Genomic DNA, 71,395 nt, shown 5'->3' with positions numbered 1-71,395 from the left:
GAAGATCGCCCTATCAGTAATGCACCCTGCGGTTGACCGTTGATCACTAAGGGCGCTCTTACTGTTGTAGCTACACGTTGCGGTTTGGAGTCCGTTAAAGTTATTTCTACTGCGGTTGCCAAGTCCAGCCCGAGGCTCCCTCTTGTGGCTGGCTGGAGGACGGCTGCGGGTTGCATGACGCTGGTACTGGTTCCTCCCGACTCGCTGTTTGTTGCTCCGATGTCGTGACTGCAGGAGCTGCCATTTTTATCGGGGCGTGGCGGCTCGACGCGCTCATTCTCCCGTTTCCCGAGTAACATGCTTCTGAGCTGTAGCTGGTCGATCTGCAGTTCTCGCACCACACTCGAGTAGCTCTGCAGTCTCGACGGATATGACCTTCCCGTCCGCATCTGAAGCACTTATTACTTCTTCTCCCCTCAGTACTGCGAGGCCGGCTTCCAGCTTCCACAGCACCAGCACGGAGCGGAGCTAACGCAGCAAAGGCTTGTTCTTGAAACTGCGACTGGGCTGCTAGAGCTTGTTGCTGGGCCTGCAGGAGGTCTTTCCCTAACCTATCCATAGCTTCCACCAACATAGCCTGAGGCCCTACTGGAACCCTGCTCATTCGATCTAACATCAACTCAATCGTAGTGTCTGCTGGCAACGTTATTAGAATAGACCGAGTCGCCTGATTCGCATTCTGAACTGCACACTGCCTCAACAACGCTGCCCTCATCCACTCAGGCACATCCGCCTGCTCTATGGCCGCGGTAACTCTATCTATAAATTGTGCGAAAGGCTCCTCTCTACCTTGCTTTATAGACATATAGGAAGGCGCTGGCTGTGCCGTCTTAACCTGTTCCACCGCTAGCCTCGCCGTTCGCATTGCCTCAATACACCTTTCCAGCCCCATCTGTAATTGGGCCTGTACTTCCAGGAACGGTCCTGTACCCATCAATTGCTCTACTGTAACGCCGTTCAACGGGTCATTGGGCCCCCTTCTTTGCTGCACCGATGCCTCGCAAAACCGCTGCCAGTGCGCCTGCCACAACAACAGCTGCGACTGCGTCATAATCATCCTCATGATCACCTTAAGGTCCTCCGGAACTAATACCGTACTTCCAAACACATAATTCAACATCTGCTTAGTTGGCTCTCCATGCAAACCAGATTCCGATACCGTACTCCTGAGCTGAGATAACAACTTCCAGCTAATTGGACTGTACCCTGCTTGCATGTCCCCATGCTGATCCCTTTGAAACATCGCTGGAAACGCTAGAGGAGTAAAATCTCCACCTTCTGCTGCATCTTCCATGATCCTTCTCCAATTAAGCAACGTAGGACAACTACCCCGGTTTGATTTACCCGTCTCTTCCTCCTTCTCTGGCTCGCTTGCTTCGTCCACACTACGGCTATCTCCCTGCTCTCTTGTTTCCGCTTGTCGCTCTAACTCCCCTCTTTCCGTAACTTTAACTGTTTGCCAACAAGGTGGATTAGGAACCCGACAATTACTAAACAACAAATCATTCGTCTGCGGCGGCGGTGCAGACCCACCCGAAAAGGGTGATATTCCGGCATCTAGTGGTGGAGCAGATGGCTCCATCCGACCTAACTTCTGAGAAGCAACTGCTGCCAAATTTTTCTCGACCTTATGCCTCTTAGTATTATTTATAACCTCACGCCACGGCTTCATTAACTTTTTCGCTGTTTTGTCCTCATCTATCACCATATCCCATAACACATCTCCTAATTTTCTCCACTCCGCTTCTTCAAATAACGAATCCGGATCCTGAAAACACCCCTTAGCTTTCCCTGTTGCTACTAGACCAGCTAGCTGTTTAACGCAACTATAATCCACCCCCCGCTTTTCTAAAAAGCTTTGCAATAAATCTAGGGCTACTTCTAAATCCATGCTACCGTTATTTATAGCCGAGCACGGTACCTCCTCCTGCGCTTTAAAGACCTCCTTGCAGCCCTCCTGTAGCCCAGTAACGGCGAACTTCACTCAGTTCAGGCGTCGGAGACGATACACCGCAGCACAGTGTTCGATCGCTCTTGCCCGCCGGTCGCTGCTCCCGGCGTCGTTCCTTTCCCTATCCGCCACTCAGGTCCCTGTTTGGGCGCCAATATGCGGGGAAGATCCCCACCAGGGATTCAGACCTGAGAAGGCGGAGGAAGAAATGCAGCCGACTCAGTATGAGCGATAAAGCATACTTCAGTTTATTAATAAGTTGCACACACTTATATAGTCCCTTAGATAATTATGCCTACTAGTCATTCAATAATTGGAGAGAATACCTAAGTAGCCCAACCCCCCTTGCGGTTTCTCTGGTATGCAAGCTCCTCTTCTTCCCAGAGCTAGTCCCTCAAGGTCGTTTACTGAAACTCCTCTTTGCCCGTAAATAACCCAAATTACCCTCGGTCAGTACTTTTCCATCAGCAGTTTCTGACTCTTGCTCACCGAGGCCTACCAAGGCCTACTCATGCTGACTAGAACAAGCTTTCCTGATACAGCAGATCACTGGACCCATGCCCCTTTTCCCGTAGCCATTCCCCAACAATTTTCATCTTGACTCGGCAGGTCCCTCCATTTAGAACATGCCTGATTGGTCTGCCAATTTCTAATCTTGATGAATTGATTAATGGTCCCTTTAAGGGGCGGTGGAATGGTTCACAACCAAAATTTACAACTCATACCTATGGAGAGTGCCGCAAACAAGGCTATTACACTTGGCCTGCATGTATATGTCACGCTGGCAAAAGCACTTTGTGGAAGGCTTGAATCGATCCGCTCCTGGGCTGATGCAAGAACTCGAATTGCTGGGCAGTGTATCACCAGCTCAGTTAGGGAATGTCTCTAAGATGCCAGGCTGTTCCGACCTAATTAATGAGCTACAGCCAGTAAATGGAACTGGATCTTTTACTTTTGGGGAACCAAGATATAATAGACCAGAAACTTTTAGGTTAGTTCTTTGGCAGGATGTAACGGGGAATCACCAATGGCCCAACGAAATGGCCTGCAGAGAATTGGTTAATACGACAGGAGGAAAAATGCTTCCCCCAGGAGTATTTTTAATTTGTGGACATAGGGCCTAGCCAGGAATTCCTCACAATCCAGTTGGTGGACCGTGTTACATTGGCAAATTAACTATGTTGACTCCTACAATTAGACAAATGATAGCTGCGTTAAAAAATGTAACCTTACATAGGATTAGACAAAGTTTGCGCTTGTTACTTCATGCAGTGACAATGTTCAGTTACCATCGTTAGCAACAATTATTGCTACTTCATTCTTTCTCCCTGGAGGAATGGCTGCTATTAATGCGAAAAACTTGCAACACTTAGCTTGCTGGGGAGAAATGCAATTTAACCTTACATCTGAAATGTTAGATGAGTTAGCTACTGATGTTGATAGTATAAGGCATGCTACACTGCAAAATAGGGCTGCAGTTGATTTTTTATTACTAGCTCAAGGACATGGGTGCGAAGATTTTGAGGGAATGTGCTGTTTGAACCTATCTGATCACTCCGAGTCCATTCACAAAAAATTACAAAACCTGCGAAATAACCTTCGAAAGATTACTGTTGGTAACAGCTGGCTAGATTCGCTCTTTCAAAACTGGGGCATCGGAGGATGGTTACTTGATCTGATTAAATCAATAGGTGTTGTGCTTCTAATGGTATTGATACTCTTGATCACGGTACCCTGTATCATACAAATAGTACGCAAGTCAATTATGAACATGATGAATTTGGCCTGGGTTGTTCAAAAACAAAAAGGGGGAAATGTTGCTGAGTTTTTACAGGACCTTGGTCATCCGAATGTGAACAACCCAGTGTCTCCAAAAACAATCATTGTGTACTGTAAGCCAGACGTGTGGGAAACAGCAGGAGGAGAGAAACTCCCTCACGCAGGTGCAGGGAGGAAAGCACCCAGTTCTCTATAATCGCAATTATGTAACTGCAAGTCTCATCCTGAACCATTTGCTTCTGCCAAATGGATAAGACCTCTACCGCTTGCTTTTGGCAAATAGATAAGACTCTGCTTTCTCGTGACTGACAATAATAACTGATTAATGCTGGTTTTTTTTTTCTTGTTCAAATAGAAAAATAGATGTATCATGTAACCTTGCAAGTTGTAACCTAAAGATAGTATGTAGAAGAAGTATAAATACTTCTGTGTGACTAACAATAAATGGCTCATGATGATCATACTGATCGTGTCGTGAAGTCCGTACCCTCGCATCATGAACCCATTGTCTTGTCACCAAATTCATAATCTTTTGAGGTTACTCTCCTCGTACTTCACTCCTCTCCTAGAGAGGATATGCAAGAGTAGCTCCAGAATGGCCTGTTCTTCATTTGATACATTCTGCCCCATCTCGTCCCTGGCTGCTGACCTCTTCTTTGGGTCTCCGTTGCACAACGATGTCGGATCCTTTACTCTGGGCTCTTTTATTTCCATGCAGCCCGCAGACTGCATCTTTGGTCACGGTCCAGCCACGATGGCGAGCCGAGGCTTGTCCTCCTTCAGCAGTCTCCTTGCGGATCATGTCGGGGTCACCACTTGAGAGGGCAAAAACCACGGACTCCACACGATCCAATGCAAATCCAGCTGAAGCCATTTATTACTTGTTACAATTCTCCTTAAGAATCTTTTTGCTTTTTTCATGCGCTTACAGGCTGCATGTGATTGGGTAATGGCTACTGTTCACACGCCACAGACTAACAAGGGATTGGATCTTTACAGTTTGCACGAGCTCTAACATCCAGCATTACTTCACTACAAAATTGCTGATTTGCTGACTCTTGATTTCTTCACCAGACACACTTTCTCTTGTTCTCACTCAAGGCTGCTCGAAGTCACGTAAGGCACGTAGGCTGTTTTGCTCTTGTTCACATAGGCCTCACAGGCCTGTTCAGTTGAGTTCCATATAATGTCCATTCTTTTCAAGAAAATCCCTCAAATCTCCCACACAACCCTAACGCTAACCCTAACCCTAACCAAGGATGGTCTTGCCCCACTTCATCATGTTGAGCCCACCAGGTCCCAAAAGACCTAGCTTCTCAAACATAGATCCACGATCACAGAAGCCAAAACCTTGAGTATGGCATCAGTCACACAGCAGGCACTCACCTTTTAGGTTCAAGGGCAGGTTGGATGGGTGCTCTGAGAAACCGGGTCTAATTAGAGATGTCCCTGTCCATGGCAGGCATTGGGAAATATTTCTGTGGGTGGTGGGCAGGGTGCAAGAGAAAGCCCGTTGATGGCACAGCCAGGCCTCAGGCCTCTAGCCAAAGGGGAGCACCAGAGCTGGGAAGTCCTGCTTGCAGCAAGGGAAGCAAGCAGAGGGGCCGGAGGCTGCAGCCAGAGTCAGCAGTAGGGCAAATCCCCCGGAAGAGTCTGGGTCAAAGTGGCGGGGGCGGGGGCAGGGTAGAACAATGGGACCATTTGTGACCTACCCTTGTGGCAGCTAGTGAAGCGCAGCACTGGCACGGCAGCCCCACAGTGTCCAAGACTCTCAGGAGAAAAGGACGCAAGTTGTGTGGCTTCTTCAGGAGCTGCTGAACGCAGAGGACATATTTCCTTGCTAACCCTGGCACACTGCACTCCCAGGGCCAGGGTGTTTCCCCAAAGCTCTACTGTTTCCACCAGAAAAGAACACAGGGCTGGGGCTGGGGCTGGGGCTAGGGCTGGGCGAGCTCCATAGAGACCCCAGGTGACCTGGGCCTGGCAGGCAGACCCTTCCGGAAGGGGCTGGGGGAAAGAGAACCGATTCCAGGGCCAGGGTGGGTAGGTGGGGACTGACCACTGGAAAAGAGCATCCTGCAGGAGATCCTGCTGGTCCCTGCCCAGATCGTCCACCACACCACCACCCTGCTCTGGCCAGGCAGCACCGGCGTGCGGCCACTTGCTCTGGGCTCCCGTCTTCCACTCTCACCCCTTTCCTCTGACTTGGAGAATGGCGAGCGACTCCTCTGACGGGAGTCATGCACCCAGGGTTACAAGGGATGGAAGAGCTGAGCTATCTGCCGAGGACCATCAGTGGTCCGAAAGCTCCAGCACTGCCAGTCCCATCATACAAATGGAGAAAAAGTGCACCAGCACCTTCGACATGGGTGGGTATTGACAGGACTGCAAAGGACCACCTCCTGCCTCAGGGCACAGAGCAGGGCAGGGAGAGGCAGCTGGGCTGGCACGAGGCAGCAGTGCTGCAAGGCTGGGACTCTGCCCTCCCTGCAGCCAGCGGCATCCTGGGGCAGGTGGGACGTGCTGTGTGCAGGGCAGCAGGCGCAGAGCTGGAGAGAGGGCCCCTCTCTGCCCTCTACCTCCTGCCCCTGCCTACAGCTCTCTCCGCTCGTGTTCTCAATCAGGTCCAGATTCTTCTGCCTCCCGCTGCCAGCTGGAGAGTGAGGAGAAGGAAGCCCAAGACTACTTCTTGGATTTTCTCAATGGCACCGAAAGGGTAACCACAGACATTGTCAGCGCTGCTCTGCGGGCAGCTCCCAGCTGGGTGCCGCCGTGTCTGCTGCTTGCGTGAGGGCTCTTGGAGGGCTGCTGGCTCTGCAGAGCTGCCTCCCTCTTGGCACCCTATGCCATGGCTGCAGCCCCTCGAGCCCCTGCTCGTGCCGGCCATGCCTCTGCCCTCTGACCCTCCCTCTCTGTCTCTCTTGTCCCTGACTGTCAGGAATGGGCCGCAAAGTGCAGGTTTCTGGCCTCCATCTGCACGCTCTGCAGAGCCTGGCTGCAGGGCAGGTACCAGCTTGATAACACATCAGCATGTGAGCTGGTGCAGAAAATGGAGGTGAGAGGACCCACAGTGGGGAAGAGAGGGGGGCAAAGCCAGTCGAACATGGGCCCAGTGCTGAAGACAACACTCGGGCATCCGGGCGCAGGGGGAGGGTCAGACAGGCCTCTGTGGGAACAGCCCTGCCTGCCATGGTGCCCCTGCAGAGCAAGGGGCCTCTCTGGGTGCCAGCGCTGGCTCGGCGGCACCGGAGCTCTGCCCGCCCTGCAGACCGGTGCTGGGCACTGGCAGCACCCGCACACCCTCCTGGCCATGCTCTCCCTCTCCAGGTACAACGGCAAATGAAACTGCCTGGCAGCACAGATGCCGTGATGTTTCAGCAAGCTGTGTTTGCCATCACTGCAATGAGGTACCTGCCCCAGACCCTGGCTGAGCCAGGGCTTTCCCATGGCGTGGGCCTGATGGCACCAGGCATCTCCTATCCTGGCAGGACCCTGGTGGCACTGTCTTCGGGCCTTTACACTCCCTTGTGCCTGGCCCATCAGTAGCCCAGATAGGAGGGCGGAGGGTGCCTCCCTGGTGCCTCTTGGCATTTCCTCTAAAGGGAGAGGCAGGAGAAGGAAAGGAGTTTGGGCTCCACTGGCCAGGACTGCCCTCTGACGCTGGCTCAGCAGCATGGGGGAGGGAGGAGATGCCTCCACACATCCCCTGCCCTACCTCATGTGGATACCAGCCTGGGGACTGCCAGCCCCAACGTCTGCACCCACCCTCCTGGATGTGGGAGCTCCAGCATCCAACCGGCACCTTCTCTCCTTGCAGCGAAGACAGGGAAGGCCTGCTGTCCAAGCACCTCTACCCCAGCATTGAAAGTATCTTCTCTCTTGCTCCAGCAGAGGAGATGGACAGGAAACATGCTTTACTCAATGCTCAGGTAAGCACAGCGTGAGCTACAGAGAGCCTGCCAGTCAGTCCCTGTGCGCGTTTTCCTAGTTGGTTTTTGCTGCTGGAATAGGAGGAGAAGGAACACCAGGCAGACTCTGAGGCCTGTCCTGGGCACCAGAGGGCAGCTGAGGCCCACCTCAGGTGGAAGGCATTTGAGCCTTTCTCCTTCAAGGAAGAAGGACCAGGGCAAGTGTGCCACCTGCTGTACCCCGTTACAGATCCTGGAAACTCTGGACAGTGTGCTGGAGGTGGTGGTGCACGGTGCTGCATTGAGCTCCAGCATCTGGACAGTGAAGGCAATCTTTCAGGTCAGGCATTTGCCAAGATTTGGGCTCACAGGATCTCTTCCTTGCCTTACCCTGAAGAGACGGAACCTCCTGGAACATGCACGCCCCAGCCCAGAACCAAAGCTGTGGTGGGAGTCTGCGTGCCCTTCCCAGGCCCCCTGCTCTGGCAGCTGGCACTGCTAAACCAGCGCCCTCGCTGCACCGCCCCGTTCACGTTCTCCTCCCCAGATCGCAGCAGGGTGGAGATCTGCTGGGATGTGGCCATGGTGCGAGAGGACCCCAGCCCTGAAGCTCTCTTCTTCTGCCCTCCCTAGGGGTTGTAGCCTAGCCTCCCTGTTGCAGGCCCCCCTGGAGGTTCCTGTCCTCCTGGAGGGGGGACATGCAGCCATTTTTTGGAGGAGCATGTGGAAGGGGGTAGAGGTGGCTGGGGGGCTAGGATCCAACTATCTCTCAGCCTGCCAGAGCTCATCGGGTGTTGGCAACGGTCCCTGAGGTTGTGAGGCTGCTGCACCCCATCCAGGCCTTCCTCTTGTTGAGGGGAAGCCTTGGTGGCACTTTGGGTAAACCCCACCAGGCACTCGGCAGAGCCACCACTTCAGGAGTCCCCGTCATTCCCCAAGGCAGAGCAGCAGCTTTTCCCTTCCCAGGTCCTGCTGCACTTCATAGAAAAAGTGGACGTGGCTAAGCGCCGGATGGCTTTGGGGAGGATTGTCAGGCTGAGCCAGTTCATGATGCCCTCTTCAACGGTGGGGGTAAGGGGCCTGCAGTGTGGGTGACCTCTCGGCTCCCCTCACCCCTTCCTGTTGCCCAGAGCAGCCAGTAGCTCTGGGCTCCCTGTAAGGGAAGCCTGAGCGCAGGGCAAGGGTTTCAGGAATGCTCCGCCTCACGCCAGTGAATTTGCCCCTCTCTGGGAGCTGTTCTCTCCCTGGTAATTTCTCGGGGCGCCGGATCCCTCCCCAGCACATGGGAGCATTTTGCAGGCCTGGCTCTGTCAGCCCTCCCTCCATCTCCTGGGTTGCTGCCCAGATGCTTCAGTGTTGAGGGCCTGTGGGGCTCTCAGGCCCTTTCCCTTCCCCTCCCCACTGCCACTGCCCACTGCGCACCCCTTCCCCAGCCCACCGGCCACAGCGCTCCTGCCGCAGCCCCGTAGGCCCTTCCTTCTGAGCCATGGGAGGGCCTGCCAGAAGGATCAGGCAGGAGGAGAGCACACAAGGCTGCACCGTTTTGTGGAGATGGGGAGGCCCGCAGCTGGGGAAGGGGGGCTGTGACAGCTGCATGTGGGTGTGGAGGACCCACAGACCCAGGGTCTCAACCTTCCTTCAGGCACTCCGGTCCCACGGGCCCACAGGGATGGGAGGCTCCCCCTTCCACTTCACAGAGAAGCCTCTGGAATTCCTGGGGTGCCTGATGGCGCAGCTCGCTCTGTCCTGTACCGAGGAGGACCAGGAGATCCGCTGCAAGGCTGCCGAGGCACTGCGTGCCTTCCACAGGTTCATTCAGCTGCGAGACGGTGAGTGACGCTGGGGCCTTTCAGACAGAAGGTCCCAGGCAAGGCGCCAGCTGCCTTGGCCCCCTCCTGTGCTGGAGGAAGGAGTAGCAAACTCCTCTGAGGCTGGACCAAGGAGCAGCTGCGCTGCGCAAACCTCAGGGCCCACACAGCCCATCTTGGAGCAGCAGCGCACGGCCCGTCCCAAGAGCCCCCTGGGCTGGAGAGCCTGTGGCAGCGGCATCCCAGGCCTTCTCTCCTCCTCGCGATCAGAAAGCCAGACCAGGCTGCAGTGTTGAGCCAGACCAGGCCCTTCAGCAGCCCAAGAGGCTGTTTCCCATCCTGACCCTGGAAGCGGGCCCACCACCACCCTGGCATGTCTCCAGCTCCCCACAGAACAGAGAGCCCTGCACAGAGCTCTCCTCGATGCTCTCCCCTGCTGCCTCCAGCTCTCTGTTGTTCCTGCTCCTCACTGTGTGTTTTTCCCCTCTCCTGCCCAGCCTACCGAGCAGCACGTGAGGATCCAAAGCTAGAAGTGCAGCGTGAAAAAGCTAACAGGCTCTGTCCCATCATACCCGATGACGAGGCGATGGTAACGAGCTCCTCCCTTGCTGGGGCTCTCTTTGGTGTGGCTGGAGGGAACTTGGATGAACCAATGCATCAGCCGTCGAGGGGGATGGCACGGCCTCCCGCCAGTCAGGCTGCAGGGTCCCGCCACCTCTCCGCAGGGAGTAGCCAAAGGCTTTAACCCAGCCTCAGCGCAGCAGCTCTGGCCGTCTGGCCACCGGCGAGCTCTGGTTGCTGGCACAGCCGGCGCTCCATGACCTTGCCCCCTGCCCCGCTCCTTCAGTCCACAGGGCAACTCCCTCTCCACACCCCCATGGCTACCACCACCCCAGACCAGCCCCTTGCTGCTCGCACTTCTCCTGGGGTTGGGAGCCAGCTCTGCCCCAGGTTTCTCACTCCAGAGCCGCCCCTGCTGCCCAGCTCTGCCCTGCCACCAGGATACTTGGTGTAAAACATCTTCCCTCCCTCCCGTCTTCCCTTCCTCCCTCAGAAATTTGGGAGCTTCCTCACCCAGAGTGAGAAGAGTGACTTCATCCTCACGGTCTTGAGGAACATCACACACCCAAGGGTCTCTCAGATCCTGCCGCTTGCCAACATGCTGGAGATGGCACTGAGAGACTCGGACTTGCAGCAGACCACGGTAGGCAGCGTGGGGCCAGATTGCCCTGCACACGTGTACTCTGTGGGCTGCTCCCCCCTCCCTGAGTCCAGGGCTTGGGAGCACCCAACGGGCAGCCTTTGAGGCCAGCAAAGAGCAACGGTGGGAAGAAATTCTTGGTGGCAGCCGGGCCATGGCTGCGCTCCACCCCACTCCACCCCTTCCTCCTCCAGGTGGAACAGATCGTGTGGAGCGTCTACACACAGATGGCGCACGTCAGCCAGACACCGCTCCAGGACATCCTGAGGAGGACCCTTCTTCAAGCGGCCCGCTTCTTCCCTCATAAGCTGATCCCTAGCCTGCTGCGGCAGTCCCCGCACTGTGACAGGTACGTGACCCATCAGCAGCGGGGGCAGCTCAGGACCTCCATGGCCTGCCCAGGCACAAGGGCTGGTTGCTGAGGTGGCCCCACTGACAGTGTATTCTATCTCTACAGCACTGCCAAGGCCATGTGGAGCGTGTTGGCCTCTGAGCCCTGCCTCGTGAAAGACATGCTGAAGATCCTGCTGATGGTCCAGCAGAATGTCATCTGGCAAAAGACATTTGCTCAAACGTGCAGCTGCTGCCGTTTCCTGGCTGTGAGTGTGTGGATAAGGCCTGCTGCACCCCACCTGGGCTTGGGTGCTCCTCTCCAGTCCCTCCTCCCTTCTCATGTCCATAAAAGGCAGACATCATCGGGGCACCTGGGCCAGGGTCATCAGGGCCACAGCCAGATAAGTCAGCGCATACCGCTTGGCCCCACGGTGCATGGGCAGGCAGCCCATGCCCCTGTTCATGCTACCCTCCGTTGTTCTCCTCCCTCCCCAATTCCTCCTGACTGTGTGGTAGTTGGCAAGCCCGGGGCGGGGTGGCTGCCTGGCCAGAGCAGGCTGCAGGGTCAGGGAGGGGGAGTCCTGCACAGCAGCAGGGCCCGAAGGCCAGCTGGGGTGTTTCCTTTGGACTGGGAAGGCTCACGCGCCCCTGGTACAAATGGGAGCCGAGCCCAGAGCGCTGCCATGAGTAAGTCTCCAGGCCAGGCAGCCAGGACGGGCCTTGCCCTGGCATCTCCCTCAGCTGAGTGTGGCCCTGTAGCCTCCCCACCCCCTGCCCTGGGCAGTGCCACAGAGACATCTCTGCAGTGAGAGCTGTCCCTGCGTTTCTTCTGCAGCTCTCCAGTGCCATGCATGAGGTCTTCCTGGTGCCCTCCAGCCAAGACGCCGTGCAGTTACTTTTCGGCGAGCTCTTCATGGCAGTGGTCTTCCACATCTCCTTCAGTGTGACTGGCACACAGCAGGGCTGCTGCCGCTCTGTCTGTCAGCGCAGGGAGGCCAAATATCCTCCTGTTGACCCGCTCAGGTGCTCTGTCCCTGCTCCCTGGTGTTGGTCCCGGGCCCAGAGCTGGGGCCAGGACTTCATGTATCAGCACGCTTTACTTGGCATGTAGGAGCGCGGTGAGCACCATGCAAGCTCTGTTCCATCGCCTGGGCGGTGCCCACCTGGTTGAAGATGCTGGGAAGCAGGGTGCCTGGGACATGCTCGTGAGCCCCGAGACCTACCACACCGGTATCATTGTCCTGACTAGGTGAGTCAGTCATCCTTTTCTGCCGCGGCATTTCTGCCTCGGAGAGGAAGGCCCCCCGACAGCATCCCCTCCCTCCTGGGTTCTGCAGCGCAAGCAGCCAACACAAGGTGCAAATGCAAGCTCGGCCTGTGTGGTCTGGCCTGCGAAGTCATGGCTGGCACTGGCGGCGCAGTCCCAGAGAGGTTTGCTTGTCCAGCTCTGTGCTTCCAATGTCTTCCTCCCCTGGCCAGGCTGCTGCGGTGTGCAGCTCCGGACTGTTGCACCTCTGTGTCTCAAGAGGCGGCCATAGGCCTCCTCCAGGGACAGGCCTACCAGGACATTGGCGCCATGACTGTCTTCACCGAGGTGGGCCTGGTGGCAAGTGCTGCTCCTCTGAGGGCAGGCGGGGGGAAGCTGGGCTGCGTGCATGCGGCGGAGGGTAGAGGGAAGGCCCTCTGCGGGCGCTGCTGCCTGCCACCCGGGCTGTGACCAGCCCTGGAGCCTTGTCCCAAGCTGTCCACGAGCTCTGCTATCTGTGCCAGGCTCTCACTCTACTGCCCACTGTGTTTCAGCTCCTGGACTGCACTGACTTGGGTCACATCACTGAGCACATCCTGTCTGTCCTCCAGTGCCACCTGCAGAGCGAGAGCTTGCTGCTGCGCAGGATGGCAATCACATGCCTCGTCACGCTGTCTCAGAGGCCTGAGAAGGTGAGCAGGGGCAGCTGGGCACACTGAAGCCGCCCGCCTGGCACTGGGCTGCAGGCGGTAGTGTGTGTAGAGGCTTTTCCTGGTTTTGCCAGGAACTGGGAGCGGTAAGAACCATGCTCACAGACCCCGCTGCCCTGCTCAGACGCCCCAAGCACTTCAGGCCCAGCCCTGGGCTGCACCGCAGGCAGAGAGATCTCTGCCCCGCTGCTGCTGCAGCCTCTACATGCTGAATGTTTTGGCCACGACAGTCCTCAATTGTGCCACAAAATGAGATGGCGGGTTTCTCGTAGGCAGCAACTCTGCAAGGCCTGCTGCCAGAGGTCACGCAGCGACTGCAGGATGAGGACTGCAACACCAGGATGGCAGCCCTGACTGTCCTCAGCAACACGCTCTGCCTGGTGGACAGGCAGACAGCTATCCCCATCGCTCTACAGCTGGTGGAGATGCTCCTGCCACTCTTTGAAAACGTAAGGTGGCAGGAGAGCAGAGGCTTGTTTAGCATGCCTGGGGGCGGGGGGCAGGTGTGCATGGCCCAGGGCTGGTGTGTCCCTCTCCGCGTGTGCCCACTGGCCCTTGAGTTCTTCTGCTTGCTGCAGAGGGAGAGCCACGAGGGTTCGTCTCCTCACCGTGGGCTTGGAGGAGTCAGAACTGAGGTCTTCCCCTTCTTCCTTGTCTCCTCCTAGGAGACCAGCTGTGTACGAGAGCGCTCCATCCTGCTCTTCAGAGATGCGATGGGGGTTGCAGTCAGCACCCACAAAGCGCAGATGAGGAAGGACATGCACAGGAGCCTCATGCCCCTGTTCTTCCACCTGCACGACAAGGACCACAGTGTGGCTCAGGTGGGGATTTCTGAGCCCTTTGAATGTGCCTCAACTGGGGCCCAACCTCCAGCATCCCTGAGGAGGGCTCAGAGCTCCTCCCTGCCTGCAGCCACACAGCTGGCAGCAGCTGAGAAGGTGGGCAGGGACATTTCCCTTGCCTGCCCTGCCTGATCCAGCACAGCTCAGCAGCAGTGTGCAGCCACAAAGACCTAAGCCCTGGAGCCTCCCTGGGCTTCCCAGCAGTGCCTGCGATAGTCTGAGGCCCAGGGTTTGGAACTGTGACCTTTCCTTGCCCCCCTGCTCTGCCCAGGGACACCCAGGTCTTGTCCCCTGGGCGGCAGTGCCATCTCCCAGTCTCTGCTGTTCTGCAGGCCTCTCGGGATGCCCTCCTGGGAGCTGCCAAGTTCCTGAAGTGGAGGCAGCTCAGGAAGCTGCTGGAGGCACAGCAGACATGGAGGGTTGGCGAATGCCTGGTAAGGATGGCCCTACAGCCTCACACGCACCCTGGAGAAGCCCCTCTCCTGCAATTCCCAGGGCATGGGGCTAGCAGCTGTGCCCCTGCCCTCTGTGCCAGCACAGCGCTGTCCGCACCGCACACAGGCTCCTTTTCACCCTGGAGTGCAAGGGTGTGGATGGAGCCCCAGCCCAGCTGGGCCTTGCTGGCAGGGTGGCACCGCAGGGAGCACCCGGTCCCCGGCTCCCTCCAAACCCTGGCGCCAGCCAGCTGCATGCTGGGCATCACAGGTGTCTGGGCAGGGGAAGGCAGGCGAGGCCAGTCCTGGGCGTCAGGGGAGGCTTTGCGCCAACCCTGTCCCCTGGTGCTCTCACCAGCTCATGGAGGACAGCAGCAGAGTGGAGGACTACCTGCACCAGAGCCTGCCGTACCTGCAGAGCCCACAGGAGCCCTTGCGTGAGGCGGCCATCAGGTTCATGGGTGAGCCACAGCCCTGCCAAGGGATCCTCCCTGCCCCATGGCAGCTTAGCTCCAGCCACGGCTGCTGCCAAATCTGCTGGGCAGCTGAAGAACCCTGACTGCCCCATGTGGGGCCCACGGGGATCCCTGCTGCCCTTTTGCACTCAGGCTCGCACATGGGCTCCTAGTGGGAGCTTTGCTGGCTCTCTCACAGCCTTCTTGGGCTTCACATTCGGGGCACCGCCCTGGGCTCAGCCTTGCCCAAGGGCAGGAAGATGCACGGCCAGGCCCATGGCGCTGGTGGCAGGAAGCTGGGTCTCTGGGAAGGCAGGCTAGTGGGATGTGTGACGGGCTGTGTGTGCCTAGGGCTCATCGGGCGCCAGCAGGTGGATGTGTGCCAGGAGAAGCTCCAGGTCATCTACGAGGGTAAGTGAGGACAGTGGGGTGTCTGTGGGGGCTGGCAGGAAGGAGGAAAAACCCCAACTCCTGCCCCATCCCAGGAGGGCTCTGCTCCCTGCACGGGTGAGGGTCAGTGTGGGCAAGGCAGAGAGAGACTCCAGGGGCACACTGGACATTGGTGGCCAGCACTCTTGGGCTGATCCCGGCACCCCTGCCTCTCTCCTGTCCCTGGGGAGAGCTGGGGGGGCAGGGGTGACCCTGGCTGGAGGAGCTCCAGAGGTCCCCACAGAACCGGGCTCTGACCTCAGCTCTGTTCCTTTTCATCCCAGCCCTTCAAGACCAGGCAAATGACAAAAGCCTCTCAGTCTCTTCCCTGGCTTCTCAAACCCTGCTGATCTTGGAGTCTGCAGTGAAAGAGCCTCCCTCTGGCTTTCGCCTGCAAGCACTGTTCTACCAGCTCCGGAGGGCATGGAAGAGGAGAAGGACCCCTGCCCTGGGAAATGGCTGATGGTGCTGCTGGAGCTGTGTGCAGAGGTGGTGCCATGAAGCCTGAAGAAGAGGCCAAAGGCTGTGGCAGCGCAGCGAGAGGAACGCTTGGTGGTTGGTGACCCAGGAAGGAAATGGGCATCCTGTAGGATGGAAGCAGAGGCCCTAGCCCGGCCAGCCTGCCTGTGTCTCCCAGCCATTGATAAAAGTACTGTGGAACTTCACGTGCTGTTTGAGCTCTTCTTCCCCATCCCGCACTGCCCCGATGAGGCCCAGACACCTGTGGGGTGCCTACACTGCCGGGTCCTGCACAAGGCCCTGTGGAGCCACGCCGCTCCCCAGGACCCCTAGAGAAGCCTGCTGGGCCCCCACACACCCCCACAGAGCCCTGCTGCCCCCCAGACAGCAAGCTGCAGCTGAGAGAAAGCCAACCGTCCCTAAAACATCTTCTGAAGAAGGCACCGCAAGCAGAGCTGGCGGCTGTCAACAAGCTAGCCATCGCACACAATGCTTAAACCGCTGGTGCAGGCCCAGCTGCTCTGCACCTATTCCCAGACGTTCTCATCCCCTTAAAACAGTTACTTTGTCAACTACTTTCCAAGCCCTGTGAAGCTCTGTTTTATGAGAACTTAGGAAAAGCTCAGCACTGGAGGCTTAGGGCAATGTGGTTTCCCTCCTGGCCTGGCTCTGGTCTGGCATTTCTATTAAGACTAGTAACATTCCAATATGATGAGCAGCTGGCAGGCGGTGAGCTTGTCGCTCCAGCCAAGGAGCGTCACTGCCCAGACAACTAGGCAACGTTCACGCGCATCGCTGCAGCGTATGGCAGAAGTGAGAGGTTCGGAGGTCGTTAGCCCCATTGCCTGTTTTCCCAAGTGCACAGGGCCTGGCCGGGCCACAGTTCATTTTCTTCATAGCAGCTCGTATGGCGCTGTGGGTTAGACCTGTGAGCCAAGCAGTGCTGATAACACACTGATGTTTGGCTGCTGCTGAGCAGTGTCTGCACAGCTTCAAGGCCTTCTCTGTGTCTCGCTCTGCCGCCCCAGTGAAGAGGTGGGCGGGGGCACAAGCGGTTGTGGGGGAACACAGCCAGGCAGACCACCCCAGCTACCCAAAAACATATTCCATGCCACATCATGCTGTGCTCAGCAACAAAAAGGGAGGGGAGGGGAAGAGTGAGGAGGGGGTTTCGGGAGGTTAGGGAGCGTCCCTTTGCATCTCATCGGCCATAGGTCTACCCACAGGTGGCGCTAGAGATTTGCCTCTTGCCTTCACATTGCTTGCTTTCCTTTCTCGTCTTTCTCTCTCCTTCTGCTTTGGCTTTGCTCAGGAAGTGATTTTCATCTTGACTCGGCAGGTTGCTTGCTTTTACTCTCCCCATCTCCCTCCCCCAAGCCAAGCGAGTGGCTTTGTGGAACTTCCGCAGCCTACCAGGGTTAACCCTCAGCACCAAGGTATCCTGCCTTCTTTCAGTCTACACCAGCAACGAGCTACACTTGCCTCTCTCATTCGGTGTCTTTGCGAGAGTCACGTAAGGAAGGACTGGAAACACAGCAGTGAAATTAACCAGTGGTTTTCCTAACAAGTGACTGTGTTCATCAGCACACAAGGAGCTGTTAATTGGCTGATGCAGAATAGAATATGACAATCCCTCTAGAAAAGACGTGTACCAGAAAGTAAAACACCCTCCATCCTGCCCAAAAGGAACGGCCCTATTGTCTGTCCCCAAAGCGTCCTTCTTCATTTTATTCCAGAGAGAATTGAACCTTACTCTGTTAAATGTAGGTCACTTTATTTGGGGAAAGATTTAATCTCTCTGGGACCTTTCCAAAGGAGAGCTAGTTCCTAGAAATAAGATGCTCCACTAGTCTTGTTTGCTTGTTTGTTTGCCTTGTGGCTTTAGGCCAAGACCTCTGGAACGCAGAAAGGCAGAAGGCCTGGCCAGGGAATGGCTGGCCACAGCAAAGGCGGCCTGTCGATCCCCGCCTTAACAGAGCCAGCCCAGCATGTCTGTTCTTCACCTGCTCTGGGACGGCCGCGGGCAGCGCGAGGGTGGTGTAATAGACTCATATTGTGAATTTGTTGATCAAACCGGGTGAACAAAATATGTTGGCATGATTGCCTGGGGGGAGAAATGTAATGGAGTTATGTGGGTGAAGTGTGCTGCACGTGTCCAAGGGAGCGGGGGTCGCAGCCTGCGGTGTGGAGGAAAATTATTGCCTTCATCCCACGACCCCCTAGCAACAGGACGCCCAGCCGCAGAAGACATCGGACCAAGCCACGCCAGCCTGGAAATCTACCTGGAGACCGGAAAGTTATAAAAGAGGTTCTCTGGTGGGACGGGGTGCGCGCCCTTGGTAGAGCTGAGACTCCCCGGCCGCCCAGCACTGTTTTGCCTGTTTACTGCTTGCTTAATAAATTCTAATTCGATAATTGAGATTTGCATACGGTTTCGCTTATAACAGGAGGCGGGAAGGGCCACCTGAGCACGGCCGACCGGGCCCGCGAACCATGCTGGGAACTGTAGTCTCCCCAGGGCCGCGAGCAGGGCGACGCCTCATGCGCGGCCGTCTCCGGCGGCTGTCAGGGGCGGCGGTTTCCCCGGTGGGCTCGGGGGCTGTTTCCCGTCTGTGTCGGGACCGAGCGCAATGGAGCCCGTTCCCGTCGGCAGCGGGATGGCTGCACAACCCCTCTCCCCATGGCCGTGCTGCCTCCCCCGCCCCGCTTCCGCCTGCCTCCCAGCATGCACGGCGCCTCCCGCCTGTTCCGCTCGCCTTGCGCGGTGATTGGCCCCTTGGCTTCCACGGCCGGGAGATTTGAACAGTAACGGCTGCGCTGGGAGGCGGCTGCCGCGTCGGTGAGTGCTGTTCGTGTCCCTCCCTCCCCGCAGCCGCCGGTGCCGGTCAGAGACCGCGGAGCTTCTCGCTCTTCTGCCGGCGGCAGCGTCCTGGGGAGGCCGGGGACACCCGGCTCCTCTCGCCGCCTCTCGCCGGGCAGCCCAGGGGGGCCGGACGGGTCCGCAGCGGAGCTGGGCTGCGGGCGGCGTGGGAGCAGCGCCCAGAGCCGCCTCTCGCCTGAGCTGCCGCCAAGGTGCTGCCCGCCAAGGGAGAGGGTCGCTGCGGTGTGTCCACTGGGGAGGAAACTGGCGGAGCCGTTATTGTTGCTGCTGCAGAGCAGCCGCCCGCTCTGGCTGCGAGGCGCTGGCGAGGAGCCCCTGGAAGCCGCTGGTGTTCGGTCTGACACCCCTCGTGAATTTGCTGCTGGGTGTGCAGCGCTTGGCTGGGAAGGCAGGTCGCCCCACCGCTGGCGCTGCAGCGAATCTGCAAAATTCAGGTTCCGCAGGTCTGCTCAGGGCGGAAAAGCACGAACGCTGGCTATGCTTTCTGCTTGCAGGTGCCGAGAAGAACTGCAGGTCCCTGTTCCTCTGAGAATGGCTGTAGGGGACTATGATGAAATCCTCAAGTACTATGAATTACGTGAAACTATTGGAACAGGTAGGTATAATCTGTGAATGCAAACAGGTATGTACAATCTGTCTAACATTATAGTATTTATCAGAGTATAGATTAGCTGTTATTGCAGAATATATAGGTCATGTTTCGTGTGTGTATTTTGGGGGGCGTAGCTTTGAAAATGTAATTGGAAGCTGGTAGTAGTAATCACCTTTCCTCTAATGAAGACACTGCACACTGTGCATGTTAGATACTCCAGTGTAAATGGGCTTATAGACAAGAAAGCATGTTATAGCACTGCACTTTAAATGTCTCCTTTTCGAATTCTAGGTGGATTTGCAAAGGTAAAACTTGCGCGACATCTTCTCACTGGTGAAAAAGTTGCAGTAAAAATCATGGACAAACTTGCTCTGGGGGTAAGCCAAAAGATACTTAAGTTGATAGCATCCTTTGCTGCTCTTGTGGAGTTCTCAAGAACACAGCAGTTTGACATGTCAAAATGCTGCCTGCTTGTCCTGTTGGCTATTGATGGATGCTGTAGAATTGAATTTTAAGAGAAGACCGCCAATCTTGTGCCTCTTGTGTAGAGGGCAGCATTCTCTGGCTGTAAAATTGAGAAAGTTAAAGATTATTACAGTAATTCAAACACAATGCTGATGAGAATATTAGCTATTTATGTTTGTCCCTCTGGGTTTTGCTGGCCAGTGTGCCAGAACTGTAGGTGAGTAATGGCAGAGCTGTTGCTGGATTGAATTTGGGAAGTTGAATTGTCTACTGTCGTATACATTCTGTGAAAGTTAGTGTTGCACAATAGTCTGATGCTTACTGTGATGTACAGGCTGTCAGAGTAGTTTACAGTTTCATAGCTTTTTGTTGTGGTCTCTTAGGATGACTTGCCTCGTGTTAAAATTGAAATTGATGCCATGAAGAACTTGAGTCACCAGCATATTTGCCGGTTGTATCATGTAATAGAGACATCCAAGAAAATATTCATGGTCTTAGAGGTAAGAAGTGGTGTTTCTTCCATGGCAAAAGTTCCAGGTTTTAGCTGTAGTGGTAGATAAGTGTTCAAATGAAACCATGTTAAAAAATGATCTCAATGACCGGTGTGTTCAAGATGCTGTAGTTTAAAAGTGAAGCTGGTAATACATCCTCTATTCTCTCTTGTAAAAGGTGCTCTTCACTGTTTACAATAACTGAAATAACTTTAATTCCTACCTTTCACTTTAGTCATTTTAAAATGGCATCAGCAGGATATTCAGGACCCCGGACCTCCTGTGTGGTTGTCACCTCCTGAGCAATTTGTGTCGCCTGTGATGTTAGTGTGATGTATCTGTTGCAACAGGTCAGGCAAGGGTTGAATTCCTCTGCATGTTCGGTCTGCTGCAGTGCTGGCCTAGGGCATGCTTTGGGGCACTTGAGCACTCCTATGGTAAAGCAGAAGAAAGGGAAGTGTGTCCTCTAGTTGCCATCCAGTGCTCTTGTTGTTTAGATTTCATTACTGTGTTCTAAATGCATTCTCTTTTTTCTGTCTTCATGCAGTACTGTCCTGGAGGAGAGCTGTTTGACTACATCATTTCTAAGGACCGCCTTTCAGAAGAGGAAGCTCGTGTATTTTTTCGTCAGATTGTTTCAGCAATTGCATATGTTCACAGTCAGGGATATGCCCACAGGGATCTCAAACCAGTAAGCCTGAATAGTAGTCAGATTTGCTTAAATAATAATGAACACTGACTTTTATTTCTCCATTAGAGGTCAGAGTAACTTACACCTTCTCTGTTCTCTTGTGCTTAGAGCACAACACCACCTTCTGAAAGTGCATTATTTCTGCTTGCTATTATGTTCTTCAGTGACTATATCTGAGGAAAGATCTTCCTCTGAAAGAGAAGCAGAACAATACACTCCAGTTGGGAGTGGAGGGAAGACATGGATCTGACTTTGAATGTTGCTTAGGCATTTTTATTATCCCACTTACTCTGGCTTGTACCTGGAGGGAGTCTTTATGGTGTCACTCTGTTGTGCAAACCGTTGTGTTTTCACATCCAGAGCAAAATGTGACACCAATACTTTAAACAAGTGGTGGCTAGACAGAGGGCGTTGGGGGAGATGTGTGGTACTGGACTCATCGTGTGGCTTTTCTGTCATTGCAGAGTTTAAGCATAGGTTTAGAGAATGGAAGACTTGAGTCCATTTCTCCTTGAAGAGGTCAGAAATTTGCATTTTTAGAAATCCTGATGTTTCTCAGAAAAGCAAATTCTTAGTGCACAAGCGTTTTCTTAGACAGCTCATGAAATCTGTCTCCAAAGAATTTTTCCCCAAAGGAAGTGTTGTATGCACCTTTTGGAAGGAGTTGCCTTGTGGCTAGAGAGCTGATGGATTCATAGGATCGTGTCATAGCTTGGGTGGGAAGTGAATTCTAGAGGCTTTTGCTTGAACCTCCTGCTCAAAAGCAGTGTCAGACCTAGCTTCTTAGGGCTTTATCCAGTCACATATTTGACTTCTCCCAAAGATGAGGAGGTGTAATCTCTGGGTAGCCTGTTCCACTCTCCACTGTCCCTATGAGGAGAAACACTTTTCCTTATTTCCAATCTGAACATGTCTTGATGTGTGGTGTCTGCATTAAAAGGCTACCCTGAGGTCTCCACTTAGGATTTCTTGTCTGCAGGCTGAACAATCATTTCTCCCTCAGCTTCTCCTCACTAAGCAAGTGCTCCAGCCCCCTGAGCAGACCAGTGGCCATCCACTGAGCTTTCCTCAGTTAATGTCTTTCCTGTGCAGAAGCGAGATGCATTGTTCAAGCTGTGCTGAACAGAGAACTTGAGTAACTTACTCCAAACTACTAGCTGTTCTCCTTTCCATACAGTCCATTATGTTGCTGGCCACCTTTTCTGCCAGAGCACACTGTTGCCTCACATGCAGCTTGCTGTCTAGAAAATCCCCACCGCCAGGCCCTTCTCAGCAGATAAGAGCTAGTATTCCCCATCTGAAATATGGGATATATTCATTAGGAACCAATCACAATCTCCAGAGGAGAGCTTTAGCTAAATGCTAGCTGCTAATGACAAGAAGAAATAAGGTGAGAGAAAATTTGGTTCCTTAGATACTTGGGTGATGGAAGCGCTCATTACTACTTTCTCTTTCACCAGGAAAATCTGCTGATTGATGAGGAGCATAATTTGAAGCTGATAGATTTTGGACTTTGTGCAAAGCCAAAGGTAAGAGTACCAGTTGCTTTCACAGAGTAAAGCTGAATCAGCTACTGCACACAGATTAAAAAAATGCATGTTTGACTTCAGAGTGCAACGCTGAGACCCAAAGACCCTAAATTTGAACTGTTTGCATAGTTGTCATCCAATCTCTAGTTACCTGGTAAGGCCTTAACTGTGTGAGACGGCAGTTAACTGCGTGTTATGCCCAGACCGTTAGATCATTTTCTGCTCTTACACTTCATCTTTTATTGTAATCTAAGGCAGAGATCACCTTGTATGTATAGCACCTGCTCTCACATATAAAAGCCCATAATATAAAGCTTATGTTCGTGTGTGTTTTTCCTTAATAAGCTTCAATTATGTATGTCTTTTTTTCAAATGTATTTTTTTCATGTATGTAGAGATTGTGGATTGATCAAATAGTTTATTCCAGTTACATTTACAAATGCTTCTGAGTTGTTTCCCGAGTCTGAGATTGGTTTCTAGGAGCCCCTTCCCTTTGTCAGCTTAACGTGCGAGGTGTGTGCTGTTGAGAAACAATTTAATAGGAAGAAGGTCTTACTGATCCAAAGACAGTTACTTGTCCTCAGATCATTTTACTTAAGTTAGCATCTTGCAGGCAATCAAAACTATTAGACTATCATCTCAGTGGTATAATATTGTCTTATGCTGGGCTGTGTAGAACAAAGCTCAGGCAAAGTTATAACATGGTGTTAACAAGGAAGTATTTTTAGTGTTTCTTCATAAATTATTGCATTAAATATTGGTACAAATAACCAGCTAGCCTCATTCCCAGTAGCTCTTGGTTCACTTCCTCCCACATTCCCTCTCTCTTCGCAGTCACAAAGGGAAGTATTCTTATCAGAGGAGGAGCTGCAGAAAAGCCTGTTACGATAACAGATGGATGACCAGCTTGAGAGCCCCACATTTATAGGATGCTCATGGTCTTAGACAATTTTTGCCTAGTGAAGCCATATACTACACCAAAGCCAAATAAAAGGGGAATGTAGATGCACAGCAGAGGAAAATGAAGCCTCTGAGGCTGCTAACGTGTTGTTGCTGGAAGACTTAAGCTGTATTAAAGCCAATGCTTCTGTATGATTGAGGTTTTTTTATTACTCTAGGGTGGCCTTGATTACCATCTGAACACATGCTGTGGAAGCCCAGCATATGCAGCACCAGAGCTGATTCAGGGCAAAGCATATATTGGCTCAGAGGTACGTAACACAGTTTTGTGTTAGTGTGGTTTTTTTTTTTCCCCTGTATATTTAAAGATGATGAGGTTCAGATATGCTCACTTGGTTTCTCTTCCGAATGCCGCTGGATAACATTGCTTAGGTAGTTCTCAGAAGCTGTGTGGCGCCTTAACAGTTGCAGTCTGGAGTCACACGTGGTGTTCTGGGCCAGAGATCATGTAGCTGGCTAGTTTGACTAGTGCTTTGCTATCTCCGTTGGTTGCTCCATAATTTAGTGGCCTACAAAACAGTAACTTAAACTTCCTCCTACTGCACGTTCTTTCAAGTAGCAATTTGTTATTATCCAGCTCATGTTGTAAATTCTTGTGTACCCTCGGTATCTGGTATGCTTTACCAGGACTCTCTTTGTCTTGAAATTTGTGTATCAAAACTTGCTGTCTTCATACTGCACGGTGTAGTGAAATTTGAGGGAAGAAAAAAGGTGGCATTTATCCAGCTTTGATTCCACATCAAGAACACTAGGAGCTGCTGTTTGCCTTTGTCATCCAAAATGCTACAGTCACGATCCCCTCAAACTTCCTAAGTTGCTGTGCTGTTGCAGTCAGTCTTTTTTCCTTTTACATGGCTTTGCACTGCTGTCCCTAACCCTTGGCCTCTTATTCCTGCTTGCTTTTTTTTTGTTTGTTTGTCTTGTTTTCCATGAAGACCAGTGCTTTTCAAGCCTCTTTTTTCTTTATGGTCCAAGTGGGAATTACAGTATGAGGTTGTACGAGCAGGTGTACTTTGTCATGCCTATAGAGAGAAGCAGCAGTAGGGCTCTGAAGTTGACTGTAACTGTGCTGACAGCTGTTGTAGTCCGTAATACGTTACCATAAGAAATCCCTCGTGTTGGGTCTGATTTCATTTTTGCCAGTGAAATCCTTGTAGATTGATAGTAATGCAGCAGTAGTCTAAGGAGAGGATATTGGTGTTCTAGCTTGACCGAATCGAACATTGAATTTGGGTTCTGTGCTTTCACTTGAAATATTCGGGTTCTGTCCAGAATGAAGGAGCCTACTTTTCGTGAGGTGTACCTATGTGGGCTTTGCCGAAGAGGACAGTATTGCCTGTCTGTAAGCCATTTTAGACAGATCACGGTCATGAACTTCCACTTGCTTTTATTTTTTAGGCAGATATTTGGAGCATGGGAGTACTGCTGTATGCCCTGCTGTGTGGCTTTCTCCCCTTTGATGATGACAATGTCATGGCTGTCTACAGGAAGATAATGGTAGGTATTGATGGTGCTAGAATACACTAGGAACAGACATTGGTAATCACTATGAGAGGCCTTTGCTTTTCTGACGGCAGAAACTGTTCAGCCATGCCTTGGGCAAAAGGGCATATCTGCTGAATTTTGTTACACTTTGCTACTTTTCCAGTCAATATTTTCTGTGGGTTTATTTCTATCCTCAGTCTGTCTTCGCTGTACTCTAGCTCTGTTCTATAACATGGTAGGAAATTGAGTTTCAGGAGAAGCATTATTTTGCTGGTGGGCTGGATTTCTGTTTCGGAGTCTTTATCTGGCTTTGCACTTTATAGTATGGAATAGGATTGCAAACATTTCATTTGATTTACCAAAATAATGTTCTTAAATGTCAGCTATTGTCATAGGAAAAGTAGGATTCTGCATTTGCTGTCATGCTTTCCTCCTCCAAAATGAGGAGAAAACATAAGACAACCTAATCAAAAGGAAAGCATTGAATAAACAGTAAGTAATAGAATTCAGTAAATGGTTCTGTTTCCCTGTAAAATCCTCCTGATGCATCTGAACAGCCGCGGTTTCACATCCCACACATAGCCCTACCAACCACTTCCAAGCTGCCATAAAATTTATGTTGGTAAAGCTTCCAGTAAGGGAGTGGGGTGAGGAGTAGCTGTGTTGGGTAAGGTCTTTGGCTTCCTTTACCTCTTTTTCCCTCCCTCACCCAGAGTCTGATATGTTTAAAAAAAAAAAAACCCAAAACCAGAGTGCTCAAGGACTCTGGTAGGAGGCAACTGACAGCTGATCCACACAGGGAGTGGTTTGGGGTGTGTAAGTCAGAGCTGTATAAAGCGCAGGACTGGTTCATCAAACAGCATGGAATTTTAGTCTGGAATTGGGATGGGCTTGAGCAACTTGACAGAAGATCTGTAGGAAGCTCAGCCTGAGTTGTTGTAAAGAACTTGAAAAAAAGGAAGCAGTGGCTAACTGATCCAAGGAGATCTTGTAAAGGTGCTGATACTCAGGTGAGTCACCATTAAAATGTTATGACTGTCCTACTTGCATAATCACAGAGTATCTTGAGTTGGAAAGGACAAACAAAATGCAGGTTACATGCGTTACTTGACTTGGGTTTGTTTCAGAGTAAAGTTATGTTACAAAACAGCCTACAAACTACTTATAAATAGCTCATTAGTAGTGTCTGTAAAGATGTAACTTAAATTCTTCAACCTGTGATGTCAAAGCAATACATACTCTACTTAGAAATGTCGCATACAAGCCAGCCATTTTGTTATTGACGCACTTCTTTGTAGAAAGAAAACTACCATGACAAATTGATAGTTATGCTATTTCACAATGACTGGTTACTGATTTTTATTTTTCTCCATTTTCGTTGAGAAGGAAATAATCCTTGATGGTGAATTTGGTTTGTTTTATGCCTACTGTTGTTGTACCTCAAATCTAAAAGCCATTTTCAATTTTCTTCTAATCAAGAATTATAAAAGCACCAGTAAATAATACGATAGAAACTTACCTGTTAGATCTGCAGCCTTTTTCCTGTCTACAGTATGAGTAGAGATCTAAACTCTATCATTAGATGTAACCTAAATGTTGAGGATGATTTATTGTTAGTGTATAAAACGTAGTGATTTCCATGATTGTTCACATTTCAAAGTGCTAATATAATTTGTTGAAGCTCCAACATGTTTGCATTTCTAAAACATCATTATCAAGTTGATATGATAAAACAAAGCAATGGATAAGGAGCAGTTTAGCTGCAAAAGTGGACTGTTAGAAATGTCATGCAAGCTGAGTGGGTGGAAACTGCAGCTAGTAATTCAAATATGGTGTTTTCCTTACTAATACAGCTGGGGTTTAGTACTACCATTAAATTTATTGAAGTGTTTCTTAAAACTTAGTTTGTGTGTGCCTGCTGTTCCTCCTTTTTGTCCACAGACATCATCCGAGTAATATAGCAATTCTTTTTGAGCTAGCTGTTCAAGGTTCTTTCTAAATTGCCTTCTTTTCTGCAGAGAGGAAAATACAGTATTCCAAAGTGGCTCTCTCCTAGCAGTACACTACTGCTTAACCAAATGCTGCAGGTAAAGGTATTGCTTCTGTTCAATAGGTCTATGAATACTATTGCATAGGGCAAAACATTGCATAATGAAAGACTTAAACACTTGGTGTTTGAAGAAGTTTAGTTCTAAAATTTTGAAGAAAAGCTTAATATTACCTTCTGCTGAAAATTCTTTGAGAAGAGTGATTTCGTATAGGAAATATTTAAACTTTGCTTAATGATGAAACCAAGTCTTCAGGCAGCCTGCAATTGGTTGTTCTTAATTGTGCTATATGAATAAAAGCTGTTCTTTCAACCAAGTTAAACAGACTGAACATGCATTTGGGCTACATCTAAGCGATCTAGCCAATGCTTAATATTCCTGGAACACTTATAGTAACTGTAGGTTCTATATATGCTTTTCATAGCTCATGTGTTTGACCTTCCTTTTGGTGAAGCTATGAGGCAGTATCCATTTCCATTTGAGCTTCTAGCCTCTCTAAAATTCTGATTAGAAGACCAAATATTTCTTCATTTCTTCTCCATGATTTAAGTATCAGCTTGATTTTTTTTTTTATTGCTCACCAGGTGGACCCAAAGAAGCGAATTACAGTTAAACATCTATTAAGGCACCCTTGGCTCCTGCAAGGTTATGCTGATGCTGTTCAGTGGCAAAGTAAATACCCAGTAAGTATGCTTGTCAGATGAATACTACAGTATATAATGTAATCTTTCTGGGCTTACTACTGTCCTCACAGCATGAGGGTGTGAAGACATTTCTCCAAAGATGAACTTCAAAGATGGTTCTTTCCTGATTCTTCTTTCTGTCCAAACATTATTACTTTCTCCTGATTTCTCTTGAGGAATTTCAAATGTGTTTTTGTTGTATTCTGCAGCTGGTGCATAATTTGCAAAATAACTGACTTCTCATCAAAACATGAAGTATTTCTGTGTATGAATGAGCAGTTGTTTCTTCAGACTGCTTGGTAAATACTTTACTAAAGTTGCAAAATGCAAATGTTCTGGAGAGCATGTTAAACATCATTATGGTTTATCTGTATCTAGTCCTCACTGAAAATTGATAGCTTGAATAAAAATGTTACCTCATTGAAAGTACGTTCGAGCTGTGTCTCTGTCATTTTTTACTTGTGTTGGAGATGAAGGTAATGCAGAGAGGGGGAAAAAAATCTGTCAGCCACAAGTAGTGAGAAGTTCCTGCATGTTTGCAGGCAATGCCTGCCTTTGCCCACTGGATGCCACTGTTTCTCCAGATATCTTTATAGCTTTACTGCCCTGGCAGCATCAGTTCTGACTGGCTCTAGAAAAATGTACATGTCTAGTAGCTTTGAATATTTAAGCAGATATGAAAGTGCAGCATCCATTCTAGTAAAAACCTCACCTGCTGTCAGGCTTTCTTATTTGAATTCACAGCTTCTTGCCAAGGGGAGGGCCAGACTGTGAAGTTGATGAACTTGTACGAGTTTTTCAGTCTGTTCCGTGTTTAGGTATGATGCTAACTATTGAAAATACAAGGTCTAAAACCAGGCCACTGGGCTTCATGACAGTGGCACAGTAACATATGGATTATGAGACTAATTGAAAGCCTTATGCTTCAAATATCTATCATGTTCTTGCAGCTGGGACATCTTGATGAAGACTGTGTAACGGAGCTTTCAGTGTTTCATAAACAGAGCAAGGAGAGTATATCGGAATTAATATCAGAGGTAAGTAGTATATATCATTAATTCATGGTAATTAAACATAGAAATGATGTAAATAAACTTAGTTTAAATTAATTTAAATTTAATAAACTGTTAATAAACAGGCTAATGCTCATTTATTCTTAAATATGAAATTTTTAATACTTTTCAGAATTAAGGAGCGCTTTCAGAACTCCAGAATCTATCCGTAGCTACAGTTTTGAAGTTCATTTTTTTTTTCCTTCCTTAATTGTGCTTGTGGTGTTTCATAAACCTTGTGGTCAGTTTCACCATGGAAAAATCCTTCTGAATCTCTTAAAGTCAAAATGGACATTCAGAAATTTGTAGTTTAGCAACAGATGCCATTTGCTGCATTAAATCTTTGCTTTGAAATGGTTCAATAGCACCAACCAGTTGGACTATAAAATACATTTTTTGGGGTTACTATTCTTGTTTTTTGAAAAAAGTTAATATGTTTAGTCACTTTTGAAGACAAATGACAGAAGTTTAACTGACTACCTCTAGAAGAATTGTACGAATGTTAGCAATGACATTGCAAGCTGTAGAAGGGACTTAAAACATGACGTGTACTCCAGGTTTAACTTGAATCTGAAAATTCTCCCTTGAAACTGAATTTTTTGCTTCTTTGTACATGGCAGCAGTGACATAGTTCTTTCCTTTGGAAAAAAGTGTTAAGGTTTCCACATAACTTGTAGAAACAGACTTTTAAAATGTATGTGATACTTAAGATGGATTTGTGGAGTTAATGCTACTTGTTCTTCAGTTATAGGTAATAATGTGAATAATCTGTCTACAAGGGGAAAAGTCCACATAGATTCGTGGCATTTTTCCTAATATTTAATTGCCTCAGTCTTCAATAGTAAGACCAGCCGAGCTCCAGCACACAGCCCCCTGAGCCAGAAGACAGGGACAGGGAGCAGAATGAAGCCCCATAATCCAAAGGGAAATGGTTGGTGACCTGCTACACCACTTACACACAAGTCTATGGGATTGGGTGGGATCCACCCAGTGGTACCGATGGAGCTGTCGGAGGTGATCACCAAGTCACGTTAACTATTTATGAGCAGTCCTGGCTAAGTGGGGACATCCCGGTTGACTGGAATTTTGCAAGTGTGACACCCATCTACAAGAAGGGCTGGAAGGAGGATCTGGGGAATTACACGTCTGTCAGTATGACCCCAATGTGGGGGAAGTTCATGGAGCAGATCATCCTGAGTGCCATCACATGGCACATACAGGACAACCAAGCCATCAGGCCCAGTCAGCATGGATTTATGAAAGGCAGGTCCTGCTTGACCAACCTGATCTGCTTCTACAACAAGTTCACCCACTTAGTGGATGAGGGAAAGGCTGTGGATATTGTCCACCTGGACTTTAGTAAAGTCATAAGTCGTGTTCCCCAGGGCTCAGTATTAAGGCCAGTTCCATTAAATATCTTTATGAAGGATCTAGATGAGGGGATCGAGTGCACCCACAGTAAGTCTGCAAATGACACCAAGTTGGGTGGGAGTGTTGATCTGCTGCAGGTAGGAAGGTTCTACAGAGGGATCTGGAGCAGCTGGATTGTTGGGCTGAGGCCAATTGTCTGAGGTTCAACAAGACCAAGTGCCAGGTCCTGCACTTGAGTCACAACAACCCCATGAACACTACAGGCTCAGAAGAGTGGCTGCAAAGTGCCTGGTGGAAAAGGATCTGGGGCTGTTGGTGACAGTGGCTGAGCATGAACCAGCATGTGCCCTCGAATCCTGGGGTCAGTTTTGGGCCCCTCACGCCAAGAAAGCCCTTGAGGTGCTGCAGCGAGTTAAGGGAAGGGAACAGAGCTGGAGAACGGGCTGGAGCACAAGTGTGATGGGAGCGGCTGAGGGACCTGGGGAGTTCAGCCTGGAGGACAGGACCTGAGGGGAGGCCTTCTGATCTCTGAACTGCCTGAAAGAAGGTTGGAGCCAGGGGGATCGGGCTCTGCTCCCAAGGAACAAGCACCAGGACAAGACGAAATGGCCTCAGGTTGTGCCAGGGGAGGTTGAGGTTGGATCTTGGGAACAATTTCTTCCCCAAAGGGCTGTTGGGCATTGGAACAGGCTGCCCAGGGCAGTGGTGGAGTCACCATCCCTGGAAGGGCTCAAAAGACATAAAGATGAGGTTCACATGGTTTATTGACAGTGTTGGGTTAACAGTTGGACTTGATGATCTCAAGGGTCTCTTCTATGATTCTGTGGAGGACTTCTAATCGTTTATAGCTAATTTAAACTAATTGTAATATGCTGCAAAGCTGTCAAGCATTGTGCCAATGTTCCTCACACAAGCAGAGTTCCTGAAAATTATGCAAAAAGTTTGTTCCACTCGTGGGGGAAGAATGGGGGGAGAGTTAAAAAAAAAATTGAGACTTTGTTGGAAATATTGGCTAAACTGAGTGAATAGCTTTGCCATTCACTTCAGTAGATAGATTCTGGCCGCAGCATTAGTTTTCACTGTAGTGAGCATACTACAACCTAACTTGCAAAGAACAATAACCATAGTCTGTTTCTTGATCTCAAACACATAGTGTGGATCAGCTGAAGTCTGAAACTACACTTAGGTGATCAAACAATAAGGATTCACATCAGCTAAAAAAACTTGTAAAAACGCAGAAGTTTTCAGAAGGCTGAGCTTGCTTTATACTTAAAATGTTTCTAATAAGGAGATTAAAATACTGCTTTTTTTTTTTTTTTCCCCCCAGTGGAAATATGACCAAATGTCAGCAACATATCTCTTGCTTCAGTCCAAGAAGGCTCGTGGCAAGCGTGCTCGCTTAAGGGTTCCATCTCTAAGAGGGCATGTCAGTACAAAACAATCAGTAGTCCTAGAGGTAAGTTTTTTGAATTCAACAGGACAACAAACTGATTAAAATGCTGCTCTGCATTACCAAAGTTCTGCCTGGGAAGATGGACTGGTGCCCTAAACATGAGTAAGAGAACACGTGTGCAGTCAGGCAAAGTCTTGGTCATTAAATAGTTCAGTCTCCTCATCAGCATGTTTTAGCAAGCTGGTCTGCTCCTAGGAATTGGCATTACCAGAATAACTATCTGGGAGGACATGGCACATTATCAGTACTGCAGTGTATCTCCCCTAGGCTACTCATAGAAATGGACTAAAATTGCCCATTTTCTGGCCTATGTGATCATTCCGGTTTTTCCTCTGTGATACCTATCTTCTTGCTGCACTCTTTCACAAATAGTCTCTGAATATTTTTGTACATTGCTAGTTGCATTTAGCATACCTTAGTAAGGAAAGTCTTCTGAAGTATCCTGGCGTGTCATCTGGGCAACCTACTTTGAGATGACATGGACATTTCATGAGCTGATGGTCAAAGTGGAGAGACCTATTCCTTCCTCGTCTGTTTCCCTTTGAAACGCAATCCCAGACAGAATTCTGTTTGAGTAAAGGAAAGACATTGTTGATATTTTCCTGATGAACTGAATTCTTGAATGGTTTTGTATATTTTATGGTAATTTCTGTTCCTGTGGTTGATAGAGGAGTACAAATAGGGCAATTCAGAACTTGTCCAAAGTTGCTAAACTGCTTGCAATATCATATATAATTTGCAGCTATATGTGATGTTGGTGATATTCTTGTATATTGGACAAACTCAAAAGCATTCAGTAAAATTGCAGACTTCCTGTTAGACATTCCCCCTTAAACTATAGACAATTACGTAACATTGTCAGCTAGCCGTCTGAATATGTTCTTCTCTGCATAGAGAAAAGCACTCGGAATAAATACTTCCTTAAACATCTGACTCAGTTGCATGTAAATAATTTCAGTTCACTTATAAATGGCTTTGAAACGCAGATGAGAATTCCAGAGTTATCAGTGCTGCATAACAGGTCATGAATCGTAAGTGTTGCTGAATATGCATAATGTGATTTCTGTGATCATGGGGCCTTAGTCTTCTACAGTCAGGTGATTTTTAAGGTGAAGGTTCTCTAGGTTTAATAGCTCTGATGCTGTCAAGTTGTTATACTTCATCTGTAGTGGTGTCCTAGGTAAACTGATCTGGCTAATGCTGCTATCTACCACATGCATTATACCTTCACAGTTGATTGTGAAAACCATGCCTACACAACACAACAATGAATTAGTCTTTCTACAGTGCTCAGGACACATTTAACTTATCTGCATGTAGATACTGAGTGAATATCAACTGAATTTGCTGAAATACCTAACTAGCAAAGTTCTCTGGCTAGAGCTTCTCTAATGTGAAGACAACCAAGCAAACAGAACCTTTAACTTAGCCAGTTTCTGAATTTGGTGGCATAAGCTTGTACATAATACTGCCTTATTTGAAGGAGTTTGATGTAGAAATATGTTCAAAAAAATTCACCATGGCATGAATTTTGTCTGGAACACAGTAGCCAAGGAATCCTATTCAGGCATTCATACTGTAATGGAATGTGATTTCACGTACAATAGTGGGATGTTAGCTTGTCAGCTCTAGCTGGCAGCCCTCTGGTAAGGGCTTTTTAGTAAGTCATCATAGTTGGTCTGCTTGCATAATGGGGAGCTCTGTTTCTATTACAGTAGTAACGACAGATCCGATCATTGCAATGTACTTGATCACAGGTCAAGAGAAACTTACCTGCTAGCAGAACACAGCTTCCTAAAATGGTATCTATACCAGCTGAGGACACATAATTTAAAATAAATGCATGCAATTTCACTGAAGTGGTATGAAATAAGTCCTTGGGAGGAGTTTTCTGAAAATAACAAAAGGTGTTAGAATCTAAGTATACTGTAACATACATCTGATTGTATGTGGCATGAATCATGAAGGTTTGTAATCTTGGCTGAAGTTATGAATCCTGTGATTTCAGAACAACTTTTTGGAGGCTAGCAATTCCACGAAGGCTTCTGAATGCTAGTCCAAGTACTGTTGCAGATTCCATAATCATGTGTTTTGCATATAATGTGATTACATTTATCCAGCCCCCTTTACTGCATTATTTTCTTTGGTTCTTTCCAGCTTATTATTTAGCTTCTGGTAGCAAGAGCTTGTGGTCCAAGTCTTGAAATCAAAGTCAGGTATTTTTTGTGAGTTGCTTCTCTTCTTGACACAGGTTATGAAAGATGACTTTGTAATGGTGCTTTGAGAATAATTTCACTTCTGCTTTCAATACAAATGACAAATCACAGTGACAATATTAAAGTCATATTATAAAATGTAGGTCACCAGCATGGAAACTTCCATTAGCTGTTAACCATAATTAGGAACTTGGGAAGAAGTAAGATTTAGATTGCAGTGACACTTTTCTGATTAAATCTTCCTTGCGAAGCGCACGACATGCAATAGCATCTCAGTTGAATCTTTCTTTTCAGTCTGAAAAAACTATGACATATGAAGATGTGCCTGACTGCAGTGAAGTACCGCATGCATTTGGATCCATGGAATTTTCTGATACAGCTTCACTCTTTGAAGAATCTCCGTTAGAAGAACTTATTCTGAATGGTCACAGAACAAAACAGGTCTTTGAAGAATAAATGCTAGTTCCTTTAAAAAAATACTAAATTTTTTAAAATCTTATTTTCATTATACATAAATCTTATCACATATTTAAACATTTGGTGGACCCTGGCCAAGGGGAGTTACAAACTGAGTAAAGAAATGTTTTAAATATATAGCTGAACATAAATAGTGGCTTCCTCTAGCTGTAGGCCATGATTCATTTGAGAACTTGAGCTTTGACATTTGGTTTACATAAAAACAGCATATAGGAAATGAGTAAATGAGGCAATGAGGATTTTAAAACTGATGAGAAAACCATAAGGTACAGCAAAGATCTTGGAGCTAGCCTAGAGCTGGACAAGTCTTTGAAGAAGTTCATCCTGTTTGTATTGGACAAGAAAATGTAAAGAGGCATTTCCTCTTGCTACTTCTCCCAAACAGTAAGCAACAGGATGACAGGAAATGGCCACAAGTTGCACCAGGGGAGGTTCAGTTTGGATCTTGGGAAAAATTTCTTCCCAGAAAGGGCTGTCGGGCATTGGAACGGGCTGCCTAGGGGAGTGGTGGAGTCACCATCCCTGGAGGGGTTGAACAGATGGAGATGAGGTTCTCAGGGACATGGGATAGTGCTTGAGTTAGGTTATGGTTGGACTATGATCTTGAGGGTATCTTCCAACCGTAATGATTGTATAATTAAAACTATACAATCAAACCAAATGAAAATTCTTAGATGTGTTTAGATGACCTGGTAGGGAATAGTCCCAAATGTGCAAACTGAAAAATTTGGAAGAACAAATAAATAGCAGATAACTTAAGATGTTTATTAGGAGGTTATAGAAGAAATCAGAAGGACTGAAGAGTTTTTAACTGTTTCACTGAATAGACAAGGATTGCATGGTATTTTGAACCTGCCTTGATTTTTAGAATTTACTTGTCTATAACATTCCTGAATGTGATCAGAATACAGCAAAGGATGTCTTTTTTTCTTTTGTTACATGTCTCGTAGCATTTGAGGCATGATGCTCAACTGGATGCTACCGAATTCACACTGTCAACTCCAGTGACAGGAAAAGTGGCACCAAAGAAGCACAAAAACAAAGAGAATGCTGGTACAGAGTCAGCTTTAAGAAATGAAATGCTCTTTGTGCTTCCTGCTCCAAAGACTCCTTTTGCAAAGAGTCAGATGGAGACGCAAGTACAAACCATACCCTTTCAGGCACCTGCCATCAAAGGTATGTTGAATGTAACTAATGAAAACTTAAAATATATGTATTACTTAGGAATTATTGTAAATTCATATATGAACATAATAGTTGTGTATTCAACACACCTGATTCTGGAAGACTTTAATTTTTGCCATGGTCACCAGCTTGGTTCTTCTAGTACATATAGTAAGGTGCTGCAAGAGACCTGACCATACATCAGGCCATGTTACTTGTATGTTAACTACAGAAGTTGTTGCTCCTTACCATATCACACATGCATGCCTTTTGACACACTCTGTCACAGAGCCAAGTGCCGTTTTCCTAAAACTTGCATCTGGTTCCACTTGTCCGTGAAGGCTGAGAACACAACTTCCTCTACACACTGTTTTTATTTTGAGTGAATATAAAAGTATACTTTTAGTCAAGTCTGCTTTTATCACCTCTTCTAAGAGATCCAACTGGATTTCTCATGGTAGCATATCAGCGTTTTCACAGTAGCAGTCCGGTATAGCAGTGAAAATGCTTCTGTTAACAATGTATAAATCTTACAGTTATGTGATAAACCACAGAAAGCTGTTTAAATTATGGCAGCTTTTCCAGATTACCAGAATTTTCTGTCCTCAGCCTGACCAGCCTGTTACGAAAAACGATGGATCCTGTATGTATATTGACATTCCCTTCATCCATTAATATAAAAGCTTTGGTGTTCATACTGTAAATGCTAAGTCTGTCCTTCAAATGCCGAAGACCTCTTACAGTAGGAGACTCTTACAGATGCTAAGGAACATTGTTCAGAAACAGCAGGTCTTTGCAGGCTCATTCAAGTTATAAAGGATCTTGGACACACTGCTGTTTACTCGCATCTTTTGTGAAGGACTTCACAGAATCACAGAGTGGTTTGAATTGGAAGGGACCTCTGTAGATCCCCCAGCCCAGCCCTGCTAACACAGGGTCACCAGAGCAGATCACACAGGTCGGTCCAGGCGGGTTTCAATGTCTCCAGAGAAGGAGACTCCACACCCGCTCTGGGCAGCCTGGTCCAGGCTCTGGCACCTCCCAGCAAAGAAGTTTCTCCTCACGTTCAGATGGACCCTCCTTTGTTTCAGTCTGTGCCCGTTGGCCCTCACCCTGGCGTTGGGCACCACTGAACAGAGTCTGGTCCATCCTCTGACACCCACCCTGAGATATTGATCCCATTGATCAGATCCCTCTCAGCTTCTCTTCTCCAGCTCAACAGCCCCAGCTCTCTCAGTCTCTCCTCATCACAAAGATGCTCCAGACCCCTCAGCATCTTTGTGTTCCTGTGCTGGACTCTCTCCAGTGATTCCTTGTCCTTCTTGAACTGGGGAGCCCGGAACTGGATCCAGTAACTCCAGATGGGGCCTCACCAGGGCAGAGCAGAGCGGGAGGAACAACTTCGCTCGACCTGCTGGTCACACTCTTCATAATGCACCCCAGGCACCATTGGCCTTCTTGGCCACAAGGGCACATCAATGGCTCATGCTCAACCTGTTGTCCATCAGAACTCCCAGGTCCGTCTCCACAGAGCTGCTTTCCAGCAGGTCAACCCCAACTGTACTGGTGCCTGGAGTTGTTCGTCCCCAGGTGCAGCACCCTACACTTGCTTTTGTTGAATTTCATTAGGTTCATTAGGCTTCATTTAAGGATGTGGACTATGAAGACTAATTGTTTGAGTTTGATTTTTGTCTGAAGATAGTGTGTGGTAACAAGTGAAATTTGACTTCATAGAAAATTTAAAAAGCAGAAGTAGGTACTCCTTCTGAAATGCAAAACAGAGAAACACCATTTCATCTCATTTTGGTTAGATATTTCTGAAGATTAAACAATTAAAAGCTAATTCTTTGTTTCATTGAAACATCTTTGATTCAGGAAAGGTAGTAGTAATGCCGCCTTAGATACAGAAAAATGGAAGTATGCACTGGAAATTTCAAGATCATCATTGTCTGGGGCCAGGTGCAATTCTGTACAGAACTGAAACTTCCAAATTGGATTCAATTGTAACAACTCATTTGTTGACTGTTTCACTTGGTGTTTGCTTCTGCACATTTCAAAACCTTGCTCTGCAGAACTCTGGCAATGTGTGGGTAGTAGAACTATTTAGGCTGTTATATAGTGTGTGTTGTTAAACGTGGCTATACAAACACACCCTCTATGTAAGGGAAATGGCTTGGTGAAGAATGCAACTGTATGACACAGTGAATTTCTCGGTATTTACTCTGGGATCAGTGGAAGAGTAAGAAAGCAATTCTAATCCCCTCCCTTTCCAAATTTCTAATGCTGAACTGCACTGGTTGCTCTAAGGCTTGACTTGTAGAGCCCTGGGGAAATCAGTCACAGTTTTTATTTGTAGAGTAGGGGTAATATTGTTATTATATTAAAAACATATTTTATCATTTTGAATACACAGACCTCAGATAGAAAAGGCGTCTGGTTTCAAAAATAAATTACTAATAATGAGAAATCCTTGCTGAGAATTCTTTTTTAATTGCAAAAACATACTTGCTTTGGCTTGGATGCTTCTTTCAGAGACCCCGTTCACTACAGTCACCCCAATTAAGAAACCCACAGACCCAACAAACACAGATGAATTGACACCAGCTGAGGTTCTTCCTGAAAGAAGGTAAATGTATAGTTATTTATGTACAATTCTGACTTAGAGCAGGACTACTTTAATCCATGTACTGCCTAGGAAGCTTTTTTACAACAACAAGCTGTTATTTCCATTATCTTGTTATGAACCTTCCTAAAACTTCTTTCTACATTCACTAGAAAGCACTGAAGGCAGAGACGTTTTAAAACTATGTAACTCAATTATCTTCAGAATATATTCCTATTTTCCATAACGTAAATTCCTTCTTATTTCAGTTCTCCAGAGGGCTGCAGTTTCTGTATACATCCCTGGCTTTAAATTTCAAGCGATTTTTCAGACATAAACTCTTATAATACACTGCGCTTGCTTTGGTTTTCTTCATTCTGTCGGGTCTGGTAATATTTTAGTGACATATCTGAAATAACCGATTTCTAAACACTGAGGAAAAATTACTGATTAATTTGTTTATGTAACAGGTGTCATTCAGTGGAATTAGATCTCAACCTAGCTCATGTGGATAGCGGCCAAAAGAAGAGAAAAGCCAAAATATTTGGAAGTCTTGAAAGAGGCCTAGATAAAGTTATCACAATGCTTACTCCAAGCAAAAAGAAACGCTCCGCTAGAGATTGTCCACGGAAACTTAAGGTATGGTTGCTGGACAAATCTTACATGAAAAGTACAATTCCTGAAAGCATCCAAGACCTTTAGAAATGGTCTTGTGAAACTTTTGTGATCTGACTTGTCTGTGTTCCACAGTAAAGTGCAGTTTCTCTTAACAGAGATGCATTAACGTGATTATGTCCCACATAGTGCCAAGAGATGTTGTGTTAGTTGGCTCAGGCAAGTCACCAGCAGATCAAGGGAGGAGTTTGGCCATTGCTTTTTATTATGTATCCTAACTGAAAGTTTTTACTCATGTTATTTGTAAAGAGATTTTTTTTTTTTTAGTGTGAAAGCTAGCAATTAATTTTGATAACATTTCTGGCTTAGGTTTCTCTAGTTTCGCAAGTGATATATCTGTTCCATGTCTTTACATCTCAAGAGAAGCTGAGGTTAGACATAAAGCCTAAATAACTACACCTCGTGAAAGAATTTCTGACACTGTTGGTGTAATTTTGGTTTTTAAAGTTTTGATGTCACTGTGTCTGAGCCAGTTGGCTACTTATTCTTCTTTAAGTAATCATAGAAAAAGCAGTTCCTCAGATAGTACATTGCACAGAGCACTTTGAAATTGCATTAATAATTATGTACCAAATTTGACTCATGAGGTTAGTAATAGTTTTGTAGAATACACATCAAATGGCATTGGCATAATACTAGTGTAGCGAACAGAATTTTATACACCACTCAAAAGCAACTAACATACTTCAAAAGTTCTACAAGGAGGCATTTATACTTGCATCTGTAGATTACATGTTTGAAAAACATTATTAACATGAAGGTGGCAAGGCTTTTATGGGGGCATAAACAGTTCCACAGAAATACGTTATGTGTACCTTCAACTGCCTGGCTCCTGGAGTTGCAGCTGTTGGGACACCTACTATACATTGAGAGCCATGCAAAGGACCATTTTGTGTTTAGTAGCCTGTGGAAATGGAATTCAGCTACTGTATTCCAGCTGAAGGCTTTTCCAAGAGGCATTTGTCAGACACAAGCTGGCAGTCTTACCAGTTCGGGACACATATTGGGCTATAAACCTGACCAACTCATCAAACAGGAGTCCAGATTGTGCAAATAATTCGGGAACCTGAGCAACTGGAAACAAAAGCTAGATCTTCTGTCTCTAAAATCTTTTATCATTCTGCATTGGTTTCCCTTGACAATAGTATATGCAAAGTTACTGATGCGTGTCTAGGGACATTGGAGAACAGTAGAGGTAGATAGAATTGTATTTCACAGTGTTACAGAAGTTATGGTTGGGAGTTGTATACATTTTAGGCTGAATGCAAACTGTAAGAACCAGAAACTTTTACTCTGAGTTTGCATCTTCAACCTATGTTTATTTCTGAAGCTATTTTATGATCTTATCTTCTTATCTGCTTCTGTGACTTCATATTAGATAGAGCATTTGCAGCATGTTACAGCTGGCATAGAATTTCTCTCATTACATATGGGTGTCTTAAAATTGTTCAATAAGTCACTCATTGGACAAGTCTGTTAAATGAAGCATTAGATGTGATAGAAAAACCCTATAATAGTAAACTTACGAGTAGTAAGTTACCCTTTTAATTTTTTTTTTAATATGGTGGTGCTTTAGTCCTAGAAAAGCTGCATGGCGCCATCGCTGTTCCTTGATATTGGAGGTGCTCGGTCTTGGCCAGACAAGACGCTGTCCCAGTGGTGGGGTGTGCAGGAGGCTGTGTGGCCGTCTTCTGTGGTCCTCCCAGAATTGCCTCTGGCTACATTCAAGACTTTTAATAGTGTCTGTGCTGCCCTGGCTCATCACTGCTAGTTTGGATTTTATGATGGATTATAGTTCATACGTGCTTTGATATTAATTGTTCAGCAGTTGTTGTTCAGTGTTCCTGTTGCTACTACAATGTCTTAATTATGATAATTTTGAGAAGTTGAAGCATTTATTACTATGGTTAGCTGTTCAAAAGCTTTCTTTATGGAAACTTTTCATAATGTCTTCAGTTCTAGATTTTTTTGGTCCTTGACTCTGTTTTTTTAAATGAACTGTCTACTTTTAGGCACACTATAATGTTACCACCACTCAGCTACGAAATCCAGATCAAATGTTGAATGAAATAATCACCATTCTTTCAAAGAAGCATGTGGAATATGTTCAGAAGGGGTAAGTGTAAAATATTATTACTTCAACTTGTATTTGTCTAAATGGTCAGTACTCTAATCCTTGATAAAGTGAAGTATTTAAACTTACTTTCTCAGCCCCACATTGTAAAATACAATAGTATTATAGAAAGTGTACAGAACACTAAATGAATGTGTGCAGTAAAACTTGTCTACCCAATGCAAAACAATGTTATTTGAGCTCTAATAGAGCTCTCTGACTGACAGATATGAACCAATAATAGTGAGGTCACTCTTAGAGATCTGATGTGAATTTTGACTGTCTCTTGTGAAATTACAAATACAAAAGGTTTGTTAGGGTACAGCCGTATGACCAAATCAGACCATTTTGGGAGATAATGTGGATACCTTTTAACCCTTGTTATTGGCAGTTAAAAGACATTAGCATTTAGCCAAGAGATCAGCATTTTAAAAGCTACACAGAATACACACACGTTTGCATGGATTATTTTCATTTGTAGGATTTACTAACTTAGACTAAGGTACCAAGAGTAGGATTGATTCCTAGTTCTGATCAAAGCTTAATGTCTGTTTCCTAACTTCCTAATGCATGAAGGAAATGTTGTGCTCGCTTATGAATATGCATTTTCTAAAGTTCTTGAATATTTAAATGATAAGCATAACCACTGATGCATTTCCAAGAGCAAAATCTGGAAGGATACTGAATAGCGCAGCAGCACCTTCTCCCAGTATAATGATTTAAACTTCACATTCCGTTTTTCCACTCTTCACACCAGCTGAGCTGTAACCTGCCTCTCAGCAACAAGGTCTCCACAGAGAGGAGGGTGGTCTTGTCTAGGAAAAATGTGGGAACATCTCCATTCTTCCAGCTCTGCACTCCGAGAATGTGGGTCTGTGGCTAGCAGTGGTTCCTGTGGCTGGATAGAACGTTGGTGCTATGTGTTGGAACTTGGACGTAACAATAGTGTTCTGGGACTAATGTACTCAAAGCTCTCAGTTCACTAAATTCTTGGTTATTTCCCAGTATTCGCGATAGCAATTGGATAATTTTTATGAAGTGCTTTTATTAATTCAAAATCGCATTTCAAAGCAAACATCAAACAGTTCAATGATTATTCCCTTTTTCCTTTGTTTCATACAGTTACACCCTGAAATGTCAAACACGGTCAGATTTTGGCAAAGTAACTATGGAGTTTGAGTTAGAAGTGTGTCAACTTGGTAAACCTGAAGTAGTGGGTATCAGGCGACAACGGCTTAAAGGTGATGCATGGGTCTACAAGAGACTGATGGAAGACATCTTATCTAGCTGCCAAGTGTGACTGGCTGATGCATGTGCTGAGAAAGCAGCAGGTTTGTATTGAGGCTTTAATTGTAATGTTTTAGAAAAGTCTTTTCAGAAAAGTAATTCTTTGTCACATTCACAGCTGTATTTGAAAAATCTAACATCTTTCTTGGGTTTTTAACTGTCCCTCTTTGTACATATACCTTCTGTATGTTTCCTTTAATATCGATTTTTAAATAAATGTTCTTCAGTATTGCCAGGAAACTTCCTAGCCTGGTACGGCCCTTGGGCTACTACCCATTACTGGTTTTTCACGTAGGTGTTGATGAGGTTGTGACTTGTAATCCAAGGGCAATTAAAAGAGACTTCAAGACATTGGGACAGTTGGTGAGGGAATCAGGTGCACAGGTGTTCTCCTCTCTTCTTCCAGTCATGGGCAGTGACATTAGAAGAAACAGATGAGTGCACTCTGTTAACACATGGCTCCATGTTTGGTGTCACTGCCACAATTTTGGCTTTTTTGATAATGGAATGGCCTACATGGCACTGGGTTTACTGGCATCAGATTAAGTTCACCTTACACATAAGGGGAAGAAGGTCTTTGCACACAAGCTAGCAGGGCTCAGTGACAGTGCTTTAAACTAGATATGATGGGAGAGGAGGATGTAATAGGGCTTGTGACATGCTATGGGATGAGACACCAAACATGGAGGGGTGAGGTGAAGCAAGCTCTAAACTGATGAGCTTGGGTGGTGGGGTCTGGTGTGGTGAAGCTCACACAGTCGCATCTAAGTGGGAGACATGCCAGAACAATCAGAGCAGTGACAAACGTTTCTTAGTGGCCTCCCAAGATGAAAACCAAAGGGCAAGCACCTCAAAGGTACACATAGCTGTAGTGGATTGTTCTGCACCCCTCATGAGAAACCCACATGCTCGAGTACTTCTGTGAAGTGTCTGTATACCAATGCACGTAGAATGGGGAATAGACAGGAAGAATTAGAGATCTATGAGTGTTCACAGGGCCATGATCTGATTGCTATTATGGAGATGTGGTGGAACAGCTCACATGACTGGAATGTTGTCATGGAAGGCTCCATACTTTCTAGGAAAGACACGACAGCAAGGCAAGGTGGAGGAGTTGCACTTCATGTGAGAGAGCAAGTTGAATGTTTTGAACTCTGCCTAGGCAGGAATGACAAGCAAGGTGAAACCATATGGGTAAAAGTTAGGGGACAAGCTAATAAGGGGGACACTGTTGTGGGTGTTTACTACAGGCCACCTGATCAGGAGGAGGAAGTTGATGAGGCTTGCTACAGACAGCTGGAAGTAACCTCACAATCACATGCCCTGGTTCTCGTGTGACTTCGATCACAGAATCACAGAATGCTAGGGATTGGGAGGGACCTCGAAAGCTCATCCAGTCCAATCCCCAGGAGACCCGCGTGGTTAAACAAGGAACTGCTGGGTAAGCTCAAGTGCAAAAGGAGAGTTTACAGATCATGGAAGGAGGGGCTGGCCACTTGGGAAGAATATAAGGCTGTTGTCAGAGGATGTAGGGAGGCAACTAGGAAAGCTAAGGCTTCCTTAGAATTAAACCTGGCAAGAGGGGTCAAGGGCAACAGAAAGAGCTTTTTCAAATACGTGGTAGATAAAACTAACACCAGAGGCAATGTAGGCCCACTGATGAATGATGTCCTGAGGAGCCCCATACCCCTGAGGCCCCAGAGGAAGGCAGGGCAATGGAGGAGTTTGCCTTAGTTGATGAGGACTGGGTTAGGGAGCAATTAAGCAATCTAGACATCCATAAATCCATGGGTCCAGATGGGATGCACCTGCGGGTGCTGAGGGAGCTGGCTGAAGTCATTGCTGGACCACTCTCCATCATCTTTGCCAGGTCTTGGGAAATGGAAGAGGTGCCTGAGGACTGGAGGAAAGCAAATGTCACTCCAGTCTTCAAAAAGGGCAAGAAGGAGAACCCGGGTAACTATAGACCGGTCAGCCTCACCTCCATCCCTGGGAAGGTGATGGAACACCTTATCCTTGGTGCCATCTCAAGGCATATCAAGGATAAGAGGGTCATTAGGGGCAGTCAACATGGCTTCACCAAGGGGAAGTCGTGCTTGACCAACCTCATAGCCTTTTATGAAGACATAACGAGGTGTATTGACGATGGCGGAGCGGTGGATGTGGTCTACCTTGACTTCAGTAAAGCATTTGACACCGTCTCCCACAGCATCCTCACAGCTAAACTGAGGAAGCGTGGTCTGGACGATCGGGTAGTGAGGTGGACCACAAACTGGCTGAAGGAAAGAAGCCAGAGAGTCGTGGTCAATGGGGCGGAATCTGGTTGGAGGCCTGTATCTAGTGGAGTCCCTCAAGGGTCAGTGCTGGGACCAGTATTATTCAATATATTCATCAATGACTTAGATGAGGGAATTGAGTGTACTATCAGCAAGTTTGCTGATGACACCAAGCTGGGAGGGGTAGCTGACACGCCAGAAGGCTGTGCTGCCATCCAGTGAGACCTGGACAGGCTGAAGAGTTGGGCGGGGAAAAATTTAATGAAATATAACAAGGGAAAGTGTAGAGTCTTACATCTGGGCAGGAACAACCCCAGCTTCCACTATAAGTTGGGGAATGACCTATTAGAGAGCAGTGTAGGAGAAAGGGACCTGGGGGTCCTGGTGGACAGCAGGATGACCGTGAGCCAGCACTGTGCCCTTGTGGCCAGGAAGGCCAATGGTACCTGGGGTGTATTAGAAGGAGGGTGGTTAGTAGGTCGAGAGACGTTCTCCTTCCCCTCTATTCTGTCCTGGTGAGACCTCATCTGGAATGTTGTGTCCAGTTCTGGGCCCCTCAGTTCAAGAAGGACAGGGAACTGCTGGAGAGAGTCCAGCGCAGGGCCACGAAGATGATGGAGTGGAGCATCTCCCTTATGAGGAAAGGCTGAGGGAGCTGGGGCTCTTTAGCTCGGAGAAGAGGAGACTGAGGGGTGACCTCATTAATGTTTATAAATATATAAAGGGTGAGTGTCACGAGGATGGAGCCATGCTCTTCTCGGTGACAACCAACAGTAAGACAAGGGGTAATGGGTTCAAGCTGGAACACAAGAGGTTCCACTTAAATGTGAGAAGAAACTTCTTCTCAGTGAGGGTGACAGAACACTGGAACAGGCTGCCCAGGAGGGTTGTAGAGTCTCCTTCTCTGCAGACATTCAAAACCCGCCTGGATGCCTTCCTCTGTAGCGTCATCTAGTTGTTCCTGCTCCGGCAGAGGGTTGGACTAGATGATCTTTCGAGGTCCCTTCCAGTCCCTGACATTCTGTGATTCTGTGATCAGATTCCCTTTAGTGGTGCCCAGCAATAGGCTGAGAGGCAACAGGCACAGGCTGACACATACAAGATTCCATCTGAATATGAGGAGAATGGTCAATGGGGTGCAGTCTAGTTGGAGGCCTGTATCTTGAGGGTGCCAGAGTACTGGAGCAGGCTGCTCAGAGAGGTTGTGGAGTCCTCTTCTCTGGAGACATTCAAACCTGCCTAGACACATTCCTGTGTGATCTGCTCTAGGCGAACCTGCTTTTAGCAGGTGAGTTGGACTGGATGATCTCCAGATGTCCCTTCCAACCCTAACCACTCTGTGAATCTGTGAACTGCAACTCTTCTGAAATAAAATTCTGTAAACTGTTCACTCCTTGCATATTTTTCACATATGTGGGTTAAAAATTATTCATCTTTGTATGTTGAACCTTATTTTGTATATCTTCAGTTATCAAGTATATGTGGTACAAAAATAGTCATTTGCATAATTCTTGCCTCTGCTTAAGTAGGATTTATTGAGTTCTGTTTAATCTGTTTGTTAATGATCTGGATAAGGGGATTGAATGCACCCTTAGCAAGTTTGCAGATGACACCAAATTGGGTGGGAGTGTTGACCTGCTGGAGGATTGGATGACCATAGAGAGGGACATGGACCAGCTGGATCATTGGGCTGAGGCCAATTGTCTGAAGTTCAACAAGGCCAAGTGCTGGGTACTGCACTTGGGCCACAGCAACCCCATGAATGCTACAGGCTCGGGGAAGAGTGGCTGGAAAGTGCCTGGCAGAGAGGGATCTGGGGTGTTGATTGACGGTCGGCTGAATATGAGCCAGCAGTGTCACTAGGTGGCCAAAAAGGCCACCAGCATGCTAGCTTGTATCAGAAATAGTGTGGCCAGCAAGACTAGAGAAGCGATTGTGCCACTGTCCTGGGCACTGGCGAGGCCGCACCTTGAATACAGTGTTCAGTTTTGGGGCCCCTCATCATAAGAAGGACATTGAAATACTAGAGAGAGTGCAAAGGAGGTGATGAAGTTGGTGAGGCGCTGGACCACAAGTGTGATGGGAGTGGCTGAGGGACCTGGGGGGTTCAGCCTGGAGAACAGGAGGCTGAAGGGAGACCTTCCAATCTCTGAACTGCCCAGAAGGAGGTTGCAGCATTGAGGGTGCTGGTCTCTTCTCCCAAGTAGCAAGTGATAGGACAAGAGGAAATGGCCTCAAGTTGCACCAGGGGAGGTTTAGATTAGATATCAGGAAAAAATTCTTCCTAGAAAGGATTATCAGGCATTGGAACAGGCTGCCCAGGGCAGTGGTGGAGTCACCATCCCTGAAGGTGTTTAAAAGGCATTTAGACGAGTTTTTTAGGGACATGGGTTAGTGCCAGAGTTAGGCTGGGTTATGGTTGGACTTGATGATCCTGAGGGTCTCTTCCAACTGAAATGATTCTATGATTCTAAGTCACAGCTGTGGTTCCCAGAGTTACACTATATAGTCAATGTTGTACAAACTAGGACTGCTTTCAATAAATGTGAAGTCAAGAGTGCTAGGATTTAAACTAAGATCCCATCTAAAACATTACTGTATCTCATTACTAAGCCTCAATGATGCTTATCAAGTGTATGTACCTTCTGATGCTCTTGTGTTACATAGTCATCAGGTTGTTGAGTTAAGAGCAATAGCACCTTTGAACTGCTGTGAATGCAGAAGGCATTTGTAAGCCTGACTGTCTACATGGAGTTCAGAGTGAGACCTTTTACAGCACTGGGTACAGAACTTCAGAACTAGAAGGAAAACTTGGAACATGCAGAACTGGTAAGTGCACGTAAGAGTCGGTTGGGGTGTTGGGGTATCCCCTGAGACACAGGTATGTGGCTCCCAAGCACTCATGTTGTCTGTTGTGTAGCAGTGTTTATGCCTTTAGCCTTGCTTCACTAGCAACCACATCAAGATAAATCCTTCAGCAGGTATGTTAAAGCCTTTCTCTATGCAAAAATGTTCAGTACTATCAAGACAAGTTGATAACGTGCTGCAGATTTTTCTTAAGGAACTTGAAGGCAACTGTGGTATAGGCTGTACGTAAATCCCACGTTACTGCCCCTTAATTAAAGCCTAACCTATCAAGGTGTTGCGTAAGTGGATAGTTGAGTGTTATTGGAAACTTTCAGCAACAGACATGATATGGCTTCTAATTAAAACCATCCACTTACTATCTATGACCTTTAATGTGGTAACTAGATGGCTTTCTTTGTTAAAGAGTTATCAATGAAGGAAGAAGACTCCATCATATTTTTCCAACACCAATTTGTCCCTTTGCTGCTCTTTAGACAAGGAAAATAATTGGGAAATTTTTGGTGAATTTAAGGTAGAACTATTTGCAAGTGTATGTGGGAGGAGAGAGCTGCTGCTGCTTGAAGCGTATCTGGTCAAGAACCTTTTAGATGCAGAAGTGGGTAATAAGAAAAGAGAGACAACATTAACAAGAACATACAATGGCACAAACCTGATTGACAGACGGTAAGAGGCTGTAATAAGAACCAGACCTGACTGGTCACATTAATCAGTAAGGGTGTGTGGAATCTGGTGATGTTTGTTTTGGAATAGTTATCTGATGAGGACCTTGTCAAATAGGGATACTAAAGAAAAAAGAGAAGTCACAAATGAAAAACAGATGTATTCAAACCTGACAGACAGGAAGACAGCAAACAAACCAGGTCAGTCACAATAGTGGATGGGCACTCCAGAAAGTGCAGCAAACCAGGGCTTTGCAGGTGGTGACGATGGAAACCCAAGGTTCCAGGATGGTGGAGGGGTCAGTGGGATGGTGCCAACTGATGGGATGATGTGCAGGGGTCACAGCCCAGTGCCTGGTGCTGGCTGCTGCAGGGGTAAGTGTCTGTGTCCCCTCCAAACTGCGTGTCGGGGGGGTATGGGTGTGTATTCCCAGCAAAAGTTGAGCTTGGACCAGCAGGTAAGTAGGAGGCCCCAGGTCTGGGCAGTGGTGTCAGGCGGGTGAAGGGCCCATGCTGTTTCTAGGGGTACCATGAGTATGGATGACCATGGAATGAGTGTGCAAGTGCTGCGTGTTTGCAGTGAGCACCAAGCTGGACCAGTCACCGAGCAGGGGACCTGTGGGGAGTCACAGGGCCGGGGTCTGGGCAGGGGTGCTTGGGGGATGTCGTTTGTCCATCTCAACCGTGACAGGGGGACCCACATGTGTGTGTGTGCTGGAGGAGGCAGCCAGGCTCTAGACATCCCTTAGCTTCTAATGTAGAAAAGTAAATGTTGATGCCCACACAGCACAGGAGGTCTTACAAGAGGTATGTGACTGTCACGTGAATTAAGGATTTGCTGATAAAAGCATACCTAACCTATTGTTGTAACAAATTAGTGCTTAAAGGCTCATATCAGCACTTATTTTCTGTACCTGACTCCTCTAGCTGTAATATTAGACTTCCATTTGGGTTGTGGATTTTGAAATTTCAGTCTGCTAAATATAATTTGGAAATCAGCTAAAAATGATGGCATTGCAGCCGAAGGCTGTACCTGATACATACCTGGAGATCTGTAGTATTGTGTGAGCTCTGTTTTTTGCTTGCTTGCTTATTTGAATACAAGCTTTTACCCAAGAATTAGGCTTCTGTCTGGAACTTGATCTGAATTGAAATAAGGGTGGAAGATGGAAGGGCCGATTGAATGAGGCATATAGATAACAGTGTAGCTAATGAATAGCATGATATAGCATGATACCTATTAGAGAGCAGTGTAGGAGAAAGGGACCTGGGGGTCCTGGTGGACAGCAGGATGACCATGAGCCAGCACTGTGCCCTTGTGGCCAAGAAGGCCAATGGCATCCTGGGGTGTATTAGAAGGGGGGTGGTTAGTAGGTTGAGAGAGGTTCTCCTTCCCCTCTACTCTGCCCTGGTGAGACCTCATCTGGAATGTTGTGTCCAGTTCTGGGCCCCTCAGTTCAAGAAGGACAGGGAACTGCTGGAGAGAGTCCAGCGCAGGGCCACAAAGATGATTAAGGGAGTGGAGCATCTCCCTTACGAGGAAAGGCTGAGGGAGCTGGGTCTCTTTAGCTTGGAGAAGAGGAGACTGAGGGGTGACCTCATCAATGTTTATAAATATATAAAGGGTGGGTGTCACGAGGATGGAGCCAGGCTCTTCTCGGTGACAACCAACAGTAAGACAAGGAGTAATGGGTTCAAGCTGGAACACAAGAGGTTCCACTTAAATGTGAGAAGAAACTTCTTCTCAGTGAGGGTGACGGAACACTGGAACAGGCTGCCCAGGGGGGTTGTGGATTCTCCTTCTCTGGAGACATTCAAAACCCGCCTGGACGCCTTCCTGTGTAACCTCACCTAGGTGTTTCTGCTCTGGCAGGGGGATTGGACTAGATGATCTTTTGAGGTCCCTTCCAATCCCTAACATTCTGTGATTCTGTGATTCTGTGATATGTGTGTTAGATCACCCATCACAACTGCAAAGCCCAAGAGCTGAAGAGCTGAAACATTCACTTACTTTTGCATTCCTTGAGTTTTAATTTCAGAAATGACTACAGAAGTATGCTGAAATACCTGAACTGCCATTGTTCAGAAGCACATTCTATATAACTATCTCCTCCCTATGGTGACAAGACTGATATTATGAAAGGACAAACATAATTAAGATGTCTTGTTCTTTCCTTCTTTTTGAGCTAAAAACAACAGAGAGATAATTGATTCAAGTTGTCTTACAAGCTCTGATGTGTGAAATAAGGTTCCTCTTCATAGGCTGCTGTCCTGATTTTTTTTTTTGCTAATATTCCTTGCTATGAACAAATGACATCTCGTGACAGGAAACAGAGAATGGGCAGGAAGCAAGATTCATTTGTGCTTTTTTTTTTTTTTTAAGGAAACTGCTGCAATGTTATCAGTATCTCTTAAAACTGAGATTGCTGTAATTCCATTTCAGCTGATATCAGGTAGAACTCAGAAGGAGGCAAAACCAAGGGTTAACACAGAAAGGAGCTGTGTGGATAATGAGGCGCATGGATTGTGTGCCAAGCTTGTGGAAGCCTCTGCACAGAGGAACACAGTGAATCATAAAATCATAGAATGTTCTGAGTTGGAAGGGACCCACAAGGATCATGGAGTCCAACTCCTGTCCCTGCACAGGACAACTGGCAGTTCACACCGTGTGTCTGAGGACGTTGTCCAGTCTCTGCTTGAACACTGTCAGGCTTGGGGCCGGGACACCTCCCTGGGGAGCCTGTTCCAGTGTCCAGCACCCTCTGGGTGAAGAACCTTTTCCTCATGTCCAGCTGACCCTCCCCAGCACATCTTCCTGCCATTCCCTGGGTTCTGTCACTGTCACCAGAGAGAACAGCCCAGCCCTGCCCCTCCTGCTCCCCTGCTGAGGAAGCTGCAGCCCCATGAGCTCTGCCCTCAGTCTCCTCTTCTCCAGGCTGAACAAACCAGGGACTTCAGCCGCTCCTCACACGGCTTCCCCTCCAAACCCTTCACCAACTTCGTAGCCTCTTCTGGACACTCTCCAGTAGCTTTATCTCCTTTTACCCTGTGTCCCCAGCCCTGCACGCAGTGAATGCTCCAGGTGAGGCCGCCCCAGCGCAGAGCAGGACAATCCCCTCCCTGCCCGGCTGGCCGTGCTGTGCTGGATGCACCAGGACACGGGTCCCTCTTGCCTCCAGGGACACTGTTGGCTCATGTTCATCTTGCCATTGACCAGAACCCCCAGATCCCTCTCCACAGAGCTGCTGTCCAGCACCTCATCCCCCAGTCTGTCTGTACAGCCAGGGTTGTGGTGACCAGGAGGATCCTGTGAGAGACACTATCAAAGGCTTTACTGAAATCCAAAAAGAACACATCAACAGGCTTCCCTTGGTCAACTAGGTGGGTAACCTTGTCGTAGAACAAAATTAAGTTCGTCAGGCAAGACTTTCCCATCATGAACCCATGCTGGCTGGGACCAATGACTGTGTTGTCATTCGGATGTTCTTCAATACTCCCAGAACATCCTTGTCCATGATTTTGCCAAGCAAAGAAGTGAGGCTGACAGGCCTGTAGTTGCCACAGTCATCCCTGTTGCCCTTCTTGTAGATTGGGACAACATTTGCCAGCAGTGCCAGAAGATTTGTCTTGCTTCCCCATGTTCAGACTACTCTTGCAGGAAGCAAGGTTCTATAAAGTCATGTGTATCATTCAGTCTTGAAATGAACTGCTGTGCTACACCTAGGAGGCTGTCTCCTAACTTCATTGACTTCGGTAGGAGCCTCTTTCGGAGTCTAAACTTAATTCATGTTCATTGTACCTGAATGTGTTCTTAGCATTACTGCTAAGCTTATCTCTCCACAATGCTACCATTTGTCCAGATATATTAGTGATTATAACTCATCAGTGTGTTTTATGAGACTGAATTAGCCAGGTTCCTCTTGGCTCTCCATTTCATCATCCTGCTGTCCTGTACTCCCCTGGCTGATCTTGATACATCTTCCTTTGAAAACAAGTGATCAAATGGTCCCTATTCTTGTAAGTCAGAGATGTCAAACTCATTTTCACCCCGGGTGGGAGGCACATCAGCTTTGCAGTTGCCTTCCAAGGGCCAAATGTAATTTCAGGACTGTATAAATGAAGGCAACCGTGAGGCTGATGTGGCCCTGGTGAAAATGAGTTTGACACCCCTGCTGTAAGTCCCAGTGTAGACTTCATGAAATAGCAACACTCCACCCTCTTTCCACCAGAACTACTGCTCCTAGTATTTTGTGCCATGCATATTCATGTTCTTCCCACTGCACATATTCTCAGTTCCTCCCTTCTGTTCCTCTTCACTCATCTCTAACTCAGTGCTATCAGCAACTTTCTGTAATGCTTTCTACACTTTGTGTCCAGGCCATGAATATTTAAAGATATTTAACAAGAGCAGCCCCAGACCAATGCTTGAAAAACATACTAGAAGCTCACCTCTCTTTAGCAGATCACCTTTCATCTCTTTGACTCTTCGTAATTCTTGGAGTAAATCCTATCCTTCCCAGTGTAATTGCATTTCCTATCAGTTGCAGTTTGCAGCCTTTCAGAAATGCAGATCAGCTCTGCTATGTGTTGCTTAGAAAACTAGTTCCCAAAGAAGGATTGGACTAGTTTTGCTATTTCAGGAAAAGTATGTTGCATGTTGATTTTGAGAAACAGACAACAGTGAACCCTCTCTGCTTTAGCCCAGCAGCCCACCTGTTCACAAGTTTAAATTATTTTTCCATTCAAAGTTTGATGTAAAGACCCTTTTTAAAGCCCCTGCTTTAAAGTCCTATAATGGAAAATATTTTTCAAAGAGAATATCACCTCTTTATATACCTTTCTTCTCCTTTCCTTTTTCCTTCAGAACTTGTCCTGCTGGACGGTTTTGCAAAGGATCAGGCAAGTGGGCGGTTTGGGTGCGAGGATAATACGAAGCTGACAGAGAAATTACAACTGACCTGTGTTAAGATTAAATGAGATCTGTGTAATTTGAGCAGACACAAACGTACTTAAATTTTGAGAAGGGAAAATCAAAATGTGTTTACATATTGAAACTAAGCTAGTTATTGAGTCTATAGAGTGATATTTAGTATAGGCATAACACAAAGAAAAAATGCACAGGTTTATTTTCCTGACTCAATAAGGGTTGAGGCTATGAGTCTAATGGCTTGCCCTTTGTTTTACTTAATTAAAGTCAGCATATTAACCAAGAGAATTACTGTTCTGACATCTGCAGTTTATGGAAAAAGTGAGGAGTTGGGAAACCAAGCAGGAATGCTACATGGAAAACTTATCAAATGTCTAAATGCTATGAACCTTTGTTGGGAGAGAGAGACAATAACATTTCAGTTGTTGTGTTGTAATATATCTGACAGTAGCTGCTAGTCGCTAAAGCTTTAACTTCTGTGTACTGTGATGGACATGGTATGCATCTTGTTATGCCTTAAACAGCTGGTTCTGCAACTCCTGGCAGGGTGGAGAGATGAGTACTGTGGAGACAGGACTTCTCTCTTCCTTGACACCTACCTGTTCTTTGCAAAACGAAGGCATCAATCTTTGAGATAAAGGCAATAACGATGTCTCTTCCTTGAGGCCTCATTAACTGGGCTGGAACAAAGGCAGGGGGGAAATAACGAATCACCAGCTACCCCTAGAGGCCCAACTGACTCACTCCTGGGCAGTTCTCAGACCACTGACTCATTTCTGGAACAATCTCCTAATTAGCATGAGGAGCAAGTAGAGCGAGGAGATGAGCTGCCCTCTACTATCTTGCATGCAAATGAATTAAAGTATAAAACCTTCCCATTCAGGACGCTAGTAATGAAGTTTAATCGCACCCACCACCAAGAGAGCTACAGGGATCATTGCTGGATCAGCAGACCCTTGGAGTGGTGAAATCTTACCTTTCTTCTGATGTCTTAATCCATCTTTTCTCTCTCTTTCTAGCTTTATTCTGAGCACATAAAGGTAATATTTTTGTGACTTTTGTTGATGATGTCTTGTTAAGTTTTCTTATATAGTTACAAACTTTTGCCAAGCCACTGTTTCCTGTAATTCTACAGAGTTTTAAGTAAATTCCTGATTTAATTGAACGTCTTGAGTAATTGTCATTACTCCTCATTACCGCACAGAGTATTCAAAAGTTAACTCCATCCTTGCCCCACTGAGTGGGATGGGACAGGTACCTGAGAGCTATAAAAGTAAACTGGCTTCAAAAAGCTTTGCATTTTATTGTCTTGTCCCCAAATCATGCCTAAAGTCTGGGAGATGTATTCCATGGCCTCATAATACCTCCACACATTCACAGATGGGTTTTTTTATCTCTCCCACATGGCACATCACACTTCTGTGCCACTGCAGACATTGCACGGGGCTGCCTGGTGCTCATTTGTGATCCACACCCATCTTCTAATGATGATACAAGAAGGAATACTTCACAAACCAGTCTCTAGCTTGGTCTGACAGGTAAGTAGGCACTTACAGACTGGATAACTGGGTGCATTCCCTCATGTTTCGAGCACAGGAGCAGGAGGGAGATTCTCCTCTTTGGGAGGAAAGGCAGGCTGCACCTCTCTCTGGGCTGTGCTCAGGCAAGTAGGTTGAGGGGTGGGACCCTTCCCATCCACGAGCACCACTGAGGCCCCACCTGGAGCCCTGGGGTTGTGCAGGGTGAGCTCCAGATGCTTTGTGTTTCTCTGAAATCCTGAGTATGGTGCTGGTGAGCAAAGCAGGCAAAAAGTTCTTTGTTAAACCTGGCTTTCACTTCCTGTACAGGAACATGCTGCTCCCAGATCTCAAGTACCTTCCGAAAGGCAAAAGCCATCCAGGTCCACATGTAGGCTAGTTTTGACTTGGTGCACAGGTATACTTTGTTCTGTTGGATCTGCATGTTTAAGTACACTTGAATAAAGCAAATCACTAAAAAAATTCCTCTACTTCTGAAAATTTGTTTTGCAGTGATTAAATTTTTTCTGAGACAATTTTTCCCACGTCAGTGATACTGGATGGACCACAGCAACTTATTCTGTGTGTTCTAGGAGAAGGAGGGAATATAGTATTGTCATAGTTCATGAGTAACATACACAACATAATTCCAGCAGGAGTTTGCCCAGTTTAAAAAAAAAAATATCAGGCAGACATTTATTTTTGTCAGTCATCTCTGGCAAAACCATGTAGACTCAGATGCCCTGTGAAGTGTTTCTCTGGTTTAATATGAGGGCTGCACTTCATTAGAGAAAACAGAATAATCCACTCTCCCTTTTTTTTTTTATAATAGTAGTTTTTTTGACAGAGAATTTATTCAGTTTCCAATAGATAGTTATTTATTTGTTACTAACTAGCTTTCCTGCATTCCCTAGAGAAAGTTCCATTAAAACTCTTAATGTGACACCCCATATTTTTACTAGACTAGAAAATAGTTACAATTTTAATTTAAATTGAAATGACTGTGTAATGGCTGGACAAATCATTCTCAGATCCCTAGAGCTCTTAATTGTAATTCTCCATTGTTTCTATGCATAAATTTTCTTTTCAAGTGCTCATTCTGAAATACTGATTTTTTTAATGTTCTGTACTAATTTAATAGTTTTTTATGGTTAACAACTCCATGATTAAACTTTTATGTTAAATATAAATGGTGGAAACAATAAGCTTATTCAAGTGCTGGGAAAATAAAGTGTTTATATTTTGAGATTAACTCAAGGAACTTCTTTTTGCAGAAGAAAAGGGAAGAAAAATGTCTTACTGAGAGTAATGGGAAAATTACATTGTGTTTCCATGGCAGAGGAGCAATAACCATGCTCTAACAAGCATCTCTTCTTCAGCCTTTCCTACTGCCTTGAGTCATCATGACATAAAATAAAGCTTTACCCAAAAACTCCCTGAAAAGCAATCAAGTAGTTCTTCTCACGCATCACCCATGTTCTGATTCAATTTGAGCTGCCCCAAGGATGGGGAGGAAGGACCAAAGGGCACCACCTGCTTCCTGGGAGACAGTGCCCGTCCCAGCCTGAGAGCCCCAAGGGAAGCTGTCTGCACCTGCTTTACACTGGGTTACCTTGGTTTTCAAAGTCCATCTGAGACAGGTGCACCTGCAAATCCCTGTCCTCAGCGCTAGCTCTTGGGGTTTGAGGTATGTTCATTGATCACAGCGCTGGAGGGGCTATGGTCTGCCTTTCTCCACCCTTAGCACTATGTTTATTCCCCCCTAGCAAGTTTTCATTCCAAATGCATCCTCCCCCACATCCTTGAAGCCTTTCTCAGATGTATGACCTTCCTCCTTGTCCTCCCTCCCTGCATGCTCCATCAGTTCTCCCTTTCTTCCAGAAGCCTTCGACCTTCTCAGTTTCCAGCCGTTCTCATCTCCTTTGTCCCCCACCCAAAGCCTCCCAGTGGATTATACTCGTGGCCTCCCTTCCCTAGGTGCTCCTTACATTCCACATCACCTCCCAGTCTTCTGCCACTTCTCACAGATTTCAGTTTCCCAGACTCCCCTTCTCCCTTGCCCTTACCCCTGTTCTAGGCTTGACTCTTTTGAAGTAATTGCCACCTTTCCTGAAGACAAAACATGAGATAATGGCCATTCTTTCTAGGGCCCTAATCTCTGTTTTATCTGCTGTTAGGAATGCAAATTGCTGCCTCCAATAGACCGTCAGCTTCAACAACAAGACAAGGGTGAACTTTCAGATTGTCAGAAGGCATCACAATCCCAATAAACCTTCAGCTATTGGGGAAAGGAAGAAGTAATGGAAAACATTCAGCATTGCTCCAGTAGTCATTTCCAGGGTCTGGGTTTCACAGGCAAGCTGGGAAAATGTAACCAAGTTGCTGGATGTGTTGGTCTTGAGTGCTAGCAAGGGGAAAATTAGGTAAGATAAAGCAAAGCTCCCAAATGGGAAAGAGTAAAGTGGCTGCCTGCTGTTGATAGTAGCAACTTTATTTTGAAATGTGGAAATCTGCAGTCAAATCTCCCAAATTCTCAGTATCACCGTGTAATGATACTCTACAGCCTCCTAATGCAAATGCTGAGGGTAATACAGGTTTTCTCTTAATTAAAAGCTCAGCAGCTAGAAACTCATCTATTTTTAATGAATTGTGTAGTAATAGATTTTCAGTTTTGTTTAACTTGTGGCATAAAAAAGAGATTTAATGTTAGGATCCAGGCTGCTTAGATAAAATCCTGTTCAGTGCACACCTATGTAATAAAACTGTAAAGCAAAAACCAACAGAATGGCACTATACAGATTAACTCAGTTTTAGAGAAACAGCACCATGAAAGGTGACTGCTGGGTGTGTATGGAAAAGAAAGGCAGGGAGGAGGGTCCTGACCCGTTGTGGCGTGGGAGTCAGATGATTGACATCAGATGTGGACCCCTCAAAGGGCAGCAGCATGTGCAGTGGGTAACATGGTCCAGCTGCTGGGCCCCGGGCAGCAGCAGGGACAACTCTTCTGTCCCCTTGTAGAAGCTTGTGCCAGACAGGGGATTTTGGGGGTCTCTCACCTTGCTTGGGGGATGACAGGCATTTTAGGAAAGGAGGGAGGAGAATGGGGTGCCCTGCAGCTGGAGCAGGCTCCTGCTTTTCTGCACAACCCTCTACTCTCCCCCATCGCAGGTATCGGCTCAGGAGAAAAAGGCTTGGGCTGCTATGAGGGGGCAGTCAGGCTGGTGGGGGTCCCCAGGTCTGGGGAGAAGGGGTGCTGCTGGCAGGGGAACTGCCCCTGGGGTACAGCACTAGGAAGGGGCTGGCAGCCCCTGCAGCAGTGATGGGTGCTTTTAGCTAAATGCCTCAAGCGTGGTCTGGCGGGGGCTCAGCACCTGCTCGTGCAGATCACATGGGGTGTCTGGGCATGTACACTGGGGACGGGTCAAAGTAGCTGCAGATGCACGCAAGGTGCAGAGCGGGCAAATTCAGAATCCCCAAACCCAGAATCCTTGGCCCCTAATGCTGTGAGCCCAAGGCCGCCTAGCCATGTGGATGCATGGGCTGCAACCGGTGGAGCTGCTGACAGTGAATGCGAGGATGGGGCTCATGCACGTGATTATTAACACTGAGCTCACACCCACCCCTGCTGAGCCTGGGGATGGTGGCAGCGGCAGGGGACATTACCTGCATGCTGGTTGCTCAAGCTCTGGTGGGGTGGGTGACCAAGTGACATGGAAAGCAGCCATGAGCAGGTTTGCAGGTCACTGGGCTCCTCTGGAGCTGGCACTTGATCCTTGACAGGGGTTTTCCCTGTGCTCTTATGCAGACCAAGCCTGGGGCAGGAGCAGCTCTATGCAGCTGATCTGAGTGCTTGGTCTGCTGGCCTTTCCCTGTGGAAAGCTAGCCAGGAACCACTGCAGATCCTTCTGTGTGCAGGCAGAACATGAGCCTTCTTGACTTTGTATTCAGGGTCAGGGAGATGTTCTGTTCAACCTGAAGCAAAATGCATATCTTGACTTACAGACAGATGTCCCCCCCAGAAAGGAGCTGACACAGTAGCAGGGAGAGACAAATCATTTAAATATACCTACAGTGGATGATTAAAAGTATAAAAAAGAAAGTCCAACCACACTAACATTTAAAAGAAACCTCCCTCTGCAACAGAGCACCTTGCAGACCTGTGTCGGCTCTGGAGATGGCTGTTACTTCCATGAAGGATGGAGAGGCTAACCTGTCATGGGAAGCCAGGGATGATGCCTCAGTTGCCCAGGTTGCTTTCAAGTTGCATATACCTCTGTGTGTGGCTTTTTGCAATGTGCTGTAACTTCTTGATTTTGACCAGCTTTTAAGCTGTATAATCAACCTTTTTTTCCTCTTTTTCTTTTTTCTTTTTTTTTTCCTATGACTTTTCTGCAACAAGTTTGCAAACTCAACGATCTTTTGGGTAGTCCTATCCACTTATGTTGCTGAGTTGGACATCTCACTAAAAATGAGGTGGCTAAGGCTCAGGAGTTGTAAATCATTACTTAGTGGGAGAATATTTAGATAAAATCATAATAAAGTGATTGTCATCTTGATATACTCTTCCTTGGACATCAGATACTAGTCACAGCCTGATGGGCTGAATGAACCTGTATGGCTGCTCTTATTTTCTTCCTTTGCTGGGAGAAGTTACTCTATTTTTCATGTATGCGGTTTCACTCAGGAATGGTCTTAGAAATAAAACTTCTTTCTTCTTAAAAATACAAACTCAAGAGATTTTACAGGCCCCTCCCCCTGCAAAGTGTAACTAAAGTGGCCAGGGAGTTTTTGGTTTATCAAATGGAATTGATTAAAATTGATATCAAAGATTGCTTAAGGTAAATTAATTGAGATGATTAGGTAGGGCTCAGGTGGTCATGGGCAGGTCATGATGGTCTCTGGGTTGCTGCTGGCCTGCCAAGGTTTATTAAAATGATAAAGTTACAAAGGAGAAAGATCCTGCTTACTATGCATAGAACAGAAAGGAAAAAAGGTTAATCAACCAATCCTAAACATATAAATGAGCACAAGCTCATCCTGAAAAGCAATTGCTTTTCTGGGCATATTCATTCAACAATGGTAGGCTATGCCTTTGAATCATGTCTCTAGCAGAGACACAATTAGCACCAAGATGGCCTCATTATGTCCTACCAAATGTAAACAAAATTTTTAAAAAATCCCTTTCAAATACATCCTGTTCAGTGATTTTCATATATTAATACATTTTACATTAATTTAATAACAGAATGTATCTTTAAGGATATGTCTTGTAAATAATTAGTAAAACTCAATTTAACAGCAGTGTGACAAACTTTTCCCCCAAAGGATGCCGAGCAGTATGTTGTGTTTTCTGCAACAAGCAATCTGAATATTGCTTTTGATGCAGCCTCTCTAATCTTATTGTTGAGCCCCTGCTGAAAGGAGCCAACCAGGATGTTGTCACGTTTGAAGCTATGACAGATTTACATTTTCTGTAGGGTTTGCACCTCCAACAAGAGAATAACGGTATCTCCATGTGCTGTGTCCCTTCCTGACCAGAGCTGCCTCGAAGGTGTGAAAGATGTCCATCCGCCATGGCCTCCATCCCAATGAGCAGGACCTGGGGAAGCTCGAAGCTAGAGCTTCCCCTGGGAACCTGGGGACGACCACGATGTGTGAGGAAATAAGGGATCACCACATGCAACTCCCCCTTCTCCAAAAGGCCTCCACACCTCTGCTGGCTATGGTTCTCCTGAATGCATGTCTGTCGCCACTGACTCTTTTCTAACACCTCCCAGCAGCCCATGGCTTGTGATTCTCCTGAGACTGAGGGTGCAGCACCAGGCAGCAGCCTCCTATGGTCTCACTTGGGCAGGGGGTGACAGCCCCAGGGGCTGAGATCAGGTCCTGGGCTACAGGGAAGTTTTGGAGTGGGCTTCATGGGGGGCCACTCAGGGCTGCTAATGCTCCCAGGGCCCTGACACTGAGCCCTGCTGTGAACAGGACCACATGTGCCTGAGATTCCCTGAGCTTTTCTCCTGTCTGTATTACAACTTGCTTTTAAGCCTCCTTTCATTTCAGTGTTCCCCCTCGGAGGCATCTCGATCCTGGTGCTGCAGGAAGCCCTCTCCAGCATGGACCACTGTGCAAACCTTTCCAGTTTCACCATGCATCTCACCCTTTGCACAGAGCCAGGCAGCTTCTCTGATTCCATTTCCCTCCCACACGTTGGCTGGAGGCTACTGGGACAGGACCGAAAAATCCCATAGCTGCCAAAAGAGCAGAAGTTGCAGTTTTTCTCCATGCAAGTGGTTTGCAAGAGTGTCTTGCTTCTAGGAGTTGTATCTGTGCCAGAATCCAAAAGATAATGCAAATCCTACATCCTCTGCAAACTCTTCTCCTGAACCATAATTTTTATTTCTTTTTTTCAATAATATTTCTCTGTTCCTTGGTGTGCACTAGGAGCTGGGATGGGCTTCTCTTGGACCACTCCTGAAAGACCAGGCCTCTTAGCATTTCCTGGCACCTGGAACTGTCCTTAGTTTTAGCTCTGAAGCACACAAAGCAGAGAGGATTTGACCCAGGTATGTGGATGGAGACCCCAGCCATGGTCTGTTTGGGAGGGACCACTTCTGTGGACATGTCAGCTGTTGGAAACACAAAGATGTAGGATTCTTCTGAGTGTAAAGGGTTGGAAAATGCTGAAGCTGCCTTTTTCACACCCTGATCATGGTACACATGGCAGAAGAGGAGATCTGGTTTCTGCTGTACTTGCTGGGTGGTCAGAGCTTCTCAGCATCCCCAGCCTTGGCTCCTGCACAGATGATGGCACCAGAACCTCCTGTCCCTGCTTGAGTCCTTCCCAGGGAACTGAGCTGGCTCAGCTGTTGTTTCAGCACTGGTGGAGGAGAGAGCACATATACATGGACTTTACATCATAACGGGCCCAGGGACAAGGCACTGACCATATACGCTCCATGCAGGAGAATATGTAGCTGTGTGCTTAGCACGTGTTTTTCTGAGTGTGGAAATTGACCTTCTTGTCCCATCCTTAAAGTGTTGCCTGTCAGGTAAGAGCATCTCTGTGTGGCTGCCTGTTGCAAACATAAGATCCAGTTACTAGGTCACTCTCTAGAGATGTTTGTTGTTGTTTGTTTTGTTTTGTTTTAATCTGTCTAGATGTCAACAGGCTGGACAAACTTGTGGAGAGGAGTCACATGAAGTTCAACAAAGGGAAATGCCAAGTGCTGACCCTGATGAGGAACAACCCCAGACACCAGCATACGCTGGCGACCACCCAGGTAGAAAGTGGCTTGGAAGAAATAGCCCTGGGGGTCCTGGTGGACACCAAGTTGACTGTGAGCCAGCAAAGAAAGCCAATGGCATCCTGGGCAAAGTGCCTCTAGAAGGATCAAAGGAGGTAAGCCTTGCCCTCTTCTCACTGCTGGTGACACACCTCTGGCGTGCTATGTCCAGTGCTGGGCCTCCCAGAACTATGGTGGTGATGAAGGGACTGGAGCATCTCTCCTACGAGGACAGGCTGAGAGACCTGGGACTGCTCAGCCTGGGGAAGAGGAAGCCCAGCTGGATCTTATCCATGTGAATAAATACCTGATGGGAGGAATGAACATGAGGGAGCCAGGTTCTCTTCAGTGGTCCTCAGTGATAGGACCAGAGGTAATAGGCATACACAGAAATATGCGAGGCTCCCTCTGGACATCAACAAACACTTTGACTCTGTGAGGGTGACTGAGCAGCAGCCCAGGGAGGTTGTGGGGTCCTCCTTGGAGATGTCCAAAACCCAAATGGACACCACCTCTAGGTGACCCTGCTTGAGCCAGGGGGTTTGACTGTGTGATCTCCAGGAGTTGCCTCCAACATCCAGCATTCTGAGATCTGAGTCTGAGGTCAGAGATTTTCACAGAAAGAGTAATTAAGGGAAACTTTCACATTTTTCTACAATAAAGGCCATAACATGACGGGGTTTTCTAAGGAAATGGATAAACCTTGATCCAGACAGGAACGAGGCAGCTAGTGGGTAACTGAGAGTGCTGTCAGAAAGCATATGTATACAATAATTGGTAGCTCTATGAAAACAATGTTTTTCCCCAAAACCAAATTATTGCCAAGTATCATGAAACACTTGAAAATCTGGGACAGAAACCAGGAGCTGCTCAATGTCTTGTGTTCCCGGACAGGCACATATTTGTGCAAGAAAAAATGGGGCTGTTGAGACATGTTGTGTTCTGTTATTCTAGCCATTACTTGGAAGCTGTTCAAACATTTTCAGTGAGGTCTGGATGGGAATTTGTTTCTATCCCATGGTTAAGCTTGTCGAAGCAGGAGTGCTCCTTTCTGTCATGATGCCACGAGGACAATTGTTTTTCTGTCCTCATTCTGCTGCATGTTTGCTATTTCAGTAAGAGGTAGTGGGACTGAACAGTGGATTCATATTAAGCAGTGGGGTTTTTTTCTAAAAGTGTTTCATACATTCCCAGAGAATAAATTATTAGTCTACTCTGACATCAACAATCATGTGCCAGGAGGAATACACTTCAGTCAATATCATTATCACATGCAGCTGCTAAAATCTTTCAAAAAAAAGACCAAAACCACCTCACAGAAGAGGCTCCTGTTCAGGATGGCACCCTACAGGTGTAGAGGAGATATCAAGTCTGCATTCACCTATGGCTGTGGCCATATGTAAAGAAGTCCATAGTCATTACCCAGTCAGCAGCTCCCATGAAAATAGTACATAATAGATTTAAGAGCAGTTAAACTAGATTTGGGAGGCTGTGTAGAACTTGTAAGCTTGTGGCAAGTCACCATGCGTGCAGAAAGGTGGAGATGGTTGATCAGAATGTTGATCAAGTGTTAAGCCTGGCATCTGAATTCCTGACAACTCCAACAATGATTTCTTATATATGGTCAGCAATTAAATGAATTTGGTTCTAAAGGAACTGAAAGAGCAAAAAAAAAGCTCACATCAAACAAACCCAATCTGCACAATGCTGTGAAGAGAGATGTCCTTGGGTTTTTAAAACTCTTCTAGAAGAGGGATATAATTATCTGGTAAAACCTATTGGTTATAATTTTCTATTAGTTCTATAGGACACTTCCATTATGGAAGGTCACTTTTCTCCAGCTACTATATTGCATTTTGTACAACAAAGTACTCATAGGATGTGACATTTGGTGTTCTGCAAAATAAATTACAATTCTTGTGCTGTGAGAGCAGCTAAAAACAGGCAAGAGAGAGCAGACAGTTCCCTTGCAGCATATGCCATTTTTAAATGACCGCAAAGATCCCGACTTTATGGGGTGGAAGTCTGAACACTCATGTGTACGGCCAGGGCTTTCTGACTTTAGATGTGTGTTTTCATTTCGTGAGGATGTCATGGCTCCATGGTTAATAAATACCAGTTTCCACGCTTTGTAGCAGCTTTGTTCACCTGCCTCTTGCACACAAACGGAAGACCGAGCGACTAGTCCCATTTTATAGCAGTGGTAATACAAAACAAACCTTTTTCTTTTATTTTGATGGAATTTGGCCAGCTAGCTACACTAGGAAGTAGCTTCTTAAAACTGCCATGATAACTAAATAGGGGTAACCACGTACTGTGGCTGCCTTGAAAGCAAATGCTGTGGTGTGACCTGGCTTGATTTCATTCCCAACATCTGTGTGACATGGCACAAGTCCAGCACTAAGCTCTACACTAAAATCCCGCTTTGCAGAACAGCGTACATGCCAGGAGATTCTGGCTTTCTGATTCTTGCCTCCAGGAAAAGTACTTCAAATATTTTTCCCCAATAAGCAGGTGATTGAAAGACTTGCCCTGACACCTACTTCTACCCCCTTGCCTAGAAAGAGCCTGTTAAGTAAAAAGAAGAAATGACAGCTTTATCGCAAGCCTAAATGGAATATTTCCTAGGAAGGGCTTGCAGATCTCTCATAACCTTTGAAGAGGTGGCTGCTCTCCTCCCCTTCAGTCCTCTTTGTTTGTGTGTTCCTCCTCTAGTTTTCATGTCTGGATTTGTTTCACGGTGGTGCTGCTGGGCCCACACCATTTGTTAGCCCTTGCACAACATCACCATGCTGCACACAGGAGATACTAATTTCTGACTTATTACAGATGAATAAAAACTTACATTAATAGTTAAAAGTACAGTATTAAAGCTGTGCTTTACACAAGAGTGATTGATGGCTTCCATTACACTCCATTAGATATTTTATTCTTGTTAAATGAAGAGCAACCAAGTTTGTCAAGTATTTTTAGTTCCCTCTGGTCTTATTGGCTCCATCTATTCTCAGGGATGTCCTGTAAATGGCCACATATGGCTTTGTGTCTGTAGGAGTGATGACCGTACAGCTGGCTTTCATTGCCCACCAATTTACTGGAGCCCCCTTTATTGTGAGCCTGACAGCACCAGGGAGCTTTGCAGAACTAACAAAATATATCTATTTTCTAATTGTCTATTTATCACCTTCCAGGAATTGGTGGGCCTCTCATCTGAAAGCAAAGTGGGGATGGCCTTGAACAATGATCCTTGTCAGGGCAGTTGCTCACTTTAAATTAGGGTCTCATTGCTGAATAACTAATTTAGTCCTGCTATCAGACTGAAAAAGTGGGTATTCAGTGCAGAGTGCCAACTGGGGAATTGATTATGTCTCCTCTTAGCGTGCATGATAAAAGCACCAGATCTGTAGGCAGTAGGTAGCTCCCCAGAGGCCAGCAGCTTCCCAGCATGGAGGGTCCACGCCAGACCCCCAGGAACCTTGGTGCATGTCTCAGGTGTTCGGGACCCCCATGCAGCACGGCAGCCATGTCCCAGTCCCAAGGGAGGAGCTGGTGGAGGGAGAGAGGGTCACTGCCACTGCCTCGGGTCTGGAGGAGGACAGGAAGGGATGCAGGGAACAGACGTGGCTTGGGAACAGGGACAGAGAGAGGCTCTGGGTGGATGGAGGCTGTTTGTGGTGGTCCCAGGTTTCATCTCCCAGCCTGGCTCCCTCTAAAAGCAATCACAGTCATCCTGAGCTGGCATATTGCCACCTCTGCAAGTTTTGGGACAGCTTGCTAATTCCCCACAGTTTCCAGTTCACAACAGAGGATCCAACATACCCAGGTGACCTCTTTCACCTCCAATCTTTTCTCTCTCGTTTCCCAGCCATGGCATCTACCCTTGCTGTCTTGACCTTGGTCACCACATGCTGTTCTCTTAAAATGCCACAGATGCCAATGGGTTTGAAGGAAGTTGAAACTTTTGCAAAAATTAATGTCTATTATCAGGAAAACCAGCAGCTCAACACAATGACAGGTGTCTTCCCTGGGACTTGTGCATGGCAATACCAGAAGGAGAAAACTGCTCTTCCCCTCCCCTAAAATACTGGCTTTGGAAATAAAAGTTGCAAAGCTGCCTGCCAAGAAAGGTTCTGGTCCAGACTATGTGACGTCCAGACTGTGTGAGGTCAGATTAGCAGAACACAAAGTATAACTTTTCCATTTAAAACAGTTCCCAGTCCCAGCCCAGTAAGGTCTCAGCATTACAGAGGGGCAGCAAAGCACCGAGTCTCTGGTGCTGCTTGCAGATGCACAGACACCAGGCACAGAGTAGCTGCTGTGCTGCTGTTGTTTGCAGCTGCTGTGCTGATGTTTTCTGCTACCGTGCTGCTGTTTGCAGCTGCTGTGCTGCTGTTTGCAGCTGCTTTGTGGCTGTTTGCTGCTGTTGTGCAGTTGTTTGCTGCTGTTATGCTGCTGTTTTCTGCTGTTGTTGCACCACACTGGACCTGCAGCTCAGGGCAGTCACAGAAACGGGAAAGGAGCATGCAAGCTCTAAGTACAGTGCTGCTGCCAAAGACATATGCTGTCATCACTCACCAGAACATGCCACGGGACACGTGGTCTGGACAGTCGGCTGTGACAACACGTGACAAAGGCAGCAGTTTGCATCAGCCACCCGCCACTTGCTGTGCTCAGTCCACAGCAATGCAGAGCTCCCACGCCGCCACCGCTCCTAACAAAGAGTGGAACAGTTTACAGATGTTGCTGTGCCCACCCTGCCCAGGCTTTTCATAGAGTACTCCCACGATGGTAAGCCACTGTATGCTACTGTGAAGGTCTTCACAGGGAAAAAAATGCAGAAGTTTTACCTGTGTTAAAGAAGTTCCTTTTCCCTAGGTTTCTGTAGTAAAGACTCAGGCATGGATTCCAGGATTCTAAAATAAATTATTTATTTGCAAGGTACAGCGTAGAGCAGCTTGACCTGGTGCCTCCTGAAGATGGATCCTCAGCAGAAAAATAACTTGGACAATTATACCCCCACAATTCAAGCCCCCACCCCTGCACATCACTTTGGGCCAATTGCAAAATTAGAGTCTGGGGTCTCCTCGTTCTTCGTTGAATCTCTTCATTTTCATCAGGTGGGCTGTCAATTAAAGTTCTGACCTTCAGTTGCTATTTTGCACCCACAGCAGGAGAAATTAAGTTCTTGGTAATAGCCAAAACATTCTTCTGTCAGATATTGTTCTGTTCCTTATGTCCATGGACACAACTCCCCTCACCTTCCAGCTTGAACACTCTGAGGCCTTTTTTACTTAACAAGGCAGAAAGTTCAAAGGTTCACAGCTTGCAGAACTTATGCTGAGCAAACTCACTTGTGCTGAGCGAATTCTAAACAAGCAGTTTCTAACCAAGTTCTATAAGAAGTAGTATAGCAAACAATTCAATTAGCTGAGCAGGCTATTATGTAACACCTACATCTGCTGGGATTGCTGTCAGGCGGCTTGTGTGTGCTCAGCTGTGAAACAGTTCATTTACAGTCTTTCAATAATGCCTGTAACCATCTGAAGCCTTTATGTATCTAGTAATTAAAACCAATAACCAGACACGTATCTGATACACAGTAGAAACTAGTGAAGTGACTTGTGCTGATGACACAAAATGTTAGTGGAGGTGTGTGCATGGGTCCAGATTGGCTTGAGTGTAATGGGCTGTCGGAGCTGCCCTTGGCGAGTGAAGGTGACTCCTCTGTGCCAGAGCCAGAACAGCCACAGGACGTTTGTGGTGGTAATGGCTCTTCATTGTGTTCCTACCTCAGTCTGTGCACCAGCAGATTTTTTTTTTCCTGTGAGGCATCCAAAATGCTTGACCAGGAGTCTTTCTACACTCCTCCCATTGAAGTGTTGTGCAATTTATTCCCCCTATAATGAGGCCTTCAAAATGCATCCCAAGCCCCGTTGCCACCAGTGTCTGCCTCTCCTGGGCACTTTTGGATACCTCCTCCCAGAGGTGGGGCTGGAAACCTGCTGGCCAAAACTGCCTGTTCCAGCCTTCCTCACCCCTGACCAGGCTTGGTTATCTATATAATCTGATCTGACATTGGATTTCCAGTAAAAGCCTCTTTCCTCCTATGTACCCACAAGGTAGTTAGGGAAAGGAGCAGGACAGGGTGACAAAACAGTGGTCAGGAGTGCAGCTGTGCAGCTGCCATGCAGAGTCCTCATCCCTGTGAGTAGCTGATCAAAGCTGTACACAAGGCATCAGGCATTTTCCTATCAGTTATTGTTCCTTAGCATGCATTTTTAATTGGTTAATCACCTGTCATTGTTTACTGCTGGATGACAATAAACCGTGGCACTAGGAAAGGTAACAGGAGGAAAAGGGAGAGAGGCTTACAAGTTGGAAAAGCTAAAAATGCTTTACTAATGCTACTGATAAATAGAGAAAATAATACAAAATATACAAAATCACTCTTGAATTTCCCGGGCAGTGAAGCGGCAGCTCCTCCAGCGGCTGCAGGGCAGGCACCTGGAAGTCCTGGGCTGGACTTCGCAGTAAACCGGAAACTGGATTCAGGGATGCAGGGTCCGGAACCAGGCCTTGGATCACAGGCACAACTGGCAGGGTCCTCTTCAGATGCCGGCCATGGTCGAAGAGAGTGAGACCCTCATGATCTCCCACTTTTATAAGGCGTTTGACGTGTATGGGATGGAATACTCGGTCAATTTTAGTCACCTGTCCTGTCTGCCCTCCTTGCAAATATGCCCCTCTTGCTTACAGGATGTGCAAAATTTATCAGTAACCTTGTCTGCCACAGCAACAAATCTAAACCTGGGGTCTTCTGCATACCATTGCTACCATTATCACCTCCGGAGCAAACAATGTCTGAAAATCATGCAGCCAAATTCAGAAAAGCGCAGTTACTTAGAAGAACTCACCTGAAAGGAAAATTCACTAGAAGAGAACCGGTCTAATTTTAAACAAAACCAGGACATCACCATATCCATAAACTAGGCAGGAACTCCAGTTCCAGACCCCAAAAGCCTTGCAGTCAGTTCAGGCACTGTATTTGGGAATTTCCTCCTCTTGTGCCCTGCTCTGGAGGCATGGTGACTGTCTTGCATAGGCTGGCATCTCACCTTGTTCCCCACTGCCTGAGTCATCCTCTCAAGCCACTTTGGCCACAGCAGGTTTTCCCACAGGACACATACTGCTGGCATTGCCTGCACCTATGGCTGCAACCATCCCTCTTTGTGGTAGGTGGGTTCAGCTCCCACACAACGTTCAGGGTTGTGTTGCACAAAGCATTGGGTAGGAATGTGCCCTTGTGGCCGAGAAGGCCAAAGGCTTCCTGGGGTGTATTAGAAGGAGGGTGGTTAGTAGGTCGAGAGAGGTTCTCCTTCCCCTCTACTCTGCCCTGGTGAGACCTCAACTGCAATATTATGTCCAGTTCTGGGCCCCTCAGTTCCAGAAGGACAGGGAACTGCTGGAGAGAGTTCAGCGCAGGGCAAGGAAGATGATGAAGGGAGTGGAGCATCTCCCATGTGAGGAAAGGCTGAGGGAGCTGGGGCTCTTGAGCCTGGAGAAGAGGAGACTGAGGGGTGACCTCATTAATGTTTATAAATATATAAAGAGTGGGTGTCACGAGGATGGAGCCAGGCTCTTCTCGGTGACAACCAACAGTAAGACAAGGAGTAATGGGTTCAAGCTGGAACACAAGAGGTTCCACTTAAATGTGAGAAGAAACTTCTTCTCAGTGAGGGTGACGGAACACTGGAACAGGCTGCCCAGAGAGGTTGTGGAGTCTCCTTCCCTGGAGATATTCAAAACCCGCCTGGACGCCTTCCTCTGTAGCATCATCCGGGTGTTCCTGCTCTGGCAGGGGGATTGGACTAGATGATCTTTGAGGTCCCTTCCAATCCCTAACATTCTATGATTCTGTGATTCTGTGAATGCACATGGGGAGCATGTGTGTGTGTGCATACAATGGACCAACCTTGTGCAAGGTGCTGTGAAGCGCATGAGCTGGGGCTGAAGCTCTTTCTTCCACCAAAGCACCTCAGAGGTGCCCTGGCACCACTGTCAACCCTGCAGAAAAGCGCCATGGGACTGAGCAGGGCTCCCCAGCTCAGGCTGCCTCAGCTTAGTCCAACAGCAGCATCAGGAGCTCTGATCCTGTGGTCAGCATCCTGAGGGCATGCAGCCTGCCCACCAGTACAGTGGGCACTGAGGAGGACAAGGAGACTCCAGCTGCTGGGCAAGCAGTGATGGACTGGCACAGTACAGACCTGGAGAAGGGGAAAGAGCAAAGTGGGCACTGGGGCACAGGGAATACAGGATCAGCCCCAGCTGCCCTGTGCCAACTCCATAGCCAGCATCATAGCAGAGCTGAGAAATAAGCTGGTTGAGAGGGATTTCAGCAGTCTGCTGGTGTGCATGCCGCTGCTGGGCTGCCAGTGCCTCCCTGACAACTGCTGAGGACTCTGGCATCAGCTGTGCCCTTCATGGGTCCCTTTCCTTTTACCCTGACTGTGGGGGACTATGGTGGGTCCGTGGATTCCCTGACACCTCACCCCAAATTTTCCATCAAAACCTTAGAAAATATTTCTCCTTTTGTGGTCTCTTGGCTCTTCCTGCCCAACACAAACTTCTCTTTCCTCTGTGTTGTGGTTTGATCATGGGGAGAAAAACAGAAACCGCGGCAGATGTATTTTCCTTAACCCTTTTTCCCCTTCTTCCTTTTCACCCCCCCACCCTCCCCTTTTCACTAAGGACAGGTGATTTTGAGAGGAAAGGAAAAGAAGGACGGAGAGAAGAGAGTTGGAAAATTTGAAAACATTTTACTAATGTTACTAAATAAACACAGAGAAAAATAATGCAGAACAAATATTATAGAACGAGTCTTGCAATTCCCAGCAGCTACTCTGGCAGGATCCTTCAGCCAACCGGAACTAGATTCAGCCTGTCATGAGACCTCAGCTTGCAGGGACAGCCATGAGGCCTCAGCTTGCAGAGACGGCAGAAAAGAAGAAGTGAAGTGAAGCATCAGAAGACCCAGCAGAAGACCCGGCAGAAGACAGAGAGAGAACCCTTCTGGTCTCCACCTTTTATATCCAGGAAATCATGAATGGGATGGAATACTCCAATTGGTCAATTCGTGGTCACCTGACTCAGACCACTTTGTCTCGTTGCTTCCCCCACTGACCCAGGACACTGTGCGAATCCTTAAGCCTGGTGTGTCTGCATACACAGTGGATCATCTGCCTCCATGCTGGATCACTGACAGGAGAATACCCATTGTTCATCAGCAAGGGCAGCAAATGGAAATGGTTCATCTAAGAGTGGACACAGAAGGACCAGATGGACTTGTGTGTTGTGTGGGTCTTGCAAAATGGCATGAAAGGTGTCTTGGCAGGCCTCAGCTGACCTATAGAACAGCTCGAATAGCTCTTCTAAAGTGAGAACCATGTTACTGCATTTCTCTTGCTATTCGGGTGTCTGACTCTTTGAAGAAATCCCCCTTCTTGTTGAAGGGCCTGGCTCACAGAAAGCAAACTGTGGTGTCCATGGATTTTGAGGTCCCTGCCTGACCAAAGTATAATCCAACTATAGAAGCAGCCCAGGGAGGAAATGTAAAGACCAACACTAGCACATGCCCAGTGCTGCATCCCTCCATGCTGTGGAAGGGATTTACAGATGCCTTCTGTGCCTTGATGCACTCTCAAACCATCAGGAGGGAGAAGGCACCTAAGGCATGAAATCAAAATGTCAATGATGATGCTTTAAAGCAGATGTATTAATACTAACTAATAAACAGGACGTACATAAATATTTATAAAAATAATTATGAGAGATAAGCATCAGCAGGCTAATATAGATACCAGCTGTAAAACTGGCATGACAGTGAGGGGATATAAAAAAGTCATTTGACATAAAATAAAAAGCCAGGAGTCCCTAGGACACAGTTGCACTTGGAGCTCAGTACAGGACAAGGTGACCACTGGAACCATCTGCTACATGCACAGCTTGCCACCACCACCAGGAGGCTGTGCAAGACAGTTGGGGGTCCTTGTGGAGCAGTGGGTGATGTGGGTCATGCACT

The 71,395-nt window shown here is 47.1% G+C and overlaps 1 protein-coding gene across 1 annotated transcript; it reads left to right on the top strand.

Annotated features, from left to right (window-relative positions):
- The first annotated feature begins 19,966 nt into the window (after window positions 1-19,966).
- Window positions 19,967-41,841, top strand: MELK (maternal embryonic leucine zipper kinase). Its single transcript, XM_065657045.1, has 15 exons — window positions 19,967-19,993; window positions 20,532-20,675; window positions 22,136-22,204; window positions 23,323-23,415; window positions 24,563-24,661; window positions 26,668-26,736; window positions 27,282-27,380; window positions 28,331-28,417; window positions 31,131-31,259; window positions 33,767-33,913; window positions 34,900-35,125; window positions 37,646-37,739; window positions 38,186-38,354; window positions 40,403-40,506; window positions 41,626-41,841. The coding sequence occupies exons 1-15, from the start codon at window positions 19,982-19,984 to the stop codon at window positions 41,801-41,803; spliced, it is 1,719 nt and encodes a 572-aa protein (XP_065513117.1). The 5' UTR covers window positions 19,967-19,981; the 3' UTR covers window positions 41,804-41,841.
- The last annotated feature ends 29,554 nt before the right edge of the window (window positions 41,842-71,395 follow it).

The sequence above is a fragment of the Caloenas nicobarica genome, chromosome Z (genome assembly GCF_036013445.1).
Source record: "Caloenas nicobarica isolate bCalNic1 chromosome Z, bCalNic1.hap1, whole genome shotgun sequence".
Classification (NCBI taxonomy): Eukaryota; Metazoa; Chordata; class Aves; order Columbiformes; family Columbidae; genus Caloenas; species Caloenas nicobarica.
The sequence above is the reverse complement of the archived record's forward strand: the minus strand, read 5'-3'. Positions and strand labels throughout refer to the sequence as shown.

Excerpts from the sequence above, each read along its gene's own strand:
- MELK (XM_065657045.1), top strand. Across the intron at positions 31,260-33,766 it reads AACAATCAGTAGTCCTAGAG|TCTGAAAAAACTATGACATA; the intron begins GTAAGTTTTTTG and ends CTTTCTTTTCAG. Across the intron at positions 38,355-40,402 it reads ATTGTCCACGGAAACTTAAG|GCACACTATAATGTTACCAC; the intron begins GTATGGTTGCTG and ends GTCTACTTTTAG.